Source organism: Choloepus didactylus, chromosome 25 (assembly GCF_015220235.1).
Source record: "Choloepus didactylus isolate mChoDid1 chromosome 25, mChoDid1.pri, whole genome shotgun sequence".
Classification (NCBI taxonomy): Eukaryota; Metazoa; Chordata; class Mammalia; order Pilosa; family Megalonychidae; genus Choloepus; species Choloepus didactylus.
The window spans coordinates 4375534-4436481 of NC_051331.1; the positions used below are offsets into that span (position 1 = coordinate 4375534).

The window sequence follows — 60948 nt, forward strand, 5'->3', positions numbered from 1 at the left end:
CACCCTGGGCCCACCACATGGCCAGTCAGACACTGTGGGTGGCAACTGGGGGCTGGCAGGACCCTAACCCTAAGATGGTTGCACCCAGCAAAGAGCCACAGCAGCCTCTGGTGAAGGTGATGGCAAGGGCAAGAGCTTTGGATCATGGCTGCACAGGAGGTTGGAGGCACTAGGAGTGGATTGAGCCATGTATGGTGCCTACATCCTGGGTGTCCTGAAGAAGGAGGAGGAAGAAGAAAAGCTGGATGTCCTGCAGGGTATTCTTTCTGCTTTCCTGGATGAAGACTCCCATCTTAATATTTGCAGGGAGATTGTGCAATAATGGTCAGAAACTCAGAATATTGTCACCAAAGTGAAAAAAAAAGATGAAGTACAGTCCATTGCCACCCTAATTGAGAAGCAGGCACAAATCATGGTGAAGCTTGGGATGGTATCAGAAAAGGAGAAGCAAAGAAAAGCTGCCCTCCTGGCCCAGTATGCTGCTACAATAAGAAAATTACTGAAATTGTGGAACCATATCCCATAATATTCTTTGAAATTTGCACACTAACTTCTTGTTAAATTGTACTTTGTTAGTTGTCACTGTTATGTATATATGTTATATTTCCAAAAAATGCATAAAAAATAAACAGAGAAAAGGTTTATGGAAAATAAAACTAGAAAGAATCACCCTCTCTCCTAAAAGACTCTCAGGGTATCAGTAAGTTTGGAATTGCCTGTTACATCTACAGGGTATGGTGTTAGGAGGGTATGGTGGACTGGCCCTTGACAGTCCTTTCTCCCTCTTTCTGGTATGTTTTCCTCTACTTCAGGATGGTGGACAAACATTCCCTGCCTATTAAACCAATACTTGTGGCATAAGAGTCCTACTACATTGATTGTAGAAAATGCATCATGTTTGGGAGCCAACAATATCAATGACTTCTTCTTCATTACACCACATTCCTAATGATAGCAGAAGTACTGATGTTCCCAGCAGGATGGTTTTCAGCGTTTTTCAGTGTTGTCTACTTCCAATTACTTGAAGAAATATCTCTACCTTCTTCAACAATGTTGAGACTGCATGATATTTAATTTTTATCAAAATTCTACCACAGCTTTTTTTTTAAATGTTTCTACTTAAAGGAAATAAGTCATACATGTAAACTGTTGGATACAAGAACTAATTGCAAAACACAGATCTTCCAGGATAGGAATCTGAGAATTGATATATCAACTTGTTGGTTGTGAGGGCAAAAATGATGCAATATAACATCAGAAAACAGTATATTACTAGTGTATGTATAGCACTGGATTTATGATTGACAATGCGTTGTCTGTAGTCATTCATAAAGAAAGTGGCTAAGGAAGATTTTGGCAAATTGTCTGATTCATATGATAAAATATTTTGTTGACAATCATAGTTCATGAATGTGATGTGAGTAGTTCTTTTAGTTTCCCAGAATATTTCAAAAATGGAAAAAAGACCAGCAGATGATTTTTAATTCTTAGACTATGGTACTTTCAAAAACAAGAAATTTTATAGGGCTGCAAGACTCAAATATCTTTTCTCCCTAAACTATAGGGAGTTACATGGGGAAGACTCAAACACATATTCTGATCCTGTGAATTAGGGCATTGCAAAATATGATGAATTCAAAGTTTTGCCAAAGAGTTTGAAGTGAATAAAATAAAAAAGACCAGATTTCTTTTTTCAAAACTGGTTGTTAGCTCAGAGAAATTTCAATCCCAACATGCCACTCTGGTTTCCCAAGCAAAGACATGGCTCTGGGGTCAGGTGATGATTGAATTGTTAGGTTTATTCTATTTCACAAAGGTCTACAAAAAAACTGATATTATTTACTAATATTTGGGAATAATAGTTCAAAAAGACATAGTTGGCCATGGGCAAAATAGCCATGTTGCATCTTGGGATCTGTAAATGAGACTATTATTGTAGGAAATGCCAAGAGAAACTTCCTGAAAATGCTTCTGCCCATGAAAATAATTTTTAAAGGTCAACATTACACCACTGGGAGAATGAGTGTAATGATTGAATAATTAGTGTTTGTAATGTCTATTACATCCTAATCTAATTTTTATGGACTGTAAGAAAGTCATATATCAGACATGCACTGTGGGTTGTTGAAACTAAAACAGATGGTGATTCCAGTTCAGGATGAGATCTCTTTCTGGATCCAATTTACACAAATGAGAAAATTTCTAAACTTGAGACAAAGGATCCTTTAACAGAGAAAATGTTTCCAAACTGAAGAGTTTTTTGAGGTGTACTTTATGTACTTGTTTCAAAGACTGTAGATAAACTGTCAGCATGGTAGCGACAAATTTGTACATTTCTGAAGCTATTGTGCTTGCCCTTGCATTGTGGGTAACAGTAGAAATAAATTACACCCCAAAAGTTGTACCAAAATACAGGGACACAACTGATAGGTGTGACCCACAGCTGGAAAATGCTTTATACTTGCCTCTATATGATGAAATTCTCAAAATGGAGGATACAGTCTTAAAGTAAGAGAAAAGAATCCCAGTGAGTGGAATAACACCCACAATTCCAGTTGCAAAATACATTGCTACATCATTGAGGAAGGTGTCAGAGCAACAAGTTGTACTACATGATTAAGTCCATGAGAAGTGGGGAATTTCAAATTCTGTACAAAAAGGCAATCAGAAAACCATTAGGACATGTATGAGAGAATCTGGAATACACAATAACCAGGAAACCAGCAGCAGGAGTCCAGAAAGTCCAGGGTTCATGATGACTGTGTAGTGCTGGGGGTAAAAGCTAGCCACAAAATGGTCACAGGCCATCACACTGAAAATGAAGATGTCTAATCCTACAAAAAGTATGAAAAAATACATTTGGCTGAGGCAGTTTTCATTGGTTATGATATATATATACATGACAGAGAAAGAGAGAGAGAAAGAGATTATTCACATACCATAGATTGCACATACCATGCAACTATCCAAAGATCTAAAGTGTGCAATCAGTTGCCCATGGTACCATAATACAGCTCTGCATCCATCACTGCAATGAAATTTTTTTCAATTTTCAGGACATTTTCATTACTCCAGAAGAGAAATAAAGACAAAAAAAGGAATCTCAAATTCTCCCATACCCTAACCACACCCTCCCCATTATCGATTCATAGTTTTGGTATAGTACATTTGTTACTGTTGATGAAAGAATGTTAAAATACTAATAACTGTAGTACATAGAGCAGCTGGTAATTGCCAAAGAACTATATGAAACAGTGCTTTTGGGATCTCCAGTAAGCAGTCACACATTGGACACAAGTTTGGTGTCAGAGGAAAAGCTGAGTCCACAGTGAACATTGTAAGTTCACCCTGAACAGTGGTCGGGCACCCCTTGCCACCCAGACTCCATGGAATGTCTTGCTGCTGGCTCCCTGAAAGGAAAAAAAAAAAAAGAACAATCCACTGAGGGCAAGAAGGGGGCTCAACCCAGCCTCAACTGCAGAATTAATTAACAAATTAATTAACTAATTTTTGGAGCTGGGGGTGCTAAAGGAGTGCTGGGCTCTGAGAAGGGGGGCACACAGAAGCAGGCACCAATTCCCAGGCTCTAAGAAAGCCTTTTCCCCCCCTACATTTTGTCCCTTCTCACTGACTCCTTATCTTTTTGCATTTCAGTAGCCCCTGGCTTGGCTGGAGTTGAAGCTGTTGGAGAATAATTATCAGACAACAGCCCAAAGTACATCTTTAAATACTCTATTCTGACACTGACAAAATGTCCAGACTGGGGAAAGTCTTCTAAAAGGGACTCCTTTTTGTTTTCTTTTTTCTTGTTTTTTCTTTTCTGTTTTTTAATCTAAAAGTAACATATGTGGTTATTTTCTATCAGAAAGCCCAAGTTGAAGGATTAGGCTAGGCTTGGGGGGAGACAGAGTACCTAAGATGTCCTTGAAGTCCAGATTCACTTCTAAAGAAGGTCTCCACCCCCATCTTTGGCTGACCAAGGAATTAAGCTGGAGATACCCCAAAGAGGAGAGGGGAGAATGGAATAGCACCCCTGGGAGACAACCGGATTTCCTAGGATTGGGATAATTGAGGGAGGTCCAGCAAACTGGCAGCCCTTCTTCCAGGAACTCAGACCCCAGGGGCTGAAATTCAGAGTCCAGCTTCAGTGAGCCAGTTTCACAGTAATCATACATTATAAGAAACCTCTTTCCTAGTCAAAGCATGACCCTTCCATGTATCAATACAAAAAATGGCATTGGTCTCTCTGATTATCTTCAAAAGGACACTCTTGTGATATAATGAGAAACATCTTCAGCCAATTAACTTCAAGAAAGCCCATCACTAATTTCAAGTTCTTAAGCTGTTACAGTGAGCTGAATATGTCACCCACAGGAGCCACCTCCCTAGGGGGTAGGGGCAGGGACCCTATATCCTGGCCCTGACATCCAAGCATTCTGCATAAATCAGCAGGAAACCATGATCCAGGTAAATGTGCAATTCCCATCTCAGTGACAAGAGCCTTATGACTCCCTGGTAGTGAAGGCATGAGAACTGCACCTCCATAATTTGAGAACTGTTCCCTTTATTATTAACATGATAGTGGTGTCTCCATATTGAGAAGTCACCATCTGATCCTGCTTTGATTTGCAGTTGAAATTGTTGGATGGGTCTGCCTGTGCATATTTCCAGGGAAAGTCATGACTTTAAAGAAGCAATCACATATAAGTTGGATAAAATACTTCCTCCTCCCTCAAGTTTGTAACCTGAACACAGGATCACCAGGTCATGAAAGGGTTCAAATGTGAACTGGGGGATAGCCCCATGATGTCTGTGCTGAAGCAATGATTTCCTTTGTTTTTGGTTCATATTCAGGAGATACATGTAGCAATGGCAGGATGCTCCTGGGTGTCCCAGGTGAGGCCGGGTGTGTTCAAGTGGCATCTTCACATCTCTGAGTGAAGACACTAGGGCCCAATGTCCATTGAACCAATGCCTGCCTCACTCCCTTCCCAGTGGGGAGAAACAGCAGATCAGGAGATCTGTCCATTTTTATTATGGGAATTCTGCACCGTGAATTTCACAACTTATGAAATATAAGCCCTGTAAGAAGAAGACTTCTTGTACATGGGGATTCAATCATTGGGCCAAAATTTGCACCAGGTAAATTTAATGAGCAAACAAAATCCTTGTCTTTTTGGACCACTTTCTCCCACTCAGCTAAATGGCTTAAAGAATGAAAAAAAACAGTACAAGAAATAATTCAACTTCTGAAGCCCCAGATCACAAATGTTATCCCATGCCTTTGGCTACAACCCTCCCTTCCCAGACTGGGAATAAAGTTATTTGTTCCTCCCAGAGATGTCACACTGGGGCAGCTTGCATGTCTGCACTATATCCTCAGAATATCTCCTCATTCTGAAGACAGAGGTGTGGAGGGAGAGGAGGCTGTAGGGAGCAGTAACTCCCATAAGACAGAGGATGACAAAGAGTGGGGAAAGGCCCATATACTAAAATTCTTATACCGTTTAAGTCTATAGCTCTGGGTAGTGTTTTTTTCGTCACTGAACTCCAGGCTTGTTCATTCACAAACTCTATATTACAGGGCTTCTTTTCCTCCTCACCTAAAACCTCCATTCTCTATAGTGTTTCTCTTTATTATGCCTCAGAATGTCAGTCTCCTCTCTCTCACATCTCTCAGTCTCCCTTTATCCCAAATGGGAACTCAAACATTCATTCCCTCATTTATATATCCATTTATTCATTCAACATACATTCAATGCACACAAATATTATCTGTAAAATGAGTATAATAAAAATCACTGTCTACATAATAGGGTTGTGGGATAATACATTTAGATAATGCATGAAAAGATGTACACGTCATGAGCTGGTATTACTGTTTCAGGGCACAAATGATGGAGGGGAGTATTTTTTTATCCAACTCATATCTTATTGCTTCTCATTTGTTTATTTATTATTTTATTATTATATCTGACTCTTTATTTACTGGCTCTGCTCATGGTTTGTGCCCTTCCCCCATAGTGTCAGCCATGCTCTTCTGTGCCTGGAGGATAGGATGGGTTTTGAGGCTGGGGTGGGACAAGCCCCCAACATGGTAACCAACAACATGGCCAGTCTGCCCAGGCCTGACTCCAGGCAGATCCCATCCCCTCAAAGGTGTCACCTTCCAAGGGCCCAGATCTGAATTTATCTTGGACCCCTGTGTCCAGCCATGGGGACCCAAATGGAAATTTGGATGATACCTGTGGCCCTGGAGATGTTTTCAGTCCAGGGATGTCCATCTTCACTGTACCAGGAGTGTGTGAATAAATACTGACCTCCCTGTGTGTATGTGTGCGTGTGTGGCCACAGCCACTGCTTCAGTCTGCTCAGGAACCAGAACAAAATGATTCTGGTCCCTTTTGGGGAGTGGAGCAGGTACTTGAGAATCTCAGGTGCATGCTGCTGGTGAAGGAGGGCTGCCAAGTGAACACAGACAAGCCAGCCTGGCTAGAAAATGTTGTTACAGTGCAGCCTTTCTGGGCACACATGCAACTTAAACAGGGCAGGCCATCAGAGTTGGGGCTGGGGTCAGAAACACAAAGCAATCTAGATTCAAAGCCTGCAGTCTCTTGTGGATAAATCCAGATCAGATGGGGCTCAGTAACAAGTCCCAGGGATGCAGATCTCAGAAACTAGCATGCAGGTGGACTGTGCTGAGCTTTGGCACAAGGGATGGATCACTGGTGGGTGCACTATGGTGGAGAAGGAGGTAGGGGAACCCAGGAGAGATCTGAGGAACCCCAGAGGGAATCTCAAAGCCTGGGATTAGGGATGCATTTTGGCCCAGGCAATATTGGTTTGTGTGGGTTTGCTCTTACTAACTCTGTCTTAGGTATGAGTCTCCTGAGATCTGAGTATCTTGGACCCAACCCCAAGCCCTGAGTCAGGAATTCCAACTACCTGAGGAGCCCCAGGCAGAAAAGCAGGGAGAGCTGGAAGACCATAGTTTTGGCCTCACAGCTGAATGGCAGTGAGGAAATCCTCATGATCAGAGTCCTGGAGGAAGCAGGGTGAGGTGGAAGGTCTGGGGGGAAAGAGGATCTGGGCCCCTTGTGCCAGCTGGGCCACACTTAGCTCTCTGCTCTTGCTCATGAGGTAGAGATGGAAGTGGAAACCACTGCTGTAGGTTGCATGCCTCAAGGATCAGCCATAATGGGCTTAAGCATAGTGTCTGGCCTGAAAATGGGGGACAGCAGAGGTCAATGAGATGAACCAGCCCCCAGAGACCATAACTCGGTTCACCTCATTCAGCACCTGGTCCACAATATGGACACCTTTGGAGGACATGGTCCAGGGATCCCATTCTCCAGCCAGCGAGGCATCCAGTGTGCCTTTCTTGAGAACCACATCCAAAGAGCCACTTGGGAAGCCCAGTGCCTGTACATCCATGTTCTCCCAGCACAGCATGGGAACATGGGCATAGCGAGCCCTCATGGGAGCCACCACTACTGAGTAGTCCACACTGGTCACATCAGGGAGGCCTCTGAGGAAGAGCTCATAGCTCAAGGCACTGTTCCCACAGCCTAGAATGAGGATCTGGTCTACACTCCACCTTAGTAGTGCTTGTCCCAGTACTGGACATTGCTGTACCCATAGTTCTGCTCTTGTAACTCCACAAGGGGTTGTGGGGCCCCTGGAGAGGCCATGCTAGCAGCAGCAGGATGAGCTGCAAACCCTGTGGGCATTCCTTATTTCTTCTTTAAAGTCATGACGTTCCCTGGAAATATGCACAGGAACAAGGCCTTCTCCCAATCAGTATAATCTATGACTGGTATTGGTAATTGAATAATCACTGTGCTATTATTCTGATTGGAATTTGTGCTATTCTTTGTCCTGAATAATGAATGGAGTATCAGTGCAGTAATAAGTTTACACTGTCCAATAAGCAAAGAAAATGGCTTTCTTCCAATGAGTATGATCTGATACTTTTATAACTGAATAATTCTTTTGTTAGTATTCTGAATGGAACCTTTTTTCCATACTTTGCCCTAATTGAATAGGGCGGTACATATTAAAGCCAATTAGTTTGGTATGTCTTGTGGACATTTACATACCAATTTCACAGAGTTTTATTAACTTTGCAGTTGATATCTATCAGTGTTTTCAGTTGTCAATCATCACCTGTAAAAGATAATTTGCCTTCTGTCATGGGTTCATCTCTTTGTACCTCAATTCTATGATCTCCATTAGAAAAGTCCTAGCCTAATCAGGTCATGATTCAATGGGTTTGGGCTTCTTTTGAGCAACCTCCTACTCAATTAAGAGTATAGGGACAGACAAGAGTTTAAAAGATAAAGAGCACTCAAGAACAGAATTCACCTTTAACACATTTTTACTAAAGGAGCACTTAAGGTAAAAGGAACAAGTTTACAATGTAAAAATTAATTGATACACTACCAAGCTTGGGAGACCCCCTTCTTCAGATACAGCTGGACATGAGATCAGAGAGAGCTCCCCCTTGTTTCAATTAGACAGAATTTATAGCCCTTGATTTAGAGTAACTTTGTCATATTCTATTTTTACATTAAATGATGCCTCATGGACATGAATGTCTCATGAAGCAAACATCTCAACCCATGAGTTGTTCAAGATGAAAGGAAGATATCCATATTATTAGAGACAACCTTGAATGCTCATAAAACTGTACTGATAATATTTTTACTAATTAAGCTAGGATTTCTGTAAGAGTAATGTAACATACTTTTCCTTGTATAAAAATTAGAAGAGATTACTATTGCTTATTTCTAACTTGTTAATACAGTTTTTCTTAATTCTATTCTATTGATTAGTTTAGCCATTACATCATATTGATAAACATACATTTGATTTGGACTGTATTGAACCTGGCTACATTATTTATGACTTCTCTATGATTAAAGTAACAGCTGCAGCCCACCTTGTTTTCACAGAGAACTAGGTGGTTACATGCTATCTATATCTAAGAAGGTTAAGAGGGTCTTTCTGCTTTCTTAAAAAATACAGCTATTCCATCATTAATTTGATTAATATCTGGCTCTCCTTGTTCTCCAATGTTCATTCCATAAAAGTGAATCAACATTGATCTCTGAAATTCTTCCCTTTCAGAAAGTAGCCATAACTGTGGGTAGGATTTATTTGATTAGTGTCAGTAGCCCACTTATTCAAAATAGAGAGTGCTGTATTCATATTTCTGACAGTACAGTTCTTAAACCTGGCCTAGAATCTAAAGGATATTTACAGTATTCTGTAACTGGTTTATCTAATTCAGGGAGATCAAAATCTAAATACCATATAATTGCTTTGTTCCCCCCTTTTTAAGGGAGGTTCCAACACCAGTAATTATAGTATACAGCAAAACATTGTTTAGGATTACATTTAGATTTAAACTTTCCACCACACCAAGTGGCATTTTACAGCAAAGAAAGATCAAAGTTCCATGTGCAAAGTCATTACCACATCCCCAAGTCCCATTGAGTTGAAGTCTATTGCAATTGTCATCCAGGAAGATCTCCTCCATGGTGATGGATACAAATCTCCTTCCTGGCTGCACAGATGTTCTGGCAGATCAGAATGCTCAGCAGATGTGGCAGCATGCTCAGCAGAGAAAATGGAGACTTGCTGGGATATCTGGGCTCAATACCAGGTGCCAGTCATGCTCATATGCAAAGCTCTGTGCCTGCTTGGGTGTTCTTGTGTCTCCTAGAGCACTTACTAGAAAGAGTAGGTGATGGCAAGGCAAAATGTACATCATGGAGGATGTAAGTATTAAAATTGGCCCTTTGCTTGGTATGCCAAGCCCTGTATCTTGGGTCCTGCCCTTATGAAGCCCATTACTGCAAAGGAGAAGTTAAATCTGCTTATAGTTGTGCCTATGAGATCCCCTGGGTGTGTCTTTGTTGCTCAGATGTGGCCCTCTCTCTCTCTAGCTAAGCCAACTCTGCAAGTGAAACCACTGCCCTCCCCCCTATGTGGGACCTGACTCCCAGGGGTGTAAATCTTCCTGGCAAAGCAGGATATGACTCCCAGGGATGAGCCTGAACATGGCATCATTGGATTGAGAACACCTTCTTGACCAAAAGAAGGATGTGAGATGAAATAATGTGAAGCTTCAGTGGCTGAGAGATTTCAAATGGAGTCAAGAGGTCACTCTGGTGGACATTCTTATGCACTATAACACTGTTTAAGTTTTAATGTATTGGAGTAGCTAGAAGTAAATACCTGAAACTACCAAACTCCAACCCAGTAGCCTTGACCCTTGAAGACCATTGTATAACAATATAGCTTACTAGGGGTGATAGCATGATTGTGAGAACTTGTGTAGCCAAGAGAAGACTGGGGTGGCCAGAATATGTTGGGTATGCATTTTGTGTACTGGAAAGGAGGGGTTTGATGTGAATTCCAATCCTCAGGATCACCTTATTACATAGGCAAAAGGGGCAGGGACAGAGCAAAGACCTTTGGGCAAGGGGATTATAGTAGCAGGAATGTTTTGCTGCAAATAATAGAAACTTGATCCCAAATGTTTTGGGCAAAAAGAGAACATGTTATAGTTAGGCTTGGCTGGTCTCAGGTGCTCAGATGATGCTACCAGGAAACTTTCTCCATCTCTGAGCTTAGCTGGCCTCTGGGTTGATCACCAAGAGGTTCTGATATATATACTCTCAGCTTACAGTGGAGGGAGGCTTCTATGTTTCCTTGCTCCAGAAAAATGCAATCATGGACTCAGTCTCCTTCACCTGAAATAAATCATATGCCCATTTTGAACCAATCACTGTGGCAGGGAGGCAGGGCTGACTACACAATTTGCAGAAACCACTGCAAAATAAAAATGAGGCACTTCATTAAAAAAAGCAGGAGAAAAGTGCCATTAAAGATACTAAAATAGAAAGCTCCTTCATTTATTCTGCAGTCTCTCTCCCAACTTTTTATTTGCTATATAATTTCTTTCTAAATAAATAAAAATAAAAAAACTAAATTATTAGCATAGATATTACCATCCATCCTTGTAGTGGGCAATGCTAGTTTTAAATGTAAATATTAGAGTATTAAATTTGTATAAGGACTCACTAAAATTATGTAATTCATTTTTTATATCTCATGCATGCATATGCATTTTGTTCTTACCAGAATGGTGAAAATACTGCAAAAAAAAAAAAAAATTAACTGTACTTCTTGCTACATTGTGCACATTCTATAAACCCTCTACCTATAGCTCAATGATGTGTGAGGAGAGATGTGGCAACCCATGGCCTGAGAAAACAGGCCTGCAGATCTTTGGTGCGCAGCAGTCTGCGTGACCTAGGCAGCTAAATGTTTAACCTATAGTCTTTCTAAGCCTGTAAAGAGAAAAAGGGTAAATTGACCTTAAAATGTAACTTTATGCAAGCAGACAGGAAATGAGAGGCTCTTAGTCTCACAAAAAGACCAAAATGTAATTGTTTAAGTGTTATTCTAGTCCTTCCTGCACCACCCCCCAGGTCAAAATGACCTATTCCTGCATCTATGCTCCCCTCACCCTTAGGAAGGCCTTTGTTTTAAACCCTTATAAAAGGCTTTCTGCTTTTTTTGCATCACTCAGTCATCTTCTCTGTGAACACAATGACTTCCTGGCCTGAGAGAGCTGTCACGATCTCTCCATAACTTCTCACTCTGTAAGTAAGCCCTGAATAAAAGTTCCTGTATCAGAAAATGCTTGTTGTCTTCTTTGGCCTTTGGACTGGCAAGGCCCTCTTGGGCTGCAACAAGACCAAAAGGGAAAGGAGCTATGAGTTGCCCCATCTCTCCCTGTCCTTCTATGTGATCATTTTCAGCATGAGATGTTGTCTAATGCAAGGAAGTAATTAGTAAGAAAGGGTAAGATAGGGTTCCTTGGTCATCTGTGTTCCTTAGAATGCCATAGTCTTCCTTCTGTGTTTGAAGCAAGGTCTGGTAAATGGAAATCATGGCCTCCCAGGTGTCAATGTCCCCAGTTATACAGCTGTAGACATGAACACGTACCCTGTACTTGTTTGAGTTTCTGATCTATTAGGTCTGCCAGAATTCTGTACTCATGAGGCATCATGAATACTATATACAAATGCTATATGTGATGGGGCAAGGAGGAGTGTGTATTGTACATTGCTCCTCTACTCAAGTGCATCCTCCATTATCCCATTGCATTTGCAAAACACAAGTTCAAAGATAAAACTATAGGAACTCTGAGACAGAAAGAGCAGCGTGCTAAACCAAGCCTGGCACCATTCTGTAACAGTAACCTTTTTAATACAACCTTAAAACTGCAAGCAAGCAGAAAATTTTAAATTCACCCTAAAACATCACCATAAAGCATCTTTTAAATGTAACCTTAAAATGGAAAGCAGGCAGGGGGTGAAAATTTTTAGTCTCACAATGGAGCAAGATGTAAATAAGGTCTGCAGCCATATGTAAATATCAATTTGCACCAAAACCTAAATAAGCTTTAATCTATTGTCATAAACCTCCCAGATATAAATCAGCCTTTCTTCTATCTCCCTAGACCGTGAGGCACCTTTCCCAGTATAAACTCTAAAAGAAATAGGATAAACTACTGAAATTCTGTTAACCCAGATGATTAACTCTTTGTCTCTAATGGGTTTAGCCATTGAAGAGTCACTTTGAGGAGACTGATTCAGAAAATCATCCCCCGTCCTCCCCACCAGGGTAAATTAACCCTCTCTTCCTCTTCAGCCTGGCGCGCTGTGACGTCATGAGGCTGCGCCGAGCGACGAACCCAGATCCCGGAAGTGCCCCTGCTCCAGTTTTGGCGCCGACCCTGGGACACGAGGTCTGAACAAGGTGCTGCTCTGTGGGTTCCTGGACCCCCGAGGTGGGACATTCGCGAGTCTCAGCTCCGTGGCTGATGGAGAGACTTTCCTCCTAGAGCTGGATGAGAGGGTTTCTTGACCCTTGCATCCGGGACCCCAAGGGCTGCTGCTGAGGAGGAAAACAGGTTTGGTGAGTTTGGATGACTCGTGTTCTTGCCCAAGCCTTGGTCTAGTTTCTCCAGTTCTTGGTCTTGTCTTCTGTTTGTTTGTGGGCTGTTTGTTTCTTCTTCAGTGTCACACAAACTGCTGGAGCTGTAAGCGGGAGACCACACTCGGTTTGGGCGCTCATGGCACATAAATTTATGCCAAAGTTGTTCTTGGAGGGTGCAGCCCCAGGCATGGGCGATTAGCCATTGAGACTTGGTCGCCTAGGACTTGGCTTTGCTAAATGGTCTTGTTTCTGTCTGTGGTTTGGTTAAGTTTTTGTTTTGTGTTATGTCTTGTCCTGTTTTACCTTAAGTTATCTAAAAAGCTTTTTTTTTTTTTTAAGTAGGAAACAACATATGTGAGAAATCTAAGAAAATTAAGATGGATGAGCCTTTAAATAGCATTCTTAAGCATTAAAAACAATTTGGGTATGAGCCTATGACAAAAAAAAAAAAAAAACCTAAGACCTTTATGCAAAGTAATTTGTCTTCAGTATAAATTAGAGGATGGCTGCTAGTGGCCAAGCCAGCGGTCAATAAAATATGTTACTTTGCAGCTAAATTTATTTTGTAAGATAATGAACAAACGAGATAAAATTCCTTATGTGCAGTGTTTGATGGCTCTATTTCAGAGAAAAAGCTCTGGGGAGAATGTTTCGGGGATGGTGTTTTACCCAATGAGCAGAAAGTGCTCCAGAGGAAATAATGGAAAGACCTAGCCCCAGAATGTAAAAAGGGTTGGCTAAGATACCCAGCCCCCTTGTGGTTGAGGCTTTTGAACTCCAGGCAGAAACATTAGTGGCCAAGATTTCTAGGTCCATGCTTGTGGGTTTTGTGCTCCCACCACTCTCCTGAAAAAGGGAACTTTTTGCACTTCCCTTTCCCTACCTCCCCGCCCTAGCCTACAACTTTTCCTTTCCCTCTGGCAACTTGTCAGAAAGCTGGGAACAAGCCCCTCATGCCTGTAGATTCCCCTGAATTGGCCTTCTCACCGCATTTCATGAGTGAAATGACCTTCAGGTTGGGTGTCTCTACCTCTGGAGGGCAAAGGCAGGGACAGTGTCCTCTCCAAAAAGGGCCAGCTGAGATAGATACAAGGTATGAGAAAACTCCTTTCTCTACTTCACATCTACACAACTGGAAGAACTGGGTCCCCAGTTATCAAGAGGATCCCAGGAAAATGAAAAACTTGCTTAACTTAATTTTTGTTATGCATCGTCCAAAGTGGGCTGATATATAAACTTTGTTAAATGGGCTATAACCTCAGAGGAAAGGAAAATTAGATAGAAAAGGGCTCAATTATGCTAATTCTTTAACCAATGATAAACCAGAAAATTCAGTTCATGCCCCAGGAAATCTTGCTCTTCCACAAGTAGTCCCCTATTGGGACCCAAGTAAACAAACTGGCAGAACAGAATTCATGCATAATTGTGAGACTAAGAAATGGAGTTCCTAAACAAAATAATGAAATTCAGCAAGTTGTCTAGCAGCCAGATGAAAATCCATCCTTGTTTTTAGAATGATTATTTGAAGCTTACCTTAAATTTCCTAATATAAGCCCAGAGGACCCAATAAATCAATGCACTGTAAATCAGTCTTTTATTTGTCAGAGTGCCCCTGACATTTGTTGGAAATTATAGAAAGTTAAGGTGGACTTAAGTTACCATTTTCAGTCCTGGTGAAAATTACCTTTAAAGTGTTCTATACTCATGATGCAGCTCAAGGAAAGGATAGAAAGAAAGCTATCTCCTATAAAGCTAACTGGAAGGCTAATGTCTTAAGAACAGTCCTGAGGAAACTTTTCAGCAGTAAAAGGAGTCTGCCAAAGGTAAAAAGCCCCAGGGGCCCCAAGGAAACTGCTGGGCCTCCAGCATATGCATATTGCTGAGGGGGAGGATGTTGGAAATGGGAATGTCCCAGCTTGATGCAAAGGGAAACAAGGGACCCCAGCAATCCAGTGTCCACAGCTCACAGGAGACTAGACAACGACTTGTAGTGACAGGGCCCAGGGGCACTTTCCACCCATTGGGAAACCATCCTGATCACCCACAGAGAACCTTGGGTCTCATTGCAAGTGGGTAAGAACTTAGTAAATTTTCTGCTAGACAGGAGACTTAATTGCACTTAAAAGTAATCAGTCCTTGTTATGGGCATATCTGAAGTTGCTAATGACTTCTCACAGCATCAACAATGCCAAATTGGAAAAAGGTCAAATGACTTACAAATTCCTTCACAACCCCCCCTCCCCCCATCTCTCTTTCTCTCTGAAATGAATTTCCAATCTAGGAGCAGGCCTACAGACTGCACTGAAAGATCCAGGGGAGCCACAAGTGCCTAAGAAGAGCTGTGAAATATCCTGCAGGTGAGCCAGAGATGTGTACAAGTCACATTAACATTGTGGCTGAACATGATTCCAATGTGTTTAAACAATGTCCACTTAGGTGAAGAGAAGAGAGAACACTTGCCACCAATTAAAAGATTTTAGAATAAGGACGAATAACACCAAGAACTCAAAATTACTACTTTGTCCAGAATTTAAGAGCTATAAATCCAGTGGTAGGAAATATACATTCCACAGTACCTAATCTGTGTACTCTCCTCATCCATATTTCTAATACATATACTTAGTTTAACTTTAGAAACTGCCATTTATTGCTTTCCAATAATAAAGACTTATAAAAATTCTTTGCATTCAGATGAGAAGAATTTGACATAGAAATAAAACAGCAGTGTAATTAAATTATGCTACCACAGTGTTTCAAAAATGCAAGTTTTGTCCAGAAATGTTCAGGGAGTAAAGCTCCACATGAGATGTTTTGCAGGTTACCCCCTTTGGCAAGTGGCCATGCCAAAGAACAAAAAGCAGCTCAGGATTCTTAGGTGTAACTGGCCATTGTCAACTATCAATACCAAATTTTCGATTTATAGCCAAACCTCTATATCTGGACATAAAGGGAAATGAAAAAAAAAATCCTTTAAAATGGACATGAGATGTACAAATTGCCTTTCAGAGTTTAAAGGCAAATTAATATCAGCTCCAGCCTTGAGCTCCCTGATACCATGAAAAAATTTAACCTATGTGTCCATGAAAAGCAGGGCATGTCCTACAAGGTTCTTGTATAAACTTTTGGAAATATATAGGACCAGTGATTTATTTGTGAAAACATTTTAACACTGTAGCCCAAGAAGGGCCCACTGGCCTGAGGACAGTGGCAACAATTGTGAACTCTTATGAGAAACAAAAAGTTAATTTGAACTCCCCTCATGTCCTTACTGTATTGGAGCAAAAGGGGGACAGTGGCACACAAAGGAGAAACTAAGTCCCTATCAGGCAGCAGTGCTGGACAATCTTGAATGTCATCCTACAGAAAGCAAAATATTCAGCAGCAAATACTGCCTCTCCCACTAGAAACGTCAGCACAAAGGGTAGGACTAATTGCCCTCGCAAGTGCCCTCCAGCTAAGCACAAGGTGGATCACCCACTTGCACAGACTTAAGATATGCTTTTATTAATTTGCATGAGCACAAAACAATTTTTAAAAACATGGTCAAATAATTGCAGCCAACAAAAACATAAAATATATAGATCTAATTTTTAAGTTGCTAAATACAGTAATGCATCATAAGAAATAGCTAGCCACTGCAAAGGACATCTCTCCATGGATAATAAAAGACCTAGACGGTGAATAAAAATTAATAGATTCACAGTCAAACCAAAAGTCCATGTTAGTGCCTAAAGTCCCTAGGGAAAATTAACCAAGGGACAAAATATAAATTATTCTTGTCTGAGCTCCTGGTTGGGCACCAATTTTCACAGGTTGGTCTCTTTACACCTCAAACCTATGCTCTCCATTGGAAAAGGCCTGAGCCTTATCAGGTCATGATTCAATTAGTTTGGGCTGCATCAAGTAACTTCCCACTCAATTAAGAGCATAGGGACAGACAATAGTTTATAAGTAAAGAGAATGTGAGGCAAGAATTCAATGTCAATGCATTTTTGCTAAAGGAGAACTTAAGGTAAAAGGAACAAGTTTACAGTGTAAAAATTCATTGATATATTACCAAGCTTGGGAGCCCCCACTGCTCCAGATGCAGCTGGACATGAGATCAGAGAGCTCCCCCTTCTCTGAGTTACAGATTATTTATAACATTTTTGATTTTGAGTACATTTAATTAAGTCATACTCTATTTTGAAATTTAAACTGAGTGATAAATGATGTGCTGTGAAACATGGGCGACCCTCAAAGTGTCCTGATGCATGAGTGATTCACAAGTGTCTCAATCCAAGAGTGGTTCAAATCAAAGGAGGGTGTCCACAGCATTATCAGGGACTTAGTCTTGAATATCTGCAAAATTCCATTGTAAATATTTCTACTGATTAAGATACGACTTTTGTAAGAACAATATAGATTTTTACTTATATAAAATCTAAAAATTAGAAGAGATTACTATTACTTGTCTCTACCTTATTAGTATAGTTTTCTTATTTCATTCTGTGATTAGTTTAGGCATTACAACATGTTGATAGACATTTGATTAGAACTCTACTCAGCATTGCTACATTACTTACAACTTTTCTATGATTAAAGTAACAGCTGCAGCCCCATCCTGTTTATTTTTACATAGAGGACTAGTTGGTTACCTGCTATCTGTATCTAAAAGGGTTGAGAGGGCCTTTCTGCTTTCTTGAAAGTATTCAGAGCTATTTTAACTGTTCAGCTTTTCCTTCAGTATGATCTTCTATTATAGGAATTGAAAGATATGAATCATCTGTCCCAGTTATTATAGTATGTGCTTTCTACTTTTTATCCCTTGGAAGTTTTTCTTGAGTGTTTTAAATAAGCTTCTAGATCAGAAGGAATAACTGATTCTTCATATCAGAACAGAAAACATCATGTGGTATATGAGAGCAGCATAGAGAGAAGGAGTCAGTATCCTCATCAGATTCCTTAGTAAAGATGTTATCCTGTGACAACAGGTCATTATTTCTTTACACCACTTTGAAAGACAGTCTCTGTGCTTTCCCATCAGTCTGAAGAACTCCATTTATCATTGCGTGTAGGGCAGATTTGTGATGATGAGTTTCCTCAGCTTTGTTTGAGAATGTCTTAATTTCTCCCTCATTTTTATTCAGTTTTATTGATACATTCACATACCGATCATCCACAGTGTATGATCAATTGTTCACGGTACCGTCACCTAGTTCTTTTTTTTTTTTTTTTGCTTCAACTTCTTTAATAATTCCATCATCTGGCTCTTCTCACTTTTTTTTTTTTAATTTTTTTTTTTTTATTAAAGTCAGTTTTATTGAAATACATTCACACACCATACAATCATCCATGGTATACAATCCACTGTCCACAGTATGATAACATAGTTATGCGTTCATCACCACAATCTATCTTTGAACATTTTCCTTACATCAGAAAGAACCAGAACAAGAATAAAAAATAAAAGTGAAAAAAGAACACCCAAATCATCCCCCCATCCCACCCCATTTGTCCTTTAGTTTTTATCCCCATTTTTCTACTCATCCATACACTAGATAAAGGGGGTGTGATCCACAAGGTCTTCACAATCACACTGTCACCCCTTGTAATCTACGTTATTATATAATTGTCTTCAGGAGTCCAGACTGCTGGGTTGGAGTTTGCTAGTTTCAGGTATTTACTTCTAGCTATTCCAATACATTAAAACCTAAGAGGTGTTATCTATATAGTGCATAAGAATGTCCACCAGAGTGACCTCTTGACTCCATTTGAAATCTCTCAGCCACTGAAACTATTTCATCTCATTTTGCATCCCCCTTTTGGTCAAGAAGATACTCTCAGTCCCACGATGCCGGGTCCACATTCATCCCCGGGAGTCATATTCTGCATTGCCAGGGAGATTTACACCCCTGGGAGTCAGGTCCCACGTAGGGGGGAGGGCAGTGAGTTCACCTGTCGAGATGGCTCAGTTAGAGAGAGAAAGGGCCACACCTGAGCAACAAAGAGGCACTTGGGGAGACTCTTAGGCACCATTACATGCAAGTTTAGACTCTTCTTTGTGGTAATGAGCTTCATAAGGACAAGTCCCATGCTCGAGAGCTCAGCACATCAAACCGCCAGTCCCAATGTTTGTCACCTAGTTCTTTTGACATCATGTAAAAAAAAGTGCCTTAAGAGATTTTGTGCAGGTAGTCAGAGGGTATATCTTGAGAAAAAATACTATTTTATATTTCAGCCTTACTAATGCAGATGGAATACTCTAAAAAAAACAATGATCTACTTAAGTCACTGCCCCTAATATTTGCTTATAACTTTTATACATTAAGCTCATGTTTCCATTGCTTGAGGTTTATCATGCTTGGATTCCCCACTTTCTTGTTGACATCAATTTAAGTGTTTGATAACCTCCTTTGTGTTCTCATTTTGCCTGTGGGGAAAAGGCTCAAGCTGGTGAGACTGGGACCAGGTGCTAATGATTGGGTAATAAAGGCTGAGGCTTCACCCTTTCACCCAATCTGTCACCCTGGTCCCTCCACCTAAAAGTAGGTTTTTGTTCCTAAAAGTCACAGAAAAGCTTCTGCTAGATTCAGAGAGCCCCAAATTCCAAAATGCCATTCAGCAATCCTCCAAGATACTATGACCAATGTTCTCCAGCACACATAAATCATCTTTTTTCCCAGCTGAACATTCTGCTGCAGTATTTTCTCAAAAACCTTACCTTGATGGGCCATTCTGCCTTGCCACCTTAGCTATTTAGCTTCCAGAATGAGTTTGTCCACTAAAATTCATGTTTTTAGCACAATCATTGCTGTTATAAATGGGATAACAGAGAATATCTATTGAGTAAGGCATTGCTGGGCCCAAGAGTGTTATATATTATATAAAAAACAAAATAGATTTCAAGGTGTAAAATGAAACTGTCCTTTGCAGAAGGAACATTCCCAGGAACTGCAAAATACAGACTTTGGTGTTTCCACAATCAAAAAGCTACTGCTATTAATGTTATCCCAATCCATATCACTACTCTAGCTGGTGAAGTGGAAATGTTCATTCTGTTTAAATTTTTGCCCATTTTTAAATTGAGTTGTTTTTTTATGGTTGAGTTGTAGGATTGCTTTATATATTTTAGATATTAAACTTATCACATATGTAGCTTCCAAATATTTTCTCTCACTGAATAGGTTCTCTTTTCACTTTTGTCATAGACTCCTTTGCAGCACAAAAGTTTTCAATTTTGATGAGGTCCCATTTATTTATTTATTTATTTATTTATTTATTTATTTTTGCTTGTGCTTTGGAGGTAAAATTTAATAACCATTGCCTAAGACAAGGTCCTAAAGAAGCTTCCCTACATTTTCTTACAGGAGTTTTATAGTCCTGGTTCTTATATTTAAGTCTTTTATCCACTTTTTTTTAACATATAACACACCTTTTACTAAATGTGCACTTATGGTATAAGGAACAAGTTTACAATGTAAAAATTAATTGACACATTACCAAGCCTGGGAGCCCCACTTCCTCCAGATGCAGCTGGACATGAGATTAGAGAGTTCCCCTTGTTTGAGTTACAGAAAATCTATAGCATCTTGATTTAGAGTAAATTTAATTAAGTTGTATTCTAATTTTACATTAAGTGATGCATCGTGAACACTAGTGAGTCACTAAACAAACTGTCTTGATCCAAGAGCGGTTAAAGATCAAAGAAGGTTATCCACATTATCAGAGACTTAGTCTTGAATGCCTGTAAAACTCTACTAATAATATTTTTGTTAATTAAGCTATGACTTTTGTAAGAGCAATATAACATACTTATATAAAGTCTAGAAATTAGGAAACATTACTATTACTTGTCTCTAACTTGTTAATATATTTTTATCATTTTATTCTATGATTAGTTTAGCCATTACATCATATTGATAAACATACATTTGACTAGGACTGTATTCAACTTTGCTACATCAGGTTGACTCATCTATGATTAAAGTAATACCTGCAGTGGGCCAGGTGATTACATATTAATCTGTATCTAGGAAGGTTGAGGGGACCTTTTTGCTTTCCTGAAAATAATCACACCTTTTTAAACTGTTTAACTTCTTCAGTATAATCTTCTGATATAGAACTTGAAGGATATGAATCATCTGTCCCAGTCATTATAATAAGGCCTTTCCACTTTTGTCAAATTGTACATGAGTGTCTTCAGGTAACAGTTCTGTTAAATATGCTTCTGTAGCAGAAGGAATAACTGGTTCTTCAGTATCAGAACAGAAAACATCAGGTGGTATTTGAGAGCAGCATAGGGAGAAGGAATCAGTGTTCTCATTATCAGATTCCTCAGTAGAAATGTTATCCTGTGATACCCTTTCCTGCTCATCTCTGTCTCCTAATTCTATATAACTCTTTACATCATTAATTTGATTAATATCTGGCTCTCCTTGTTCTCCTATGTTCATTTCATAAAGGTTAATCAACACTGATCTCTGAAATTCTTCCCTTTCAGAAATTGGCAGTACCTGTAGATAGAATGTATTTGTTTAGGGTCAGTAGCCCACTTATTCAAAATAGAGACTGTTTTATTCATATGTTCTGACAGTAGAGTTCTTATATGTGGACTAAAATCTAAAGGATATTTACAGTATTCTGTTACTGGTTTATCTAATTCAGGGAGATCAAAATCCAAATACCATATAATTGCTTTGTTCCCCCTTTTATAGGGGGGTTCCAAAGCCAGTAATTATAGCATACAGAAAAACATTGTATAGGATTACATTTAGATTTAAACTTTCCACCACACCAAGTGACATTTTTGCAGCAAAGAAAAATCAAATTTCCATGTGCTGTCAAAGTCATTACCACATCTCCAAGTCCCATTGAGTTGAAGGCTATTGCGGTTGTCATCCTGGAAGATGTTCTCCATGGTGATGGATACAGATCTCCTTCCTGGCTGCTTAGGTGTTCTGGCAGATCAGAATGCTCAGCAGGTGTGATAGCTTGCACAGCAGAGGAAACAGAGTTGTTGCTGGGATATACAGGCTCAAAGTCAGGTGCCAGTCATGCTTGTTTGCAAAGCTCTGTGTGTGATTGGGTGTTCTCGTATCTCCCAGATCACTGAAATAGTAGGTTATGGCAAAGCAAAATGTATGTCATGACAATTTATTAAGTGTCTCTTTAACTCTTGAATAGTAACCTAGATGCTATATCCCATTTTTATTGCAAGAAAGCACTCAGAATTTGGATCAGTCTCATAAAACAAATATTTTCTATCCAGGAACTCTTCTGCATATATTTTACACATATATTTCAGACTAAGTTTCTTATTGTTAGTTACAGTAAAGATACTCTCAAAATGATGTGTTACATTCCTAACACTATAAGGAGTGTACAGTGTTAACAGAGCAGATTGAAGTTTCCACTTACATACTTCACTACTAAGGCCTTGTTATAAGGTTTTATGAAAATGCTGTAAAACAGCAGTATTTCCTCGTCCCTCTCCATGGTCACTTACTGTTCCTTCTTTTTCCAAGAATTTGGAAGCCATATCAGAATCTTAAAATCAATGCTATAAATATAGTAATAATTTTTAGGATGAATATGGGTTTAGCATAAGTTAATATATCAATTATTCCACCAAAGATGCCTTTGGTAGCAGTACTCACAAGACTGGCTGTTGTTTTTGGGGCTGAGGCAGCAGTAGGCCAGGCCTGCTCCAGTGATTCTGCTATTTTCTTGATCCACTCTGGAGAATCCCCTTCATGTAAATCCAGTCTGAGAAGATCAGACTTTGTATCTTCTATCTGCTCTTCAATGCTAGCCCAGCTATCAGTGACCTTGACTTCAATCTTCTTCAGCTTGGCTAAGATTCCAACCAGGTGTGGTAACTTCAGTTATATTTTTGGTATATAAAAGTTACCCAAAACAATAGTTTGCTCTTTAGGCAAATGTTTCAGTCTTTCCCCATTGAATATGATCTTAGTTGTGGGTTTTTCATATATTGCCTTTAACATATTGAGAAAGTTCCCTTCTATTGAACTGTTTTCATCAAGAAAGGATGTTGAATTTTGTCAAATGCCTTTTCTGCATTGATTGAGATGATCATGTGGTTCTTCTTTGATTTATTGATGTGGTATATTACATTAATTGATTTTCTTCTGTTGAACCAGCCTTGCCTACCTGGAATAAATCCCACCTGGTCATGGTGTATAATTCTTTTAATGTGTTGCTGGATTTGATTTGCAAGTACTTTGTTGAGGATTTTTGCATCTATATTCATTAAAGACATTGGTCTATAATTTTCTTTCTTTTTTTTTTTTTTTTGCAGTATCTTTGTCTGATTTTGTATTAGGGTGATGTTGGCTTCATAGAATGAGTTATGTAGCTTTCTCTCTTGTTCAATTTTTTTTGGAGTTTGAGTAGGATTAGTACTAATTCATTTTTTAATGCTTGGTAGAATTCAGATGTGGAGCCATCTGGTCCTGGGCTTTTACTTTTTGGGAGCTTTTTGATGACTGACTCAATCTCTTTACTTGTGATTTGTTTGTTGATGTCATCTATTTCTTCTTGAGTCAATGTTGGTTGTTTATGCTTTTCTAGGAAGTTGTCCATTTTGTCTAGGTTGTCTAGTTTATTAGCATATTGTTGCTCATAGTATCTCCTCATTATCTCCTTAATTTCTTCAGGTTCAGTAGTTATGTTTCCTTTCCCATTTCTGATTGCATTTATTTGCAACCACTCTCTCTCTCTCTCTCTTTCTCTCTCTCTCTCTAGGTATTTACTAATTTCTCTTTTAATTTGCCTTGAGGTATTCATTAATTTCTCTTTTAATTTCTTCCTTTTCCTACTAGTTGTCAGTGTGTTATGTAGCCACCATATATTTGTGAAATTTAAGACTTTCTGCCTATTATTGACTTCCAACTTCATTCCATTATGATCCAAGAAGGTGTTTTGTATATCTTTTTTTAATTTATTGAGACTTGCTTTGTTACCCAACATGTGGTCTATCCTAGAGAATGTTCCCTCAGCACTTGAGAAAAATAAGTATCTTTCTCTTGTAAGGTTTAGTGTTCTGTAACTGTCTGTCAAGACTAGTTCATTTATCTTGCAATTCAGCTTCTCTATTTCCTTATTGGTCCTTTGTCTAGATGTTCTATCCATTATAAGTGCAGTGTATTGAAGTCCCCAACTATTATTGTACAGGTATCTACTTCTCCTTTCAGTATTGTCAGTGTTTGTCACATGTGTTTTGGGACACTGTGGCCTGGTGCATAAATATTTAATGATTGTTTTGGTTTCTTGATGAATTATCCCTTGTATTAAATATAACAATCCATCTTTGTCTCTGTTAATTGTTTTACATTTGAAGTTTTATTTGTTATTAATGTAGCTACTCCTGCTTTTTTTCTGGCTGTTATTTGCATGAAATTCATTTTTACAAACTTCCACTTTCAACCTATTTTTGTCCTTGTGTCTAAAGTGATTTTCTTGTAAACAGCACGTAGATGGGTCCTGTTTTTTAATCCATTCTGGCAGTCTATGTTTCTTTTATTGGTGAATTTATTCCATTAACATTTAGTATTATTACTATAAAGGCAGTACTTTTTTCTACCATTTTGTCTTTTGGATTTTATATGTTGTACCTTATTATTTTTTTTCTCTCTCTCTCCTTTTACCCTTCTGGTAATTTTAATTTCTACACCCTTCTCCAAACCTCTTTCTCTGCTGTCTTTTCCTTTCAGCCTGTAGCAGTCCATTTAGTATTTCTTGAAGCACAGATCTCTTATTCACAAAATCTCTCAGTGTCTGTCTGTTTGAAAATATTTTAATCTCTCCTTAATTTTTGAAAGACAGTTTTGCTGGATATAGATTTCTTGGCTGGCAGTTTTTCCCTTTAGACTATTATCTCTTTCTCATGAACAGTTACTCTCACACAACTTTAATTCTTAATTTCTGCCTTTGCCTGGGACTGTGCTGAAGCAACTCGAAGATAGTCTGCTGTGCCTTGGTGGGAGGGGCATCAGCCCCCTAGCCAGAGACACTTAGTTTTTTGCTGCAGTCTCAGCCATTCCAGCCATTCTTCATTGGTGTCTGATGTGTGACTAGTCACAGAAGTCCCCCAAAACATGGCTCTTCCAGACAGTTCCTGGCTATTTACCAGCTGCCCTAGATAAGTAACTAGATTTCACACCTCACTGCTCCACTATCTTGCCCACCCCGCTTTGATCCATTTTGAATTAAGGAATGATGTCATGAAACATATGACAACATGGAGAGAATTTTTACGAGGAGGGAAAGACCTCCCTTTTTTCATAAATCAAAATTTAATCAGAGGCTCTAAGATGGCAGCATAGAAAGGAGTGGAAGCTAGTTAGTCCCACTGGAACAACTAATAAACAGCAAGGAACAGCTAGTAAATATCTGGAAAACTGTGGGGGGACGAATGTGACCATCCAACTCATCATACACCAACCTGAATTGGGAGGAAAGCCTGAGATTGCAGAATAATTTCTGTAATTAAAAACTGCAGATCCAAGCTGGGAGCCCCCTGCCCCCATGGCTCAAGCTACAAAGCTGCATGGTGCTAGAGAGCAGCTCTCTCTGAGCAAGTAAATGCAGCTCAGCTGAACTCCAACAAGGGTTTTAATTAACAAACATGGACTGCTTGATACAAGCTACAAATTCCCAAGAAGCAGACAGAGCCTTGGGTGATGGCTGACCTTGGAGAGCTGGAGGGTGGCCACAGACTGGCCCTGAAGGGGGCTTTCTGTCACTGTTTCAGTTCAGTGGAGAAAGCTTCAGCCATTTTCAGTTACCAGTGCTCTGACCCAGACAAGGTTGGAGATAGCACAGGCAGAGAGAGATCATTCATATGCTAATGACCTCTCCCTAGAAGGGGTATCTTCCCTAAGAAGAAAGAGATGGGACCCAGCTCTACTACCCACCTTCCATTCAGAACCACACTCCAGACCCTGGGGGAAAACAGTCATGGACCATACCTCCTTATACCAGTCTAGAGTTACAGACTAACCACCACCTGCTGGGCAGAAAAGCCTAATGACTTGAGGCCTCACAGGGTGTACTAATTTTCTAAGACACACGCTCAGGGAAACCAGATATGGAATATGTCTTCCTTCTAGGACCTCAGCCCATTTTGGTCTGGGAAAACCTGATTGGGGTAACCAAGGAAACCATGCCTAGACAACAGAAAACTACAACCTACACTAGGAAAAATGAAATTATGGCCCAAAGGAACAAACTTATACTTCAACTGAGATATAGGAGTTTAAACAACTAATACTAAATCAATTAAAAAAGTTTAGGGAAGATATGGCAAAAGAGATGAACCATATAATGAAAACACAGGATGTACATAAGGTAGAAATTGAAACTTTGAAAAAACAACCAGCATTATCTATGGAAATGAAAGACACAACATAAGTGTTCTAGTTTGCCAATGCTGCCTTTTCACAAAACACCAGAAATGGATTGGCTTTTATAAAGGGGGTTTATTTGGTTACACAGTTACAGTCTTAAGGCCATAAAGTGTCCAAGGTAATGCATCAACAATCAGGTACCTTCACTGGAGAATGGCCAATGGTGTCCAGAAAACCTCTCTTAGCTGAGAAGGCACCAGGCTGGCATCTGCTCCAGAGTTCTGGTTTCAGAATGGCTTTCTCCCAGGATGTTCCTCTCTAGGCTGCAGTTCCTCAAAAATGTCACTCGTAGTTGCTCTTAGGGTATTTGTCCTCTCTTAGCTTCTCTGGAGCAAGCATCTGTTTTCAATGGCTGTCTTCAAAATGTCTCTCATCTGCAGCTCCTGTGCTTTCTTCAAAGTGTCCCTCTTGGCTGTAGCTCCTCTTCAAAACATCACTCACAGCTGCACTGAGTTCCCTTTGCCTGTCAGCTCATTTATATGGCTCCACTGATCAAGGCCCACCCTGAATGGGTGGGACCACACCTTCATGGAAATATCTTTTCAGAATTATCACCTACAGTTGGGTGGGGTGCATTTCCATGCAAACTAATCCAAATATTCCAACTTAATCTCCACTAATATGTCTGCCCCACAAGATTACATCAAAGAATATGGCTTTTTCTGGGGGACATAATACATTCAAACCAGCACAACAGGTGATGAAACACGCAATGGAAACATACAACAGCAGATCTCAAGAGGCAGAAGAAAACACTCAGGACCTGGAGAACAAGGCACCTGAAAGCCTACACACAAAAGAACAGATAGAGAAAAGAATGGAAAAATATGAGCAATGTCTCCAGGAACTTAGGGACAAAAATGAAAAGCAGGAATGTACATGTCATGGGTGTCCCAGAAGGAGAAGAGAAAGGAAAAGGGGCAGAAGCAATAATAGAGGAAATAATCAATGAAAATTTCCCATCTCTTATAAAAGGCAGAAAATTATGGATCCAAGAAGTGCAGCATACCCCAAACAGAATAGATCTGAATAGGCCTGTTCCAAGACACTTAATAATCATACTTTCAGACATCAAAGATAAAGAGAGTCCTGAAAGCAGCAAGAGAAAAGCAATCCATCACATACAAAGGAAGCTTGATAAAACTATGTGCGAATTTCTCAATAGAAACCATAGAGTAAGAAGGAAGTGGTGTGATATATTTAAGATACTCAAAGAGAAAAACCACCAACCAAGAATCCTATATCTGGCAAAACTGTCCTTCAAATAGGAGGGAGAGCTTAAAATATTCTCTGAGAGACAGTGACAGTTTGTGACCAAGATACCTGCTCTACAGGAAACACTAAAGGAAGCACTGCAGACAGAAAAGGAAAAGACAGGAGTGAGAGGTTTGGAAAACAATTTTGGGAGATAGCAGCACAGCAATGTAAGTACACTGAACAAAGATGAGTGTGAGTGTGGTTGAGACAGGAAGGTTAGGAAAATGTGAGACACCAGAACAAAAGACAAAAGATAAAGACTGGGACTGTATAACTCAGGGAAACCTATGGTGCTCAGTGATTGTATTAAAAGGTAAAAATATGTTTTCACATGAGGTAGAACAAATGAATGTCAACACTGCAAGGTGTTAAACATAGGTTGGGATTGGGGGGAAATACAGTCCATGCAAACCAGAGACTATAATTAACAGAAACATTGTATTATGCTTCCTTTAATACAACAAAGGCAATATACCAAAGGTAAATGCATATGGGGTGGGGGGAAATAGGGGAAGGATATGGGACTCCTTGCATTGGTGATTTTGCCTGACTCTTTATTCTACTTTAGTTTAATGCTGTCTTTCCTTTTGTTGCTTTCTAGCTGTCGTGGTTTTTTTACTCTTTCTTTTTTTTCTTTTTTCTCTCTGCCTTCCTGGACTCTTCCTCCTGCTTTGTGGAAGAAATGGAGATGTCCTTATATAGACAGTGGTGATGGTGCCAAATACATAAATACATGACTATACAGGGAACCAATGATTGTTTACTTAGGATGGAATCTATGTTGTGTGAACAAAACCATCTTAAAATAATGGGTTGATGAAGAAACCTTGAGGGTGCTATATTGAGTGAATTAAGATAGACACATAAAGACAAATATTGCAGGGTCTCACTGATATGTACTAAATATAATATGTAAACTCATAGTCATGAAATATAAGTTACCAGGATATAGAATGACGCTAAAGAATGGAGAGTGGTTGCTTATTATGAGGAGAATGTTCAACTAGGGTGAACTTAAACATTTGGAAATGGACAGAGGTGATGGTAGCATGTTGTGAGAATAACAGTGCTGAAAGGTATGTGAAGGTGGTGGAAAGGGTACGCTCAGCGTCACGTATGTCACCAGGGGGAAAGTTGGAGGTTAAAAGATGAGAATGAATAAAACAGTGAATCTTGTGATGGACACTGTCCATGATTAACTATACAAATATTAGAAATCTCTCATGAACTAGAACAAATGTATGACTCTATAACTAGAAGTTAATAATAGGCATATAGGAAAACATACATACCTATTGCAAACTATATACTATAGTTAGTAGTATTTTAACATTCTTTAATCAACAGTAACAAATTATGATACCAAAACTATGAATTAATAATGGAGGGGTGTGGTTAGGGGTATGGGAGGAGTTGAGTTTCCTTTTTTGTCTTTATTTCTTTTCTGGAGTAATGAAAATGGTCTAAAAATTGAAAAAAAATTAATTGTGATGGATGCACAGCTGTATGATGGTACCATGGGCAATTGATTGTACACTTTGGATCTTTGGATAGTTGCATGTATGTGAACTGCCTCACTCTCTCTCTCTCTCTCTTTCTCCCTCCCTCTCTCTCTCTCTCTCTCTCTATATATATATAATCAGAATGTAATTGTTTAGTCTGACTTAGGTATTTGGGGGTAGATTTTTGAGGGTACATTAGAAGGTTGTAACATGATATTTCTCAGTATTTAAAATGTATAAGTTAGTGTTTGAAGGAAACTTACCCAATCTTACCAGTCAGAGGTTATTTCTGCATTTAGACCAGTTTTGAGAGAGAATATAAATAGTTGGATAGATGGATAGATAGGTAGCTAGATGGATCAATCAATAAATTTATAATGGCAAATTGGATGACTGTTCTGAATGAGTAATAGGAGCACAATTAAGTAGGAGTGGAAGCAAAACACTAAATTTGGTTGGATTCAGTGAAGGGATGTCTGAGAAACTGACATTTGAAATGATTGAAAGAAAATGAGTATGGAATGGGAAGGTATGTTTGTGGACTGGGGTGGAAATGAAGTGTGAGAATCATCCTTAGTAGAGACAACAGCAATATTTGGTTAGGCTTAGCTGTTTCAACAGGTCATGTAAGGGATCAATCTCTGAATGTCTGGTGGAGCCTTTAACTAAGATTTGAGACTAGGGGAAGAAAAGTATTTATACTTTGGGTGTAGAAGAGTTAATGTCTTGCACTATATTTCACTTTAAGTGCAAATAATTAAGCAAAATCCATGAAAACTGAGATATAGTATCTAGATATGTGTTTTATCACTTTCAATTTAGAGATAGCAGTGGAAGAAATTAAGGAAATTGAATAAATGTATCAACAGACCAGTTCAAGCTGTTCCAACAGTGTTGTTTGAGTTGTTTGTAGTGGATAGGGGAAAGAAGTGTCTAGAGTAGTTTGAATACAATCAGGATGATTCTCACACTTCATTTCCACCCCAGTCCACAAACATACCTTCCCATTCCATACTTATTTTCTTTCAATCATTTCAAATGTCAGTTTCTCAGAGATCCCGTCACTGAATCCAACCAAATTTAGTGTTTTGCTTCCACTCCTACTTAATTGTGCTGCTATTACTCATTCAGAACAGTCATCCAATTTGCCATTATAAATTTATTGATTGATCCATGTATCTACCTATCTATCCATCTATCCAACTATTTATATTCTCTCTCAAAACTGGTCTAAATGCAGAAGTAACCTCTGACTGGTAAGATTGGGTGAGTTTCCTTCAAACACTAACTTATGCTTTCTCTGTGATGTCAGAGAAAGCAAGGAATAGAGAGTTCCAGAAAGGAGACTGCGGTCCAATTTTTGGTTCCAAGTAAGTGATTACTTATTGAGAGATCACTAGTTATCTCCAAATTTTATGAAAGAGGATATTTGTGTTGAGCTTTGTGAGTCAAAGAGTGAGGTGCATATGAGGATAGGGTAGGTGCACATTAAGTTTGTCAACAGAGGGTCTGGAGAGCAAAATTTGAGGAACAATACATTCAGAGGAAATTTGATTTTTTTCAACATGGAAGTGTCAAAAATGAACTTAAATGATGAGATGGCTTGTGAAGAGAGGGGAGAATTAATTTTAATCAACAATATAATTCACAGCAAAACATGAGATTGAAATCAGTTGGAGACATTGGACTTAGCCAGAGGTAACTTGACTTTTCTATTTAATAAGGAGAGAAAGAATAACCCATGTATATGCATTCAGGAACATTTGAAGATATTATGCTATTTCTGTGTAATTTGGAAAATAACAGAATCCATCTGCTCGGGAGAAGTTAATCCCATCTGTTGAAAACATGTGGAAATGATAGAGCGCATGAGAGTCAAAGGTACTGAGAAGACTTGGAGTATTCATGTGGTATGCAGGAATGAATTAATTAGCAAGACATAGGACAGTTACCAGCTATATTTGAAAACTTCTAGAAGTTGTGAAGCTGTGTTTAGACCAGGATCAATATCTTACTCAAGTACTGTGCCAGATATAGTCATGAAAAATTGCAGGTATTTGGAGTCACTGAGGATTGAGGGTTAGGTTGTTAGATGTGGTAAATAATCACAGGGACATAATGTTGGTCTTGGTAAGTATATGTTGAAATTACAAACATGAAAAAAAACTGGGCAGTAAAAAAGATACAGGATGATATTTGTCAAGAGGGATCAGTACACTGTAGGTCCCCATGGAGAAGGAGAATTTTGGTATGGGTTTATTTTTGTGTCAAAGCTAGGAGAGGAGGTTGTGGCCACAGAGTGGGACTTCTGATGTTTGATATGAAAGGAATATTCCAGGTAACAGACTGAGTGATGTGTAACACTCCAGGAATTTAAGCTTGGCAGGCAGGCAGAACAGAATTCTAAATGTAGCTGTGCCATTTTCTAGTCATGTAATTTTGTCATAATACTAAAAGTTCTGAACTCTGATCATGTCATTTGTTAAGTTGGTAAAAAAAACAAACAAACAAAAAAAAAACATAAGAACCAGGATTAGTGTGAGGATTAAATAAGCAAATACAGTTAATCACCAAGCAAAGTCACACATTATACACCTTATTTTCTCTTTATTTCTGGGCCTCAGATACAACTTGGTGAGTTAAACCTATTATTGCTTATGACAAATTATCATCAATTGCCTGTGAAATATGTTTAATGATTAACTTTGTTTTAGGGATAATTTACTGGTTATAGATGATTAATGCTTTCACACAGATGCACATACACACACTCATACCCACGTCACATAGAAAGAGAGAGAAATAAATGCATGCATTTTCCTACAAATGATGATTAATATGGGACAGGTCTACACCAACCCCTTTATTAAATTAGATGGAGCAACTAGATAGCCTCACAAACCCCTTCAATCTATCATTTTTGACTCTCCTTGCTTTCTGCAGATTGTGGAACATGACAGAAACCTTATGAACATATATTCATTACTTGCTTATGCAGGGGATTTTGAGTTCTTGATTTGGAGGGTGGACATCCTTGATTCCTCCAAATGAAATTAGTTCTTGAAATGATTAACCCTATCATGAAATACTTTTGAATTTGCATAATATATATCCAAATCCATTAGGGAAAGATCTGAAAGTCAATGTTGAGGGCTTTGAAGAATTTAACTTTTCAGAAATCCAAAGGATTTGAACCAGGATGATTTAGGGCAATTGCATACAGAAGGGCAGGGGCAGGATAGGGCAGGAGGGAGTGGGTGTCCAGAGGACAGAGATGGATGTTGGAAAAGCAATGGTACTGCATAAACAAAGAATATTGTGAGAATTTCCACAATGTTTACCTGCAGGGGAAGACCAAAAGCTACATACGGTATGAATAGATACCTATTCATGAATCATGGAGGTGATTGGAAAACTGACCACCATGGGATAATTAACAACTGAAATGTGATGTTTTCTTGTTCTTACCTAGAAGATATCTATATTGATGGTTTCATTATTAGCAACATGATCAATAGCCTTCTTATATTTGAGTTTAGGAGATGAGAGACTTCCCCTGTTTCTCTTAGAGTACACTACAGGTTCCTGTTGGTTGGACTGGGGGTGTTACTTCCAGGTGAATGTTTGGGAATATGTGACAGGTGGGTCTGGAATATGTGGGCAAATTTTGAGTCTCATGTCTTCTTTCTCAATCCTCAGCCTTGGATGCTTATTGCTCAGACTGAGAGTGAAATACAAGAGGAAGACGGTTGGTGGCAGAACTATTGACTATGCAGACACTGGTGAGAAGGGAATTACTATTTCTACTGAAATAAAACTATTCAAAAATATGCCCATTTCTCCTACTGGCCTTCCAGATTCTAAGTACACTCATGAAATATTCACATACTTGAGATCCACTTAAGTATCCCCAGGACTCTGGTGCAATCATGGTGGGCCAAGAAGTGAGTAAGAAATAATCCCTGTACAATTTACACTAATTTGTTCCAGCCCCTGTAAAGGCTGTGCATTCACAGAAGGGATATAAAAGGATTTATTTGCCTAATGGGGCCTGTGGCCTGAGTGGGGAAGTAATTCATTCACTATGTTAGTGGTAGTAGTGTGTTTAGGATTGTGGTGAACAGAAATGATAGAGATGAGTTACTGCACAACTCAACACTCCAGTATGGAGGCATATGGTTCAAGCGAGTTCAATCAGTCCAATGTTATGAGTGCTGGGGTCAGGGCTATGCTGTGTTCAGGAGAAAACAAAAAAGAGACCACAAAAGGCAATGAAAAGTTATGTATTTATATTATCCAATAGTAAACTTCCTACAGTTTTGATAGAATGTATTTTCACATTTTGAAAAGATGTTTTAAATTCTCATTGCCATGTTGTCCCAGTTAAACATTTTTTTGCATGTTAACATTTGTACAGCCTTGGCAAGTTGAAGCAATGAATAGGAAATATTGTTTCTTACTTCAGGCTGTGCACACAGTAGGAATATTGTAGGGAAAGTAAAATTTTAGGACCAGTGAAAATACTTGAAGATCTAGCTAAGGTGAACTCACTGCCCTCCCCCCTATGTGGTACCTGACTCCCAGGGGTGTAAACTTCCCTGGCAATGCAGGATATGACTCTCAGGGATGAGTCTGAACCTGGCATTGTGGAATTGAGAACACCTTGACCAAAAGGGGGATGTGAGATGAAAAGAAGTGAACCTTTGGTGGCTAAGAGAGATTTTAAATGGAGTTGAGAGGTCACTCTGGTGGACATTCTTATGCACTGTATAGATAACCCTCTAGATCTTAATGTATTGGAATAGCTAGAAGTAAACACTTGAAACTATCAAACTCCAGCCCAGTAGTAGCCTTGACTCTTGAAGACGAGTGTATAACAATGTAGCTTACAAAGGGTGACAGTGTGATTGTGCAAAACTTGTGGGTCACACTCCCTTTATCCAGTGTATGGATGGATGAGTAGGAAAATGGGGACAAAGACTAAATGAAAAATAGGGTGGAATGAGGGGGATGATTTGGGTGTTCTTTTTTACTTTTTTTTTTTTTTTTTCTTTTTGCTGTAAGGAAAATGTTCAAAAATAGATTGGGGTGATGATGGTACTGTGAACAGTTGATTGTACAGCATGGATGATTGTATGGTATATGAATGTATCTCAATAAAACTGAATTTAATTAAAATAAATTTTAGGACCAGTGAAAATACTAAAGATCTAGTGAGACAGAGAGACTAGAACAAATAGAGTCTATTTATCCTAGAAAAGAGTCAAGGTGAATATATAAGAGATGCAAGGAAAACGGCACTTTGGAGGTTTAGTAGAATATTGAGTATGAGTGGCCTCCTACCAGACAAACAGCCAGCCTAGGACTGTACTTTAGTATGGCAGTCACAGAAGGCCATGGTTTCTGCTACTGCACAGCCAACACTCATATCGTAATAAACACCTGAGTTTTGTGGAGTTGGAAGAGGAAGAACCTGCTGTCCCCAAGTTCTGTACTAATGTAGACCTCTACAGAATTATACACAGTGCTTCAAGTCTTTCCACCATTTTATTGAATGATGGATTTATCACCTGTATTTAAGTTTTGGTTAGATAGGAATTATCAGTCATTGGATTTTTCAAAACTTGTAACATTTTGTTAAACCATTACACAGACAAAGAAACGGAGATCATTACAGGTGCCACAAATTGGTTAAGTTTGATTTTAAATTTGTGTCCAGGTGAAGTTCAGGTATCACAAAATGGGGTAATGAGACAATGTTACATGAAAAATGTAGTTTATTATACTCCAAGACCCTTGGGAGGCAGTGTTGCCATGTGGAGTCATTGGGGAGTGTGAACAACCCTGTTTGTGTGTGGGCAGCACACAAGCAGAGCAAAAGGGATCAAGGAGCTTATGCTTTTAATGTCAGATAGGTGTGTAAATTAGTAGATTTTCCACAGGAGTCAGAAATTGGTTAGTTTAAAGTAAATACCTTTGAAAGGGGAAGGATACTTGGGGCCCCAGGTTGCCATAGCATTTGAAACCAGCTGAAGATTTTGGTTGAGGCATATCAGTGATGTGGATGGTGACCAAAGATGTAGGTTTGAATGCTGAGGAATTTTGGCTGGAGGGATGGAAAACTGTTGATTAGGCCAAAGAACAGTGTTGAGACAAGCAGTTTGGCCAAAGATGGATGCAAAGGCAGAACACAAAAATATTTTTTTAGGATAGGTGAGAATAATTGAATAATTATGTTAAAAAGTGGAGACTCATGAATAATGCTTCCCTAATGATGAATCTGTGTATTTACTTGAAATTGTTGGAGATTTACTTATGGGTTCTCAGGAGCACATTTGATGATCCCCATCTGGAAGTCATCAGTTTGTGGGAAAACTTTCAGGTTACATTACAGCATATGTTGTGCAGTATTGCCTTATTGTAAAGTTTTATGTATGCAGAATTTGAATGTCTCTGTGAGTGTATGTGAGAGATAGATGCCAGTTAGCAGTAAGAATGATCTGACTGAAATCCCAAACACAGTTTGGTCTTTTTATACACCCAATACCTTCCCTTCCTCAATGCCATCATTTCAACCAGTCTACTATGGATATTGGTAGGAATAGTCTTGTCTGAACTCAGTTGCCTATGATGTTTTAGGAATCAGTGACCTTCAATGATGTAGCTATAGACTTTGATGCAGAAGAGTGGGCCTTGATGGACACAACCCAGAGAAACCTGTTCAGACATGTTATGCTGGAGAATATCAATCATCTGGTGTCAGTGGGTGAGTTTCTTTAAATTTTCACTATCATGTATACAGCTATCCATCCATCCATCCATCCATCCATCCATCTAAACTCTCATCAATTTATTCAAGTATCTAGACAACTTCCCGGTATCCCACTCTTATTTCTGCCCTGATTCTTTTATAATTCTATGACTACTTGTAAGAAACTCTTTCTTTTTCCTTATATCCCATTTGTCAAATAAGTGACCAGTGATATTCCTGACTAAAATTTCATTTCATTTTTGCTGCTCAGACTCCACAATTCAGAACAGTGTGAGAATGCAATGAATATTATTTTTATGATAAAATAAATATATAATAGTTATTATCCTCCTGGGACACTGGTGAAGTTTCAGCACACAGGAGAAAAATAATAGACATGCTCTTTTCTACATAAAGTATAGATTGGGTGAAGCCCATTTTAATGTTTTCTTTTATAAAATACTCCAACTACTGTGAAGTTATAATTTTTCCTTATATATGAAGACTGAGGATACTGTTGTCTTTGCATTTAGGCATGGCCATCAAAATATGCTTAATGACTTTTACTGAAGTCAGGAGTCATCCTTTGCTGGAAATAGATTATCAACATACTATGTTTCAATTGCACTTCCTCGTGCTGCTCTTCATGGTTTACATTATTGTTCCTAATCATCTGTCCTAGACTTGATGATCCATGAACTTGTGTCAGCACAGAACTCAAAAGCTATGCTTCTGTTTCTCATAAGTAGGGTATCAGCTCTGCAAATCAGAAGTGGTTTCCCAGTTGGAACAAGGAGAGGAATTGTGGAGAGAAGGATTAGGATTTCTCCAAGGACAGAGAACAAGTGAGTTCTAGGATGCTGTGCTTCAATATGAGGAGGGGCCTGGTCAATGAATGAGAAGGTCTTCAGAAATATCAACTGAAGATTTCCTTAACTGAGTGATATTCTCTGAAATATAGGCTATGACTTTGGGGGAAAATGCCACAAATGTGCAATTATTCCATACATATATTAATCTCTAGTTAAGAATCCATCTATGATTGTCTTTAGCTTATGGAATGAGAAATTTACATACTTTTAGGGGTCAAAGTTACACATAGTGGCCTGTGTTCATGTCCTCCTCTTTGAGGAATTTCCCTGTCTTACCACACAACATGATTCTTATTATTTTCCATTACTTAAATACTGAAAATACTTTATTTCTGTATTTCCTGAAAAAGTTTGGTACTTTTAGGTTCTCTTCCATTTAGAAAATATTTGAAATATAATCACAGGAGCCTTGGGTGTTTTTAAATATTTCAGTCTGCTAACATCACTCTATAATGTCTTTAAAATTATTTCAGGCAGAGAAAATGATTATAGAATAGAAGAAATGATATCCATGCCACATATCTGCAATAAGGAAAAATATATTACCCAGTCAAAGGTAAGCATCATAAATGTGAGCCATGGTCTTCCAAATAGAGAGCTGGGATCAAATAATCTAGGAGTTCAGCACAATCATCTGACTGTAATTAAATTTGGCATTAAACACTGTCCCATCAATAAGTATTGGATAATTTCAATTAAGCGAAAAATTAACCTGAGCTGAAATCCATAACCTGAAGTCTTATAAAAGTACAATTGCTCCCAAGCTTCAGCACCAAAAAAAGGTACAATTGCATAAACATGTGTATATACCTATTCTTTGAAACATATTGAAGTATTCAAAATGAATGAGATAGCTCTGCAGTTGAAATGCTAAAAAGAGAAAATATCTGTATACAAGAAAGTAGCACACCATGCACATGTATATAACATGAAGAATTTTAACTGGAGCCTCACTGAATTATCAGAGTATTGAATTAATGGGTATATGTGGACATACCTTTAACAGTTTCTCTTCTCATTTGTAGCAGCAGATTTCTAACACTGGAGAGGATCCCTTTGAAAGTAATGATTTGGGAGAAGATTTAATTCAGTCCACCTTGACTGACATGGAAACAAAGCTCTATCTAAATGAACAATTTAAAACTATCAATTACCAGTCATTCTTTAGTAGACACAACCAAATTCAGACTGGATGTAATTCATATGTCTATAATATATGTGGAAATGCCTTTGTAAATATTTTTGTCTTTGGAGAGTATGAGACAACTTGCACTGGAGCAAAACCATATGTCTGCCATCTATGTGGGAAATCTTTCAGTCAATATTTTAACCTTGAGGACCATGAGAGAACTCACACTAGGGAGAAAGCATATGTCTGCTATCAATGTGGGAAAATCTTCACTCATAATTTTAAGCTCAGAGTACACATGAGAATTCACACTGGGGAGAAACCATATGCCTGCCATCTATGTGGGAAATCCTTCAGTCAATGTCGTGGCCTTAGGGAACATGAGAGAACTCACACTGGGGAGACACCATATGTCTGCCATATATGTGGGAAGTCCTTGAGTCGAGGTAGTAAACTTAGGGAACATGAGAGAACTCACACTGGGGAGAAACCATATAGCTGCCATCTATGTGGGAAATCCTTCAGTCAACATAATACCCTTAAGCAACATGAGAGAACTCACACTGGGGAGAAACCATATGCCTGCCATCTATGTGGGAAATCCTTCAGTCGATGTCGTAGCCTTAGGGAACATGAGAGAACTCACACTGGGGAGAAACCATATGTCTGCCATTTATGTGGGAAAGCCTTCATTCGAAGTTGTAAGCTTAGGGAACATGAGAGAACTCACACTGGGAAGAAACCATATGTCTGCCATTTATGAGGGTATCTTCAGTTAATATGGTGCCCTTAGGCAACTTGGGAGAACTCACATTGGGAAGAAATCATATGTCAACTTTGTGGGAATGTCTTCACTGATAGGATGATGCTCAGTCAACATGAGATAATTGACACTGGGGAGAAAACATGTCTGTCATCTATGTGGGAAAACCTTTAGACATAATTCTACCATTAGGAATATCAGAGTACTCATTAAATATGTTGTGCATATAGAAGAGTTTTCAGACACAGTTACCAACTTCAACAATTAAAAACTCAAACAGGAATGTAAATCTCTGTCAATATAATCAATGTCTAAATGCCTTTATTTACAGTCTATCCTCAAATAACATGATTGCACTATCCTGGGAGGAAAACTATATAATTAATTTTAATAGATGGTTACTGGCCTCCAGCCTTGGTGTATACAAGCACAACTCATTGTAGGAATAACTCTAAGCCAGAAAACTGGATAGGAAAGACATTATCACTAGGAGGAAACTCTAGGAGAACTCTAGGAGATAATTATTGGTGGAATAATTACTCCATGGAGAAATGTGTGAAATCCTTTACTTATAGAGCCATATGTAGAATATATATTAAGTTTCACATTTTATAAAGTATTTTCTGGTATATATAGAGAATGAGGAAAACTCTTGATGGCTTAGAAATTATTCATCAATGTTTAATTTCCAATACTGAGGAAATGTCACCCTAAAATCAAATAAAAAGCTGTTCAGCTGGGTCAGGGGGCTGAAAGAAGTGTTATTTAGTTAGTCCCCTGGGACAATTAATAAACAACCAGGAACAACTAGTAAATAATTTTGAATAACTGCTGGGGGACAACTGTGACTGTCCATGCATTGTACACCAACCTGGATTGGTAGGAATGCCTGAGACTGCAGCATAAATTCTGTAAGTAAAAACATTGGAACCACACCAAGAGACCATTCCTGCCCCCCATGGCAGGCTGAGCTGGAAAACCTGGCTGTGGCAGAAAGCAGCACTCTGATTAAGTGAATATAGCTCAATTGAGCTCCAGCTTGGGTTTTAATTAACAAATATGTACTTCTGAATACAAGCTTCAAACTCCCAACAATCATACAGAGGCTTTTAGTGGTGACTAACCGTAAAGAACCAGAAAACACATCTGTCCTGGGAGGGGGAGCCCAGAAGACCTGGTGTTACCTCTGGCTGACAAGTGAAACTGGGAGGATGTACTGGCTCTAGAAGGGATCTTTCTGTCCCTTTTTCTCTCTCTCAGCCTGAAGGGCTCAGTGGAGAAAGGCTCAGCCATTTTCAGCTCACAGCTCTCTGACCAAGATGGCAGAGGAGAAAATTCAAATTGCATTTGAATTATTTGAATTAAGTCAGAGACAATTCAATTATTTGAATTGAGTCAGAGAGACAATTCAAATGCAGAGGATAACTCCCTAGCTGGCATATCTTCCCTAGGAGTAGGGAGGTGACCCCAGGTTTACCTTCAGAACCAGACTCTTAGAACCTGGGGGAAAATAGCCAAAACAGTAACTAAATGGGCCACACTTCCTTACACCAGGCTGGCATGACAGGCTGACAGGTGCTACCTGCTGCACAGGTTAGGAAAATCACAGTGGCTAAAGAACTCACAGGAAAGTGTCACTTTCTAAGACACACCTGCAGGGAGACTTGAAACTGGATGTAGACCCACTCTGAGATCTAGTCCTGTTCTGGTCTAGGACAATCTGATTGGGGTAACCAAGGAAACCACATGCCTAGACAACAGAAAACTACAATCTACACTAAGAAAAACAAAGATACGGGCCAGTCAAAGGAACAAACAACACATCAATAAAGACAGCTGAGATTTTTTCACTTTAATGAAACAATCTATTAAGTATTTTCAAAGAAATATGCTAAATCAAAAACTAGATCAATGATTTCAGGGAGGATGTGGCAAAAGAGATGAAGACTATAAAGAAAACACTGGGGAAACATAAGTTAGAAATGAACAGTTTGAAAAAACTGGCAGAATCTATGGAAATGAAAGGTACAACACAAGAAATGAAAAACACAGTGGAGACCTACAGCAGATCTCAAGAGGCAGAGAAAACACTCAGGAACTGGAGAACAAGAAACCTGAAAGCCTATATGCAAAGGAGCAGATGGAAAAAAGAATGGGAAAATATCAGCAACATCTCAGTGAATTGAACAACAAAATGAAGCTCATGAATGTATGTGTCATGGGTGTCCCAGAAGGAGAAGAGAAGGGAAAAGGGGCAGAAGCAATAGTAGAGTAAATAATCAATGAAAATTTCCCATCTTTTATGAAAGACATAAAATTACAGATCAAAGAAGCTCAGAGTACCTCAGACAGAATAGATCTGAGTAGATCAATGCCAAGACACTTAATCAGATTATCAAATGTCAAAGACAGAGAATCCTGAAAGCAGCAAGAGAAAAATGATCCATCACGTACAAAGGAAGCTTAATAAGACTATGTGCATTTTTATCAGTGGAAACCATGGAGGCAGGAAGGAAGCGGTGTGAGATATTTAAGATACTGAAAGAGAATAACCACCAGCCAAGAATCTTATATCCAGCAAAACTGTCCTTCAAATATGAGAAGCAGAATAAGATATTCTTTGACAGACAATGTCAGAGTTTGTGAACAAGATACCTGCACTACAGGAAATACAAAAGGGAGCACTGCAGAGAAATAGCAAAAGACAGGAGTGAAAGGTTTGGAACACAATTTTGGGTGAGCACAGGAATTTAAGTACACTGAGCAAAGATTACTGTGAGCATGGCTGAAAGAGGAAGGTTAGGAGCATGTGGGACACAAGAAGGAGAGAGGAAAGATAAAGACTGGAAATACATAACTCAGTGAAACATGGAGGGCTCAACAATTGTGATAAAATGTACAAATATGTTTTTATATGAGGGAGATCAAATGAGTGTCAACTTTGCAAGGTGATAAAAATAGGTTGGTATTGGGGGAAAAATACAATCATTGCAAACTAGAACTATATTTTATATAACCATTGTATTATACTTCCTTTAATGTAAGAAAGGCAATATGCCAAAGCTAAATCCCTACCAGAGGGGAACTTAAGGGAGGGGTATGGGACTCCTGGCATAGGTGATGTTTTCTGCCTCCTTTATTCTACTTTCATTTAATTCCGTCTTTCCTTTTGTTGCTTTTTAGCTGTCATGTTATTTTTTCTTCCTTTTTCTGTTTCTTTTTTCTCTTTTCCTTCTTTCTCCCTCCTTTGTGGAAAAAATTGTGATGTCTTTATATAGATAGTGGTTATGGTGGTGAATACATAAAAATGTGACTATACAAGGAACCATCGATTGTTTACTTAGGAAAGTATGGTGGGTGAACAAAGCTGTCTTAAAAAAAGAACAGGTTAATGAAGAAACCTTGAGGGCACTACATGAGTGAAATATTAGACACATAAATACAAATACTGTATGTTCTCACTGATATGAACTCTTTATTACATGTAAACTTATAGACATGAAATGTAAGTTACTAGGATGTAGAATGAGGCTAAAGAATGGAGAGCAGTTGCTTATTGTGAGCAGAATATTCAACTAGGTTGAACTTCAGTGTTTGGGAATGGACAGAGGGGATGGTAGCAGGTTATTGTGAGAATAACTGACAGTGCTGAATGGTTTTTGAATGTGGTGGAAAGGGGAAGCTTAGAGTCATGTATGTCACCAGAAGGTAAGCTGGAGTTTCAAAGATGGGAATGTATAAAACAGTGAATCTTGTGGTGGATGATGTCCATTATTAACTGTACAAATATTAGAAGTCTCTTTCGTGAACTAGAACAAATGTATGACACTACAACTACAAGTTAGTAACAGAGGGGTATATAGGGAAAAATATACCTATTGCAAACTATGTACTACAGTTAGTAGTATTTTAACATTCTTTCATCAACAGTAAAAATTGCACTATACCAGTACTATGAGTCAATAATGGAGGGGGTGGTTAGTGATTGGGAGAACTTGAGTTTTCTTTTTTGCCTTTATTTTTCTTCTGAAGTAAAGAAAAAGTTCTAAAAATTGAAGAAAAATTATGGTGATGGTAAAAATTGAAAAATTGTGATGGATGCACACCTGTATGATGGTATCATGGGCAACTGATTGTGCAATTTGGATTTTTGGAGTTGTATGGCATGTGAACAATATCAATAAAAATAAATTTAAAACAAACAAAACTGATTAGCTGAAGTTCATATCAGGAATATCAGATTGGGAAAAACATCTAACCAGAAAGCTTTACAACACAATTCAACCATAAGTTCATTGTTTTGCCTACTAAACTATTAATGAAATATAAATTAAAATGTTTGTGAACTGGGATTGCTGAATGCAAAATTTTAAATGCATTGTAGGCAAGGAAATCAAAGTTTTTCTCAACATCCTTGCAAATGTTTATGAAGTAAAAACTGTAGCTGAAAATTCTGTTAGTCAGCTTTTTTTTCCACACAACTCTAAACACAAATATGATGGCTCTGTTAAACCAGAGAAATTTGAATGTTAACTGAAGAAAGTACAGACCAAGATTATGTGTAAGAAATCTTATATACTCTGAACAGACATGAATACAGCAATATTGAACAGAATATAAATAAATAGATAACTTTGGATTCATTTCTGGTGATACAGACACTTTGTTTTACACTAACTATTGTTCTTGTACCTTAAAATGGAATTAAAATTAACTCAACAGAATAGTAAGGTTGTATGTCATGGAGTATTGGGTAGCCTGGGGATGGACAATCCCCCAATCTTGAACAGGCATTGGTGATTCCTTCCTTTAAAAATTGGTTGTGCTTGGGAAGACGGTTGCTGCAAAGGAGAGGCTAGGCCTCCCTATATTTGTGCCTAAGAGTCTCCTCCTGAATGCCTCTTTGTTGCTCAGATGTGGCCCTCTCTCTCTAGCTAAGCCAACTTGAAAGGTGAAATCACTGCCCTCCCCCCTACGTGGGACCAGACACCCAGGGGAGTGAATCTCCCTGGCAACGTGGAATATGACTCCTGGAGAGGAATGTAGACCCGGCATCGTGGGATGGAGAACATCTTCTTGACCAAAAGGGGGATGTGAAAGGAAATGAAATAAGCTTCAGTGGCAGAGAGATTCCAAAACGAGCCGAGAGATCACTCTGGTGGGCACTCTTACGCACACTTTAGACAACCTTTTTTAGGTTCTAAAGAATTGGGGTAGCTGGTGGTGGATACCTGAAACTATTAAACTACAACCCAGAACCCATGAATCTCGAAGACAGTTGTATAAAAATGTAGCTTGTGGGGGGTGACAATGGGATTGGGAAAGCCATAAGGACCACAATCCACTTTGTCTAGTTTATGGATGGATGAGTAGAAAAGTAGGGGAAGGAAACAAACAGACAAAGGTACCCAGTGTTCTTTTTTACTTCAATTGCTCTTTTTCACTCTAATTATTATTCTTGTTATTTTTGTGTGTGTGCTAATGAAGGTGTCAGGGATTGATTTAGGTGATGAATGTACAACTATGTAATGGTACTGTAAACAATCGAAAGGACAATTTGTTTTGTATGACTGCGTGGTATGTGAATATATCTCAATAAAATGATGATTAAAAAAAAAAATTGGTTGTGGAGGATCAAGGATGGTGGATTAGGAGAGATAGAGAAAAATTTTCCTCCATGAAAAACACTAGATAAAAGAAAGTCCTCCAGAATAGCAGTTCCAGGCTTCCACCTGCTGGGCAGACTTCTACATCCAAAGTGACTGGGCACTTGGAGAAACAGAGATCCTTTGGAATCATGTGAGTGTTTGAGTCCACTAGGGAAAAGGCAGCCAGAAAAACACTGCAGTGGGGAGAAACTGAGAAACAGGTTTGGAGGCAGGTTAATGTAAAACCTGGAAAGTAGCTGCGAGCTGCATTAATCACAGTGAGGGGGGGTGCCTCCCATTCCCCAGGCACCTGCCTCAGTATCTGGTGTCAGTGATAGCCCTTCACACACCCATAGCTAAGAGCCTGTGAGCCAGGGAAGAACTGCAGCAGGTGGAGGTTTGCATAAGTGGGTAGTTTCCATACCCTGTGCAGACATCTTTGCAGTGGGATGGGAGACACACCTTTGCTGCACCATGGCTGAGAGCTTCCTTAAGGATTTTGCTGGCCTGTGATGGCGCACACTCCTCTTCCACAGAAGCCCACAGAGTGCACAGCCTAGAGGCAGGGATGCTGCACAGAAGTGCCAGGACCCCTACACCAATCACAGGGTCTTGTGGGCCCACAACAGAGAGGGACTGTAGGTAATCTGCACTGAGGGGTTAGATGTGCTGCAACCCCAGGGCATGCCAGCCACAGCCACTGAAATGGCTGGAAGTGCTGGGTCTTAAAGCCATCTTCCCTGCAAAACTGCACAGGGCACACCCCCCAACACATGGCTGGGGTTCCCCACTGCACATAGAAAATTGGTGCACTGATTGGACCTCCACAAGATTTGGACCCCACTTACTGCATAAACGAATTTGGGGAGAACTGGCTTGAGGGTAAGAGGTGGCTTGGGAGTGCCACCTGCTGGTAGGTCAGGGAGAGTGCACTCCACCAAGCTGTAACTCTGTCAAATTATAGATAATTGTTTTAATAAGTCTGCATACCCTAAAAGAACCCTACCAAGATAAGCAAATGCCAAGAGGCAAAAAACAACAGAAAATTTTAAAGCATATGAGGAAGCCAGAACATACGTATAACCCAAATGCCCAAACTAAAAAACCATAGGAGACACAGAACTTGGAGCAATTAATCAAAGAAGTAATCACAGAAACCAGTGTCATGGCTCAGGATATATAGGGCATCAAAAGACCCTAGAAGAGCATAAAGGAGAATTTGCAAGATTAAATTTTAAAAGGAGGCTGTTATGGAAATAAAAGAAATGATCAAATTAAAAAGATTCTGGAAAACAGCATCAGATTAGTTGAAGAGGAATGAATAAGCACACTTGAAAGTGTTTCAGAGAGTGAAATCACAAAAGAACAAATGGAGAAAAAAATTGAAAACTTTGAAATGGGTCTCAGGGATATGATGAGAAACATGAATTACACAAGTATAAGAATCGTAAGTGATGCAGAAGGGGAAGAGAAGGGTAAAGGTCTAGGAAGGATATGCAAAATCATTGTTGGGGAAATCTTCCCAACCATTCTAAATGACATCAATATGCAAATCATAGATGCCCAGTGAACTCCAAAAATAATCAAATAAACCCACTCTGAGAAGTTCTGATCAGATTGTCACTTTCTGAAGAGAAGGAGCAAGGTCTGAAAGCAAGAGAGAAGCAAGTCACCACATACAAGGGAAACAACATTAGACTTAATAGTGACTACTCAGTGGCCACCATGGAGGCAAAAAGGCAGTGGTTTGACATATTTAAAATTCTGAAAGGAAAATTGCCAACCAATTATTACTGATCCAGTGAAGCTGTCCTTCAAATTTGAGGGAGAGATTAAAATCTTCACAAACAAATGCTGGGAGAATTTGCCCTACAAGAAATCCTAAGAGAACCCTACCAACAAAGAAATAAAGGAGAGGAGATCTGAAGAAGGGCACAGAACTAGAGTTTTAGTACATTAAAGGAAATAAAGAGAAAGGGGGGAAAATATATCTGACAAACCCCAAGGATATGATGGCTGACTCAAGTACTGCCTTCACAGTAATGACATTGAATGTGAATGGATTAAAATCCCCAATTAAAAGATATAAACTGGCAGAATGGATTAAAAATATGAGCCTTCAATATGTTGCTCAGAAAAGACTCATCTTAGACCCAGACACACAAAGAACTTGAAAGTGAATGGATGGAAAAAAAAAATATTCCATGCAAGCTGCAGCCAAAAGCTATAGATAGATCACTATGGCAGAGGACCAATAAGGAAATTGAAAGCCTAAACAATGTGATAAATAAGCTTGACTTAACAGACATGTATGCAGCATTACATCCCAAATCAGGATACACATTCTCCCGGTGTTTACAGGACTTTCTCCAGGATAGATCATACGGGCATAAAACAAGCCTCAATAAATTTAAAAAGATTGAAATTATTCAAAGCACATTCTCTGACCACAGTTGAATACAATTAGAAGTCAGTAACCAACAATGATTTAGATCATTTACAAATATCTGGAGGTTAAACAACACACTCCTAAACAATCAGTGTATTAAAGGAGAAATGGCTAAATATCTAGAGATGAATGAAATGAAAGCACAACATATCAAAACATGGACTGCAGTGAAGGTGGTGTTAAAGGGGAAATTTATAGCTGTAAATACATACATTAAAAAGAAAGACCCAGCAATTACACCCCTAGCTTTGTACTCAAGAGAAATGAAAACATATGTCCACAAGAAAATGTATACATGAATATTCATCGCAGCATCATTCATGATAGCCAGAGGGTGGAAATAACTCAGATGTCTGCCAACTGATGAATGGGGGAACAAAATGTGCTCCTCCGTGTGGTGGGATATTCTTCAGCCATAGGAAGGAGCAAAGTCCTGAGACCCGCTGCGACACGGAGGAGACCTGAAGACATCATGCAAAGTGAAAGACACCAGTGACAAAACACCACGTATTGTATTATTCCTTCTACATAAAAATGTCCAGAGTAGGAAAATCTATAGAGACATAAAGTAGATTAGAGGTTGCCTAACTCAGCAATTTAGGGTGGTGGGATAGGAGGATGGGGAGGAGGGCAAAAGGTACAGGGCTTCTTTTTGAGGTGACAAGAATGTTATAACATTGATTGTGGTTGCACATTTCTGTGAATATACAAAAGTCATTAAATTGCGCTCTTTGAGTGAATTGTATGGAATATGAATTATATCTCAATGAAGCAGTTTGAAAAATAAGACCCCAGGCACCTGTGCTCAATGCTTCTCTACAAACTCACAGCTTAGTATCTGGTATTTCCGAGATGCTCTGTAAATGCTCATCAGATAAGTGGATTTTAGCAGGTTAGAATGAAGGGCCAAGACTAAAGTGATGACATTCAACAGAGATAAATGCAAAGTCCTTCATTAAGAACTAAAATCTGACTGTAGTAGCATAGCCTGAAGATGACCTGGTTGGAAGCAAATCCTGCTGGGAAAAAAACGACTCTTGAATGTTCACCAACAAGCTCATTATGAGCCAAGAGTGGGTTGTGGTTGCTAAAAAAGTGACTCTCAGTCTGAGCCTCCTTCCTAGAAATCTACTGTTCAGATTAAGAGAATTAAAGTTCCCAGGGGACTCTGACAACTTCAGAAGACATCCAGGCATCGTTTTGATTTCTAGGAACCATCTTTAAAGAATCCACGGGAGTGTTCCCCTTTGAGGGTGACCTGGAGGCCGATCTCCCCAGAGTATCATAGGAGTGAAGAAAATCTGGGCAAAGATTCTCACCTGGAAAAGGCACATTTCAACTGTGGAAGCCAATGACGAAGGAAATAGTAATGTCTCTACGTATCTGAAGTGCTTCCTGTCAAGGAAGTTGCCTTATCTTTTGTAGCTCTAGAGAATAGAACCAGAAACTTGGAGGGAAAAGTTTCATGGAAGAATAGTACAGCTCAATAAGAAAGAAATGTTGTCTCTCTTCTTAAAATTAGAAATACGTCTAGCATACTAATGAGTTCAAAGAAAATAGTAACCAATACTCACATTACTTCCCACCCAGCTTTAACTAACGTGAACATCTTGCAGTTGTGGACTCGGATACTATTTGTAACAAATAAAACATTGCGGACTCATGTGAAGTCATCTGTACACCTCTCCCTGTTCCCATTGCCCCCTCTTCCTCGCAGAGAGTTTCCCACCATCCTGATTTTGATTCCCATGCATGCTTGTATGTTCTGGCTCCATGTATATGCATCCATAAACATTACAAAGCATTGTTTTGAATGTTTTTATCCACTATGTAAATCACTTTGTATTGCACATTTCATCCTGCAGCATGCTTTGCTTGCTTCACAAGATGCTTTGAGATTTGTCTCTGATAATGAAGCTTTGTCATTCAAAAAAAAAAAAAAAAAAAAAAAAGAAAGAAAGAGGTAAAACCAAGAAACTAATGGAAGAATTGAAGAAGCTAGAAAACAAGCAGCAAACTAATCCTAAACCAAGTAGAAGGAAAAAAATAACAAGTATTAAAGCATGAAACATGACAACATTGTTGAACTGTGAGCATATAATGCTGAGTGAAATAAGTCGGGAACAAAAAGAGAAATGTATGATACTACTAATGTGAACTCTGTGAAAAATGTAAAATAAATGTGTTATATTGTAGAATGTAGGGGACCTAATGGTAGATATCAACTATTGAAGGGAGAACAATAATCTAATAACAGATAAGTAATGGATAGTGTCCTAGTTTGCTAATGCTGCAGAATGCAAAACACCAGAGATGGATAGGCTTTTATAAAATGGGGGTTTATTTAGCTACAGAGTCACAGTCTTAAGGCCACAAAACGTCCAGTAACACATCAGCAATCGGGTACCTTCACCGGAGGATGGCCAATGTCCTCCGGAAAACCTCTGTTAGCTAGGAAGGCAGCTGGCATCTGCTCCAAAGCTCCAGCCTCAAAACGGCTTTCTCCCAGGACGTTCCTTTCTAGCAAGCTTGCTTCTCTTCAAAACATCACTCCCAGCTGCACTCTCTTCCCCCCAGTCAACGCATTTATATAGCTCCACCGATAAGGGCCCACCCTGAATGGGCGGGGCCACGCCTCCATGAGAACATCTCATCAGAATCATAGCCCACAGCTGGGTGGAGCACATTCCAAGCAAATCCAACCGTCACCAAAACGCCTGCCCCACAGAAGACCACAAAGATAATGGCATTTGGGGAACACAATACACTCAAACTGGCACAGATAGTAATCTTAATGCTATGTGAATGCTCAGGAACAATGATGGTTTGTTAATTTTGGGGGTGTATGGTAGGAACATGTTGGAAGCAATGCAGTTATTTTAGGTTATTTGTTTTTCTTATTCCTTTGTTTTGTTTGAAGCATTTTTGTTTTATTTTAATTTTTTAATAAATAAAATTTTTAAAAAATGGGTTGCCACTATATGTCTCCAGGAGGGTGGCTCAGGTGGTGGTGCCAGTGGGGTGCCTGCTTAGGGGTCTGAGATGGTGGGAGCTGGGGATTTTCTGGGCATCCCTGCCCCATGGCTGCTCCCAGCTACAGGCTCCAAGAGGGACTCTAAATCTGTGTGATCCACATCCATACGTGTTGCCGCACCAGACACCTTAAGCTACACCCTTGGCAGTGGCCAACTAGGGTTTAAGGAGGAGGATGTGGTAGGCAGTGCCAGGCCAAGGAGTTGGCGCATGTGTGATGGCTGTGGTGTCTGAGGTCTCAGCTGACTCTGCAACCTCTGAACTGCCTGTACTGCCTCTGACAGGGGTGCTCCCTTCTCAACCAGCACCTGGAATACAGGATGAGCTGGTGCCCATCAGCCATACGGAGAGCTGCCAGTGACTCCACCCACCCAATGCTTACAGACTGGTCACCAGTTCACTGCTAAAATTGGGTCCTGCTGCTCTGCTAGCTGACATCTGACCCTGGTGCCACCAGGCTGAGCCAGGTTGTGGGTTCACTGTCATTGCCTGAGGCTGTCAGCTTCCCCAGGCTGACCTGCAAGAAGGACACATGTCAGGCTGAGTTCTGTGATCACCAGAAACAGACCTGGCATCCAAAACAGACCTGTGATATCAGCACAGGGTGCAGAGCTTGCAGGTAAGGACCATGCACTGTTCAGGCCTCAGATAGGGGCAAGATTCTGTACCAGATGACATCACGCCTGACCAGGATGCAATGCTGACATCACCATAATGAATGACAGAAGCTGTACTCACATGGCCTCTGCAGAATGCGGCTGTGGATGTGGCTGGCTTTGTCTGCAAGAGATCTCAGAATTGCATTACCTAGTCCCACTGGCTGCCCCTTCTATAGCAAGGAGCCATGGAGCCAGATGAAGAAGATTCTTTGGCCGCTGGATGCATTGATTGGTGCTCCAGTAGGGGATTCCTTCATGGCTGGCATTGCCTTTCCTGCCATGGTTAACTACATGGTCCTGTTTGTGTTGGCAGGAAGATCCTCAGCAGGTGTGAGGGAAGGAAAACTTCCAAGCACAGGAGGAATTTGACTATTCCAGGCCTCAGAGTAACTTTGTCAGCTATGGGATACCCAGCTATTGCTGCAGTTACTGCTCATGACTCCCCATTAAGTTGGCATATGTCTATGGGGTTGCGCCCATTTCTTACTGTCCTGGGGGAGGCTGTGGAGTTTGCACAGCCAAGGGAAAGGGAGTGAAAATTTCCCCTGGGGGTGAAAGTTATGGCAGGAGCTGTCATAATTCTGAGAAGTAAGATGAATCTCACATCATATTTCAAAAGTGAGACTGCCTTGATGATCTGATGTAAAGCTTACATTTCTGGCTTGTGTTAATACTTCAGTCAATGTTTTTGATAAAAGACTCCATACTATTTAAAATTGATTTAACTTGAGTATCTCTTGTATCTCCACCATTTTACTATAAAATTCTTTAAGTACCATCGATGTGTTATTGAAGTAATAGCAACTTAGATGCAATATATGACATAATAGAAATCCTGAGGAAAATATACCAAAGAATACGTCCAATAACACCATTCATTTAATATTACTAAAATAATTCAAAATTAAGGTCTCTGGGGATAGTATAAAAAAATCTTAAAATCTTACCCTTTGGGCAAGTTACTTGAGAGTCATTGTATTTCTACTTTACATTATGCTTTCATTTATACTATTTGATTTTTTAAACTATAATTTTATTGCTATCAATATGCATTTATATATTTGGAGAAAAAAAGAAGCCAAGAGTGATAACCTTACCAGAAAAAGTGATGGATTGCTCCATTGATTGGTTGATTCATAATCAACTAGGCTAAATTCATAATAAACCCTGGTGAACAGCACATATTCTCATGGACTTGCTTAAACTATCTATTTTCCTGGATGAGTTGAAACTTTTGAATAGATATTTGCAGACCAGCCTAGCCTTCCCCCCTCAACTTCTATAAAAGGACATTAATCATGCCCCCATACTTCATATTCTGGTTTACTTGTTCCCTTTTACTTGTGATTATTATGATCATTTAATATACAGAGAATCTCTGATAATTTCCAGAAGGCAGGACAAGTGTCACTTTCAGAGTGACCTCCTGCTTGCAAGACTAAATTCTCTCATTTTTCTCCTTCCTGTAGGTCATTATTTTAGGACCATTTGAAACAGTTCTTTGAGAAGTTTTATTTTTCTTGTTTCTGTTTTATGCCAGCCTGTTTACTGAAATTTTAGTGACAACATCATTTGACTGAGTTGGTTAAAAATAGCTACTTCAACATTTATAAGTAGCTCTAAACTAGTAAAACTTGTTTCACTGTGAAGGATGAGAACTTAGGAAGATTTTCTTAACATTTTCTATAAATTAAACTAATCTTTCAAGCTAATTACCAAACAGGTACTGAAAGCATGTTCTCAAAATAGTGGCTATGTTGAAGAAAAATAAGTCAAGAATTAAAAATCACTGACAAAATAATTATGTGATCCCTTCACCACTTACTTTTCTTCAATCCTAAACCCATAGTACTATTGTTTTTGTTTTATTTTATTTTATTTTATTTTGAAATAAATTCAAAGTTATAGGAACAGTTTCAAAAACAATACTAACCCTATACACAGAATTCCATCATAACCTGACCCCCTCCCCTGATAGCTCAATCCTCCAACTTTAACGTGCTGTCACATCACTACTTCTTTCCCTCCCTCCCTCCCTCCCTATCTATCATCCATCATCTTTGCTCTGTCTTCTGAACATATGAGAGCTAGCTGCACACACCCTTGAACAAACACTATAATTCACATATACACTTCCCATGAACAAGAACATTCTTTAATGCAATCCCATTAAGCACACCTAAGAAGTACAAGAGATTCAACAATGATACAAAGCTTACATTACATTCCATATTTCCTTTTCCTTATGTCTCAACTGTGTCCCTTTGAGCCACCTGCCCTCCATCCTCCAATCCCATCCAGGTTCATCCTTGGCATTCAATTGTCATCTATTTAGACTGTCTTTTTCTTTTTTTCAATTGTGGAAACATATATACAGCCTAAATCTTCCCATTCCACCCACTCTCTAGCCTTCCATTAGTGGGATTAATCACATTTAGAATGTTGTAATGCTCTTTCCCACCATCCATTACTAGAAATTTCCCATCACCTCAAACAGCAACCCTACACTCATTTCTTAACTCCCCATTGCCCCTTCCTCCATTTCTCTTAACCCATACTCTACCTTTCATCTCTATGGTTATATTCTCTGACAATTTCTTTGTGTTTTCTATGGGGCTTAAAATTAACCTCTTAAATCCATATCAATCTTGTTTTTCTTTGATACCACCTTCACTTCAATAGGACACATAAATTATGTTCCTATACACCTCCATTCCTCCACCTTTATATAGTTGTCTAAAATTACATATTTTATATTGGGTTCAAAACCACTGATTTGTCATTAGAGTTTGTGTATTTTATATCATGTAGGAAGTAAATAGTGGAGTTACAATTCAAAAATTATTGACTTCTTTTTGTATTCCATTGTGGTTGGAGAATGTGCTTTGTGTGTATTCAATTTTTTTTTTTTTAATTTCTTGAGGCTTGTTTTATGTCCCAGCTTATGGTCCCTTCTGGAGAAAGATCTATGATCACTGGAGAAAAATGAGTGTCCTGGTGATTTGGGATGTAAGGTACTATAAATGTCTGTTAAATTTCTCTATATCTCTCCTTTCTTTGCTTCTCTGTTGGTAGGGCTTCCTTTAGTATCTGAAGTAGGGCAGGTCTTTTATTGGCAAACTCTCAGAGTTTTTCTGTGAAAAATTTAAGCTCTCCCTTGAATTTGAAGGAGAGTTTTGTTGGATAAAGTATTCTTGGTTGGAAATTTTTCTCTCTCAGAATTTTAAATATGTCATGCCACTGCCTCCTCGCCTCCATGGTGGCCACTGAGTAGTCACAACTTAGTCTTATGTTGTTTCCTTTGTATGTGGTGAATTGCTTTTCTCTTGCTGCTTTCAGAACTTGCTCCTTCTCTTCAGTATTTGAGAGTCTGATCAGAATATGTTTCAGAGAGGGTTTATTTGGATTTATTCTATTTGGAGTTCTCTGGGCATTTATGCCTTGTGTATTTATATTGTGTATAAAGTTGGGGAAGTTTTCCCCAACAATTTCTTTGAATACTCTTTCTAGACCTTTACTCTTCTCTTCCCCTTCTGGGACACCAATGAGTCTTAAGTTTGGATGTTTTATTTTATCTATCATATCCCTGTTATCCATTTTGATTTTTTCAATTTTTTCTCCATTCTTTCTTTTGTTCTTTCATTTTCTGTTCTGTGGACTTCTAGGACAATGAGACATTGTTCAGCTTCCTCTAGTCTTGTATTGTGAATATCCAGAGTCTTTTTAATTTGGCCAACAGTTTCTTTTTTTTTTTTTTTAATTAAATTTAGTTTTATTGAAATACATTCACACACCATACAATCATCCATGATATACAATCCACTGTCCACAGTATGATAACATAGTTATGCGTTCATCACCACAATCTATCTCTGAACATTTCCCTTACACCAGAAATAATCAGAACAAGAATAAAAAATAAAGGCGAAAAAAGAACACCCAAATCATCTCCCCATCCCACCCCATTTGTCCTTTAGTTTTTATCCCCATTCCTCCACTCATCCATACACTAGATAAAGGGGGTGTGAGCCACAAGGTCTTCACAATCACACTGTCACCCCTTGTAATCTACATTATTATATAATTGTCTTCAGGAGTCCAGACTGCTGGGTTGGAGTTTGGTAGTTTCAGGTATTTACTTCTAGCTATTCCAATACATTAAAGCCTAAGAGGTGTTATCTATATAGTGCATAAGAATGTCCACCAGAGTGACCTCTCAACTCCATGTGGAGTCTCTCAGCCACTGAAACTATTTCGTCTCATTTTGCATCCCCCTTTTGGTCAAGAAGATACTCTCAGTCCCACGATGCCAGATCCACATTCATCCCCGGGAATCATACTCTGCGTTGCCAGGGAGATTTACACCCCTGGGAGTCTGGTCCCATGTAGTGGGGAGGACAGTGAGTTCACCTGTCGAGATGGCTCAGTTAGAGAGAGAGAGGGCCACATCTGAGCAACAAAGAGGTACTCAGGGGGAGACTCTTAGGCACCATTACATATAACTTTAGACTCTCCTTTGTGGTAATGAGCTTCATAAGGGCAAGTCCCATGCTCGAGGACTCAGCACATCAAACCGCCAGTCCCAATGTTTGTGACAACATCAACACCAGTCCAGGTGAGGATGTCCAAGACATCCGCACCTTTCTCCAGATCCTCGGGGCTGTGGAGGGGGAGGCTGTAAATATATTTTTTATTATCTGCCCAAATTACTCTAGGATGTGTCACTATTTCACTCCAGCCTATACTAACCTGCTGTATCTCACTCCCTATTCAAAGTTCCACGCAATTGTGGTGTTTGAACAAATTGACTGTAGAGTTGTACCATTTAGAAAATTTACCAAATAGATATCTATTCCCTTGGTTTCATATGAAAGTTGAAGTTTTAAAACACAATCAGTTTCAACCTTTATCCTTTGGCCTGGCTTGCCCTGGTCTTAACCAGACCTGCTTCATTCATATCACTAGTTGAAGTCTGGGCTCTTTTTCAGCTTTTTTTTTTTTTTGACAGTGGCTGTATGCACTAATACTGACATTCATATCTGCCGAGCTCTAGCTCTGAGTTTCAGATGTCTCAGAGATATGCATTGTTCCAGAGACCAATCAGGTTATACATTTAGGGATCAGCATCTCAAAGTTTAGAGACAGGCATTACAATTCAGAAATAGAGTTGACTGCTGTAAGAGCTTACAATCTAGGGACTATTACAATTATTGTGTCCACGTTAGGCTATGTTCTAAGATTCAATTCTGAGTTTACACATTGTAGTTAGTCCATATTGGTGAGACATCATCCCTCTCACCATGTTTTCTCCAACACTTTTACTCCTATATATATTTTTTCCTACAATTTTATAGAGTTATATTCACATACCATACATTTATCCACAGTGTACAATCAGTTGTTCATGGTATCATCATAAAGTTGTACATTTATCACCACAATCAGCACTTGAACATATTGATTACTACAAGAAGAATTGTTTTTTTTTTTTTTAGCAATAAGAAAAAATGATAAAAAGAAAAATAACATGTCATACAATACAATATACTACTAAGGACAGCAAATAACACCACTACCAAGAATCCCATATTACTCCCCTATATCCCCCTCTCATATACATTTAGCATTGGCATATTGCCTTTGTTACATTTAATGGAGGTATATTACAATGTTACTGTTGACCATAGACTCCAGTTTGCTTTGATTATGTTTTTTCCTGAATACCATCCGTTTTTCAAATTTCTACATGGTTGACATTCATTTGCTTTCCCACATGCAAAAACATTTTTATATTTGTATATTTAGTAACAGTCATTGGCCACTCCAGTTTTTGCCACGTTATACAGTCCCAGTCTTTATCATCTATCTTTACCTCTGGTGTCATACATTCTCCTATCCCACCTCTTTCAGCTTTACTCACAGACATCTTTGTTCAGTGTACTTAAAATACCATGCTACCATCACACAGTGTTATGCTATCTGTTTCTGGAGCTGTGCAATCAATCCTAAACATTCTGTAGTCCTTCAGCATCAAATGGCTCATCTCTGCCCTCTTTCTATCTCCTGGTCGCCTGTGTTGTCAGCTTTTAACTCCCAAAGTTTGTTCATTAATGTCTGTTCATATTAGTGAGACCATACAGAATCTGTCCTTTTGTTTCTGGCTAACTTCTCTCAACATAATGTCCTCAAGGTTCATCCACATTATTACATGATCCATGTCTTTGTTCTGTCTTACAGCTGCATAATATTCCATCATGTGTATATACCACAGTTTGTTTATCCACTCGTCCTTTGATGGACATTTGGGCTGTTTCCATCTCTTGGCAATTGTGAATAATGCTGCAATAAACATTGGTTTACAAATGTCTTTTTGTGTCTTAAGTTTCAGTTCCTCTGAGTATATACCCAGCAATGGAATAGCTGGGTCATATGGCAAATCTATATTTAGCTTCCTGAGGAACCTCCATGCTGTCTTCCAGAGTGGTTGCACCATTCTGCATTCCCACCAACAATGAATAAGTGTGCCTCTTTCTCCACATCCTCTCCAGCACTTGTCATTTTCTGCCAACAGTTTCTTTTATTTCCATAAGATCTTCTATTTTTTTTAATTTACTCTTGCAATGTCTTCTTTATGCTCTTCTTGGGTCTTCCTTATGTCGCTTATATCCTGGGCCATGGTCTTCTTGATGTCCTTTAAATCCTTTGCAATGTTTTCATTCCTCGATTGTAGTTCTTTGATTAATTGTGCAAGGTACTGTGTCTCTTCTGATATCTTGATTTGTGTGTTTGGAGTTGGATTCTCCATATCATCTGGTTTTATCATATGCATTAAGATTTTCTGTTGTTCTTGGCCCCTTTGCATTTGCTTTGCTTGATAGGGTTCTTTGAAGTTGTAAAAAAAAATACCTATCTAATTTTTCAGAAACACAGTTTGGTGGTGTACACTTTAACTAACCAGCAGATGGCATCTGTGAGTCACCTATACCCCTCAAGTCAGTTCTCCACCTTGTCCCCATGGTGTGTGGGGAAATGATTCTTGTGGGGTTCAATTGGAGAACTCAGTTTGGGTGTGTTGCTGGAGCCATCAAACTTGAATGTGGGGTGTGTGTATGGGTGGCCAGGGAGGAAGGACAGCTTTAATAATCAAATCCCCCAGGTTCCTGGAGATTCAAGGCTACCACAAGAGTCTAAGACTTCATTTCATTTCAGCCCCAGACGCTCTCTTTCACTGTCCCACACACCACTGGACTTGGCATAGTGTCCCTGGGTTCTCCAAGCGGGTCCCCCCACCCAGCCACGATCCTCCAGGACCTCTGCTTAGGGAATGCCATACTACATCACCAGTGCACACTGTCCCTCAAGGGAAGCCCTGGGCTGCCAGGCCGTGCCGGGGTGCTTTCAGCCTGATGCAAAGATGGCCAAATGGGGCATCTCCACACCCCCCTCCTTGCACAGTTCCTCCTTCCCAGCTCTGGGACAACTGGTGGGGCTCTGGGCTGTGGGCACAGCCCTGGGCAGGAGTTTATCCAGCCCTCTGGGGAGCCAGCTGCTAGCTGCGGGGTTTCTATCTGCTTCCGTCTCTCCCCTCCATTCCCCTGGCCCCAAGGGTATCTGCAGCAGGCTATTTTCCAGGCCAGACACTGAGAGGTCAGCCCAGCCCCCTCTTGCTGTGTTTTACTGTGTGGTTCCCACTATCACAGCTGCAGCCACTCCTGGGTTTTTCCCCCTTTTTTTTTTTAAAAGAGCCCATTGGTCTCCAAATGCCAAACCCTGGCTTCCCCAGGCTGCTGCATGGCTGCAGGTCTTCCAGCCAGCTTACTCACTCATTTCAGAATGCAGACTCCTGGTTTCACCAAGTATATGGCCCCTGTGGAACTAACAGACCTTGTCCAGCTGGTGCATTGCTGTAACCAGTATTGTGGGTCACCTTCTGGTTTTCATCTAGTGTTTTTCATGGAGGTGTTTTTTTGCCTTGTCTCACCTAGCCACCATCTTAGTTTCTCTACTATTGTTTTTAAATAAACAAAGATGTAGGGCTCCCATTTGCAAATGTGATTTTCTGTTAAGAAGAGTGTCACATTATAAAATGTTCTGAAATTATCTCTATAGAGATTGTAAAACTAAGACCAGTTCACTTTCAGATTGGCAGGTGGCAGGAGTATCAAAGCACAGCAAAGCTTTCCTATGTGTGAAGGTTAGGTTCATGTGTCAACTTGGCCAGGTGATGGTGCCCAGCTGTCTTGTCAAGCAAGCACTGGCCTAACCATTACTGCAAAGATATTTGTGTCTGGTTAATAAACCAGAAGGCTGGTTTATTAAATCATCAGTCCATTGGCTGCAACTTTGATTGCATCAACAAAGTGTCTTCCACAATGAGAATTCAATCAGCTGTATTTGATCCAATCAAGTGAAGACTTTTAGGTGAGACAGATAGAAGACCTTCGCTTTTTCTTCAGCTAGCCAGTAAAGCATTTCTTGAGGAGCTCATTGAACACACTCATCAGAGTTGCTGGTTCACTGCCTGAGGAGTTCATTGGAGTTGCCAGTTTGCTGCCTGTAGTATAGAGTTTGGACTCATGCACCCCCACAGTTGAATGAAACACTTATAAAATCTTATATTTAGATGTCTCTTGTTGATTGTGTTTCCCCAGAGAACACTAACACTAGTTGGTACCAGGAGTGGTTCTTGAGAAACAGAATCTTAAAATGGGCTTTTATAATTGGTTTTCTACTCTGATTAGATTCAAAGGCACTAATGACTCCATTTCCAATAATCAACATGGCACTGAGAGTCCATGGCATGAGTGGGCAATGGAGATATGCAAAATATCACAGTTTGATTCTCCTGATTATACTCTGGTACAAAACAAGGCTCTGGGTGACAGTGTTTTTGACACCTTAACAGAGTTTTCAGAGTTAAGAGGTATAATGACATTGTCTGGTTTCTCTTAGATACACTGGGTAAATTTATAAGAGACGGGGATGAGCTAAAGTCTTCAAATTTGAAAGTTAAGCACTGTATGACAGATGTAAAGGTTTCTATGTGTGCCCTGAAAGAAAATCTTATTTCCTGTGGCCACAAACTTGAGATTTCTGAAAACCAGACCCAGAGTCTCATTGTGTGAGTAGCAGATTTACAATGTAAACTAAAATCTCAACCTTTCAGGGTGTCTGCTGTTAAAGTAAAAGCATTGTTTGGAAAAGAATGGGATCCTGAAACTTGGAATGGGGACATATGGATTGATAATAATGGCAGTGAGGACATTGTAACCCTGGATTCTGCTGAGACTTTGTTAAATATACCTGTAGTGGTCTGTCCTATAGAAAGAGCCCCCCCACCTCCAGTCAGCTGTGAGGAGACTACCATCCAACATCCACCTAATGAGATTAACCCTTCAGTGCCTGCTAAACCTGTAATCATGTCCCCTCAGGAAGCAGCACTCACTCATTTGTCTGGAGAGATTAATCTTGTTTCATGAGATGAAACTGCAATGGAATGTTCTGAGGTAAATGGCTTGAGAGATACTTCTAATTCTTGTCATGACCAACCACACCGCTAGTCTTTTATTCAAAACCCATAAGTAGACTAAAGTCTCAACAGATCCCAAAGGGTGAGGTACAAATTGTGACCCATGAGGAAGTATGCTATATTCCAAAAGAACTGTACATGTTTTCCAATTTATAGAGACAGAAATCAGGGGAATGTGTGGGAATGGATATTAAGTGTGGGGGATAATGGTGGAAGGAATATAAAGATGGTTCAGGCTGAATTTATTGTCATGGGCCCACTAAGAAGAGATTCTGCATTCAATGTTGTAGTTTGAGGGGGTAGAAGGGTTGTTAACAGTTTGTATAGTTGGCTGAAATGGGCATCAAAAGGTGACCAACATTACTGGAGGTCACAATGCCAGAACTGCCCTGGTATAATGTAGAGGAGGGGATTCAAAGGCTTAGAGGGACTGGAATTGTAGAGTGGATTTATCATAGAAGACCTGCTCTCACACCCCTGGAATGTCCAGAGGACGCACCTTTTGCCAGGACTATGAGGAATAAATTTGTGAGACTAGCTCCATCATCCCTGAAGAGCTCTGTAGTTAACCTTCTCTGTAGGTAAGATAATAATGTGGGAACTGCTGTCACTGAGCTGGAATTCTTAAACACAGTGGGGATAATTGGATCCTGAATTGGCAGAAGCAACATGGCAGCAGTTAATCATCAAAGACAAGGTGGGTGTGGCTGCCATAATGAAAAACAGGCTCAAGGCAGCATTCAAAAAAGTCTGACTTGCAGAGACTTGTGGCATTTGCTAGTAGATCATGGAGTACCCAGCAGTAAAATAGATGGCCTGTTTACTAAATTCTTGTTTGAGCGGAAAGCAGAAGAATTCTAGGTCAAGTGAACAAAAGTGTACCTTGAATTATGAAAACAGGGAGTCACAACCTCTTAATCAATTCCCAGA

The 60948-nt window shown here is 39.4% G+C and overlaps 1 protein-coding gene and 2 pseudogenes across 4 annotated transcripts; 2 read left to right on the top strand and 1 right to left on the bottom strand.

The window, feature by feature from the left end:
* Positions 1 to 6999: 6999 nt before the first annotated feature.
* LOC119520243 lies at positions 7000 to 7691 on the bottom strand (annotated as a pseudogene).
* Positions 7692 to 12771: 5080 nt separating this feature from the next.
* On the top strand, positions 12772 to 41026 carry LOC119520642 (zinc finger protein 596-like). 4 transcript variants are annotated; one of them, XM_037818638.1, is made up of 7 exons: positions 12772 to 12996; positions 15299 to 15374; positions 32885 to 32967; positions 35825 to 35951; positions 36683 to 36781; positions 37282 to 37364; positions 37834 to 41026. In XM_037818638.1, exons 3-7 carry the CDS (start codon positions 32956 to 32958, stop codon positions 38698 to 38700), a joined length of 1188 nt encoding a protein of 395 aa, XP_037674566.1. In that variant the 5' UTR covers positions 12772 to 12996; positions 15299 to 15374; positions 32885 to 32955; the 3' UTR covers positions 38701 to 41026. The 4 variants fall into 4 exon arrangements, with proteins under 4 accessions (XP_037674566.1, XP_037674567.1, XP_037674569.1 ...); XM_037818639.1 differs by having other exon boundaries at positions 36686 to 36781; XM_037818641.1 differs by lacking the exon at positions 36683 to 36781.
* Positions 41027 to 50047: 9021 nt separating this feature from the next.
* Positions 50048 to 51081, top strand: LOC119520226 (annotated as a pseudogene).
* Positions 51082 to 60948: the final 9867 nt, after the last annotated feature.

Coding starts and splice junctions, on each gene's coding strand:
- LOC119520642 (XM_037818638.1), top strand. Junction 36,782..37,281: donor TCTCCAAGGACAGAGAACAA/GTGAGTTCTAGG, acceptor AAATTATTTCAG/GCAGAGAAAATGATTATAGA. Junction 37,365..37,833: donor AATATATTACCCAGTCAAAG/GTAAGCATCATA, acceptor TCTCATTTGTAG/CAGCAGATTTCTAACACTGG.